At 38.1% G+C, this 72,089-nt stretch overlaps 1 protein-coding gene across 3 annotated transcripts; it reads left to right on the forward strand.

The window, feature by feature from the left end:
- Window positions 1–7,943: 7,943 nt before the first annotated feature.
- Window positions 7,944–55,244, forward strand: SLC20A2 (solute carrier family 20 member 2). Of its 3 annotated transcripts, none has more exons than XM_075204567.1 (11): window positions 7,944–8,042; window positions 29,416–30,005; window positions 35,539–35,679; window positions 38,117–38,202; window positions 41,122–41,218; window positions 42,116–42,235; window positions 43,755–43,952; window positions 45,566–46,157; window positions 47,309–47,494; window positions 49,221–49,305; window positions 51,569–55,244. In XM_075204567.1, the coding sequence occupies exons 2-11, from the start codon at window positions 29,717–29,719 to the stop codon at window positions 51,731–51,733; spliced, it is 1,959 nt and encodes a 652-aa protein (XP_075060668.1). In that variant the 5' UTR covers window positions 7,944–8,042; window positions 29,416–29,716; the 3' UTR covers window positions 51,734–55,244. The 3 variants fall into 3 exon arrangements, with proteins under 3 accessions (XP_075060668.1, XP_075060667.1, XP_075060669.1); XM_075204566.1 differs by lacking the exon at window positions 7,944–8,042 and adding an exon at window positions 27,312–27,442; XM_075204568.1 differs by lacking the exons at window positions 7,944–8,042; window positions 49,221–49,305 and adding exons at window positions 27,312–27,442; window positions 49,876–49,960.
- The last annotated feature ends 16,845 nt before the right edge of the window (window positions 55,245–72,089 follow it).

The following is a 72,089-nucleotide window of genomic DNA, read 5'->3' on the forward strand; positions in this document are numbered from 1 at the left end:
GTGACCTGTGACTCAGCTCTGTCATCTGCTTGAACTAACCACATGTCTGCAGAACATGAGAATTAAGTCACAGGTTACATTTCTGATAGCTTAGGTGCCTTACAAAAGGGAGTAGAGTGGAAGTGCCTGAAGGCAGAACAGAGTATATGACTCAGATGTTCACTATAAAAGAACCATGGAAACAAAATAATATTTTGAGAACTCTTTTAAAACATTGAGTAACATTATATTTCTCAAAATCATGTTTAACGTTTAATAAAAATGGCATATACAGAACCAGGGGCGTAAAAATAGGGAGTGCAGCTACCCCCCCTCCGAAGCCCGCAATCTGCTCTCACAGGAACATACATGCTTAGCAGAGACCCCCTTGCCTCCAGGCCATCCTATGCAAATTTTGCTATCAGGCCAGTGATGCCCCTGTACACAACAAGAACTCGCAAACCTATCTTTTTTATATTACTTGTAGTTATATTTGCCACTGGAAATCTGTAATTCAGAATGTTTGCTTTCTTGAAGACCGACTCCTGAAGCATCGAGGTCAAAAGTAAATAGTTATACTTAACCGATTTAGAGAGAGAATTTAGCAATCAAAAATAATTAATGGGTTGGAATTATATATACAGAAAACTTTGTGTCACATGAGTGGGTCTCGTCCAAAGCACTTTTGAGGTATATGTACAAGACAAGTCCCACACACAATAGGTGAAAAGTGATATTCCTGTGATATTTTCTAAAATAAGAAAAAGTGATCTTCAGACAAATGTAAAGACAGGATCTGATAATGATTAAATACAATTGTTTGTTGTCTGGTGCATAATAACTACTGTACAGATACACGCATGTTGCTTTTCCAGGTTTTGCTGCCTGGTCATTATCAGTCAGATTCTGCATGTCTGTCTGGTGTAGTAAAACAGGTTCTGGAATGGTTTGGGGTTGTGACATCACAATGTTAAAATGCTAGCTAACAGAAACTTCTAGTTCACGTTATATATATATATATATATATATATATATATATATATATATATATATATATATATATATATATATGTGTGTGTGTGTGTGTGATTTTTCTCAAAAAAACACTACAAGTTTATGGACAATGCAAACCAAATAGGCATAAGAGCTGATTGTTACCACTAACTAAACACATATAGGGACATGATAAAATAGATTATTTGGTAAGCATTTTCATTTATCATGGAGAGTCAATTCAGCAGATGGGTCTCCGAAACAGTCCACAGAGGCACGATGTCTCGATGTTCTGAATGCAATCACCGCTCATTTTCCCCTGTGCCCCATAGAGGTGCGCAGAAAAATGAGCTGAGATTACTTAACATAAATCTCGGAAATATGCACATGCATCTATCGATGTAATGTTTGGCGGCACCTCACACTGAAGTCAATCTCCCCCAATGTGTACTGTATGTGCATTTTCGTGTAACTCTTTCTTTCGTGTATCAATGTGTAACTCTATTAATATGAATTAAACTTGTTCATTAAGAAATAATGAGCCTCTAGTAGTTTAAAGAATATCAGCAGTCACCATTAGTTGTGTGCTTACAATACATAGCTTGCTGCCATTTCCTTAAAAGTTACAAAAGTAGGCATTAGTCCAACTTTCAAATGCCCTTTAGCTATAAAACATTACAGTGACTCATATGGCATGTAACTGTCATGTATTTTGCCTCTCCTACCACTTCCAGACATTTCCTGTATTTATTATGTTTTTTCATGTGAATGCTTATACAAAAATATGTGTTGTCTTTTTTTGCATCTATTCTGTGTGCACATACACACATACAGCGCATGTGTATCAAATTTAGGCAGGTACTTCAGCTTAAATTTGACTTGTATTATATATAATTGATAGACAGGAACGTACATAATTTAGGTTCTAAGTGACCAATTACTGCTTTTGATACCCTAGCTCACTTTCAAAATTCACAGACATATACAAATGATTATGTTTAATAAAACAAAACATGCTGGGTACTCAGGGGCGCACGGAGGATTGTCGGGGGGGGGGGGGGATTTCTCCCCGCCGACCCAAAAAAAAACGAAAAAAAAACAAAAACGATAATAGCTCCGTTTCGCCAGCGCTGTCCTAAACAGCAGCCACGGCGCTGTCTAAGAAGCGTCTGCGGCGGTGCTGTATACAATACAGCACCGCCGCGGACGCTTCTTTGACAGAGCCGCGGCTGCTGTATAGGACAGTGGCCACTTTGTTAGCGCAGGGGGGGTTTCTAGAGACTTAGAAACCACACCTGCGTGCACCACTGGTACTACAACTTACTGGAAGAACTCTTGCTACTTTGAAGAAGACTTCTGCTTCAAATTGTCTGTTAAAAAATCAGACACACACTGTTGTTGCCATTTATTTTATGAATAACAGACCTTCCTTGCCAACTCTGTCTACCTGTAATCATTGTGTTAGGAGCCGCGGCGGTCACGGGCACTGCCGCGACTCATCTCTTACCCTGCCTGGCGTCCCGGCCGTCTCCTTGACGAATGGGACGTCACTTCCGCCAGTTGGTCCGACCGTTGCCAAGGCAACGGCCGGACGCCGAATCTCTGCACAGCGCGCCCCGGCAAATAGTACAGCCGGGAGGAGGCACTGATTCCTCCTTAGCCTCCCTGCCAGTTATAGCGCTTCTGACCCAGTCTTGCTGACTTGCTCCTGTCTGTTGTGCCCTGTCCTGTGGATACTCTGTTGGATTTACTGTTGTGACCCTCTGCCTGGACTTTGGACTCTGCCTGTTTGCCCGTGATCCTGACCCTTTGGCCTGTACCTTGGACTCCGCTACCTTGCCTGTGACCCCGACCTTTGGCGTGTTTATTGACTAAAATGCTCAGTGTTAATACCTTGACACAACTTTATTACCTTCCTTGTTAAATTCTTCACTATACTTAAATAAAATAACCACACGGACACAGTATGTATATTTGGTAAAGGGGTCGCAGTTTATTAATGACATTTTTTGAACTGTCATGGCGGCGAGAGCAACGCAGTCAGCTAACAACTAATCTTGAAACCAATACAGTTGTAAACCTCACTTACCACTGTTCCAAGACTTTACGAATCCCAAGTCTTCACATTGGCCAGAGCTAAACTTGGCGTCATCGCTACTGCCCCCCTCTGGACTCACAATAACGTGCCCACTCAAGGCGCGCCAAGGGACCCTCCGCCCAAGAGGACCAAGAGTCGGGTTGCTGCGATAGGGTCAGCAACAGCGGCCATTAAACGGTAACACCTTCGATTAGTAACTGACTGCACTGCTCTCCTACCAAACTGCGCCTTGTCATAAGAAAAATAATTAAACAGGAACATAAAAACAACCGTTCAGGGCGGGAGGGGGGTATCCGCAGACCAAGAACCAAGAGAGAGCCAGCCCACCCACACAGTGTGATTTATCTCTTTATCAGCCCCTCCCCCTTCTAACTATGATTGGCTGGCAATGATAATAATTTAACTATTCAGGGCTCGTGTTGTCAACTATAACATGATATTTTAATTGCCCTCAGCTGAAGGCTTCACTTTAACTACTCTGCTTGCCTGTGACCCTTGACCTCAGCTACTGTCTGACTATCCGCTGCCTTCTATCCAGCCTCCTGGCCTGCCGCTACGGGCCTGTATTACCAACTCACACTACGCCTGGAGTTAAGTCCTGGGGGCATCTGAGTACCAGTGAGCATATCAAGCTCTATGGGAAAGGCGGCTGCTATAGGTGAAGACCTCCGCCATCTTGTTCTGTGAGTTGGTGATCAAACCGTCAGCCTAACACATGGAGCATACTGTGGACTGCACTTGACTGCTTCTATGAGTAGAGATGTTGATAAAGAAAGTCAGTTATTCGCAACCAATTGGTAAGAACAGCGTGTGTGAGATTTTAACAAGCAATTTCAGGAAGATGCCATATTTCATGTACTTATTCAAGTATTTTGTAGTACTCAGTATAATCCTTTTTATGAGATAAAATAATTTTTTGAGTGGATTTAATGTTACCATAGCCAAAAGTCATCAACATATGCATCTAAAGTACAACATGAAAGATCTGTGCTATGAATAAATACATTTTTAATATAAATTAGCGGGTATGAAACAAAGTAAAGACAGTGGCCCTGTTTCAAGTCCAGACGTATGACCAATTGCGTAGCAAATCTTGCATGATTTCACACTGCACATGCCCAGAACCAAACTTACACAAATACACAAAATTCATATCTGCATGCATCTGACCCTTATGACCTTTTATGACTTGAGAGGCGGGATAGGGGAGAGAATTGGTGGATTAATGTAGGATTTGTATAGTAAAGGCATATTTATGTGGATGTGGCCAATTCAAATACTGTGTTTAGCGTAAGTACACTTGTTTTCAGCTGTATATTTGCACCTGTTACAGGGCAGATGTAAATTCTGAATGATAGTGATGACCAACACAGCATTGTCTTGGTTTACTTGTTTTCAATATATACTGTTGTCACCAGAATGTGAACACAGTTTAAGCAGACCACAATATAGTGATCTATTACTCACTATGAGGAACACTTTGTGTATGCTCAATGGGTGCTGGACCATTGATGGATAACCTGAAATGTTTCAAGAGTCCTTCAAATTTCCAAAGGTCTGCACATTACTGTTAATTTCAAGAATGATAAAACAGCTCCAAATTAACCTCGGCATGCACACATCACTCATCCTAAAAAGTCCCCAAATGCCCCTCACTTTCTCCACAACTGCACCACATTCCATCAGATCACCACTTGCCACAAAATACAACCACATGCACTCAGAAACAGACAAGCCCTCAGATTCCACATCTACTCCAACACTCCCCCACGTGCCACTCAGATCTCCCCAGCAGGGCTGCCAAGAGGAATTCAGGGCCCGGGTACAACAAACTCATGGGGCCCCCCCATAGTTGAGTAAGCCCTAAAAATTTTTTGCGCCGCCTAACGGCGGCGCAAAAAACACGACGCGGGTTTGGTCATACATTCAGGGGCGTGTCAATGCGCCATTGGGGCGTGGCTAGCCTAACGACGGTGCAAAAATTTTCGGGAATGTGGTCATACATTTGGGGCCGTGGCAATGCACCGTTGGGCGCATAGCTAGCACATCAAAATCACTAGGTCCTGAATTCACCACAGCGTCACATATGTCCAAGCACTCCTGACTTTTAAGACATCCAGCACCACAGTGTAGTATACAAAGAATGCAGTGTGTACACAAACAGTTCAGTCTTGGCCTGCGCCCACTGGGCTCACCAAACATTGGCATTGTCCCTACTAGAATCACAACATTTCACACACTATGCTGCTCTGTCCTACCTGTTCTTCTCACTTTCTCCACCCGAGGCTGCTGGTTTCTTTAGTTGTGGCTTGCCTGGATCTTGGAATGTAGAAGGACCTATTTGGGAAAAAAATGGCTACATTTAGAAAATTTCAGTCAGACGCAGCGTTAAATCAATAGCACCCACGATTAATAATTAGGCCTTCCTCCAGCCCCAACATTAAAATAATAGAATTCACATGTAATAAATAAACCTATTTCCCGTCATGCAAACAGCCTAGCAATACCTATTTCCCGCAACCATCACTGCCATTAAATAATTCATAGTCACATTTAATAAATAGACCTCATCCTCCCCAAACTCACCTCCACATTCAATAGGCCCCAAATCACCCCATCTTAAATTAATAATCCCCACTATTAAATTGCCTCACCATCACCCTACAAACAAAATAGCGCCCATTAATTAGCCACCACCTACCGCACACACACTACATTGCAACAAGCCCCATCACAACTACACTGCGCCCTCCATGCTGCTTTCCCCCCTTTTTATTCACTCTGTGCCTCTTTGCCCCTTTTTTTATAACTCTGTGCCTCTCTGCCGCTGTTTTCCTCCTCTGTGCCTCTCTGCCCCTGTTTTCCTCCTCTGTGCCTCTCTGCCCCTCTTTTCCTCCTCTGTGCCTCTCTGCCCCTCTTTTCCTCCTCTGTGCCTCTCTGCCCCTCTTTTCCTCCTCTCTGCCCCTCTTTTCCTCCTCTGTGCCTCTCTTTTCCTCCTCTGTGCCCCTCTTTTCCTCCTCTGTGCCCCTCTTTTCCTCCTCTGTGCCCCTCTTTTCCTCCTCTGTGCCCCTCTTTTCCTCCTCTGTGCCTCTCTTTTCCTCCTCTGTGCCTCTCTTTTCCTCCTCTGTGCCTCTCTTTTCCTCCTCTGTGCCCCCTTTTCCTCCTCTGTGCCTCTCTTTTCCTCCTCTGTGCCCCTCTTTTCCTCCTCTGTGCCCCTCTTTTCCTCCTCTGTGCCCCTCTTTTCCTCCTCTGTGCCTCTCTTTTCCTCCTCTGTGCCTCTCTTTTCCTCCTCTGTGCCTCTCTTTTCCTCCCCTGTGCCTCTCTTTTCCTCCCCTGTGCCTCTCTTTTCCTCCTCTGTGCCTCTCTTTTCCTCCTCTGTGCCTCTCTTTTCCTCCTCTGTGCCTCTCTTTTCCTCCTCTGTCCCTCTCTTTTCCTCCTCTGTGCCTCTCAGTTTCTTTCCTTACCTTTTGTCAGCTTCTTTCTTTTCTTCTCTTCTCTTCTGTCTTCTCTTCTTTCTTCTTCTTTGGTCTTGTCAGGCTGCGGCGCTCCTCACTGACTGACTGCCGGGCGTGACTTGATGACGTCACGCCCGACAGTCAGTGTGAATGGAGAAGACAGGAGAGGAGGGACGCGGCGCCGCGGTCACGTGAGTATTGATTTTTTTTTTTTTTTTTTTATTTCTTATAGCTCCCCCCACCAACGCCCCCCCCCCCCCCCCTCCCCCTACCCCGCGGGAATTTTTTTTTTAAAAAAATAAAAATACGCAAAATACAAAAAAATAAAATAAAAAAAAAAAATGACAAAAAATAGCAGCAAGGGCCCGGCCCGGGCCCCCTGGCATGGCCGGGCCCGGGTAAAATGTACCCGCTCCCCCCCCCCTCTCGGCGGCCCTGCTCCCCAGATATCACCACATGCACCTTACACTTTCCCCATGCTATCAGATCTCCCCCACCTCCATCACATGCCACACACCTCCCCCACATCTCCCCAATATGCCTCTCAAACCTCTCCCACTTTTACAGCTATTTCTTCTTGCTACTGTTATCCATCTAGTTCACAGAGGAATGGGGAGAATCATTCAGTGACAAAGCCCATTGCAATCTCTGCTTCCCCTTCTCTGGCATGTTGCGTGACCTCCCTGTGTTTTGCAGAGGAGGTCATATGATGTGGAAGTCAACTGCTCCCGTTCTGAATTATTCCCTGCTATATACCAAACCATAAAGAGATCATCCAGATCTGTAGCAAAGCCTGGGGATCGCAGGTAAAGGCGGGGCCACTGGCGGGTCACCTGTTGCCCACCACTGTGCTAGATATACCGTGAATGCAGCTTGTGCATAACTGCTAGTACCTGAAACAGGTTTAAATGACTGCCATAGGATAATATATCTATTGAGATATCTAGTATTGCATAATTACTGTTATGCTTGACAGAAGAAAAAAACTGTTTCTCTAAACTCATTTAGCAAAATGTAGAAAAAATTGTCAAAGCAGCCCAATTAAACTCATTGTTTTTATTCTGTGTGCTGCCTTTTGATCACTCTGATTCTACCTGGTATGCTATTACATAGATGTCCAAAATTAGCAGTTTATTTTTAGTATCCAGTGTTACATCTGTGTGATATAGCCTAATAATAAATAATTGCACTACTTCCCTTGCAACTCTGCAGTGTGTTGTAGCCTGCTACGTATTCAGTTGCAGCGTCGTACTCTAGCTTCTAGAAATTGTTATGCTTTTTGACTGACAGCAGAGGGTGTGGAGAAAGGTTTTTTTATGAGTGCGAAACTCAGGAAGGGTAACTGTCAAAAGATCTGCCTTCAGGTCCCACCCCCATGCGATTATGTTATTTATGGTGCTCTTCTGGGATGTCTTAGAATGGAATTATAGCAGCTGCTGTGGAAGTGCAACCAGTAAGAACTAGTGTGTGACTTTGCAGCTATCCCAAAAGCAGTCCTTCACACAAGTGCCATACAGGTAATCATTTCTATTGTTCTTACAATGAGGTGACCTCAAGAATAACCTGAGTTCTTTGACTTAAAAATGTATGTGTGCTTATAATTTTCACCAGACTCAAATATCCTACAATTCTTTAAAAAATGATCATGCAAATTCTAGGTTTAAATTTACAGTGTAAATCTTTTCTGAGTACCGAGGCTGTTGCTAAGTGTTATGTAATGTTTACGCTTTTTCATAAACAGACAATGATATTGTATTGCTGAATCTCTGTACAAATAAGGGAAGGATGTATTAGAAAGAGAAGCTAGTCATAGCTTTAGTATTTGCCTAGATTATCTTCTGATGAGCCCTTACATTTGAATTTAGCATGATTTATCTTTATAACAGTAAATAAACATTTGCAGTAGTATACATATAACATAGGTTAGATGTCTTTTACAACATTTAGTAGGAATTAATACATATTTTAACTTGGGACTTTTTTTAAAAAAAGGTGGATTGCCTTTGAACACAGCATTTGGTAAAAAGGAAAGATTTGCTGAGTAGGCCGTATTGTAAACGTGATGTGTGTTGAAATATTGCCATGTCTTTAACAACTAGACCAAATATGCCAGTTAACTCAAACAACTTTTCAGAGCAGCTGAAACAAAACCAGGAAGTTACTCTTGAATTTGAGCAAGTAATTGGCTTCTACTGTTAAAGTAGTGGAGTTTCACTACTGCAACTATGTCGTTAGAAAACACAGATTTTTAACTCTTAAACATAAGTTAAATGTCTCTACCTTTTTCGTTTTGAGATATATGTACAGAACGTGGGTAGCAGACCTAAAATTCATATTAAATATTTGACATGGATCCATTCCAATGTGCTCTTTTATACTGAGCACATGGCCAGTTATTTTTGTAGTTACATAAATACAACGTAATGTTAAACTAGCTGTCTTTTCTTTATAGCTAGAATGTATGGGTATATGGCTTGAAAATGAATCATTATTATAATGACAGTAGATTGTATTTTGTTTTCTCTTTGCAAATTGATCAAAATTTCTCTAATCTTAATGAACATTCACATGAATTTATGTATATCCACAACAAGTTCCCGCATGTTTGGCAACATTTAAAAATATATTCCAGGGACACATATTATTATTATTATTATCATTTATTTGTTGGGCGCCACAAGGTTTCCGCAGCGCAGTACATAGTACAAACAGTAGACCGTACAGTGTTAAACAGTACAGAACGATAAACACAAAGTACCAATGCTTCAGTAACTCCGGTACAGCCATAAGGAGTAAGGACAGAGCAGAAGAACAGGTATGGAGACACGGGGGAAGAGGGGCCCTGCTCATAAGCGCTTACATCCTAAGGGAGGGACACATAGCCAGTGTCCATGGACGTTACTGTCTTGGCAGACTTTGGAGCAATAAAGTTCCCATCATGTCATGTATACTGAAACTGATAGTGCTATAGTTTTTTGACTCCTTCAATAATGGATAAGTTATACAAATTAGAGAATAAGAATAGAAGGTATGAATGCAGAAAATTAGGAATTTCATTGTGCAGTTGGTCAACATTGAAAATTTGGGCCACTTCTAGGAAACATAAAACAAGGATACAAAAGCTGCACATCCATCATACTTGTAATAGCAGAGGTGCTAGGCAATCTGGCATCGCTGCTATCACACATTGTACTGCAGGGCTACTCTCACCTACCTTAACTTTAATCGAGCACTGCGGTGTCCTCCATTAACACTATAAATTTCTCTGAGCATAGAGACTCTTACAGTATTATGCACATCTATGTGATTATAGGGCCTGTCATATAGTTATAGCCCTGGCTTAGTTCAAAGTATGCCACATTGGAGGACACCACTTGAAAAATAAGGTAAGTGGAGAATGGTGACGGCCAAGAATTTTGGGCTGTAGTGGAGGAGCTGCATTTGGGGGGACTATGTGCTGCAATTGGGGGGACTCTGCTGTAGTTGGGGGGGTCTCTATGCTGCAGTTGGGAGGGGAGTTCTCTATGTTGCAAACAAGGATGCCTCTGCATTGCAAAGAAGGGATGCCTGTTACAAAGGGAGGTCTCTCTACTGCAAAAAGTTCTCTCCGTGCTGCAAATGGAGTGTACTCTGTGCTGCAATTAAGGGGTGCCTCTGCGGTTTAAAGAGTGTGTGTCTCTGTTACAAAGGTGGTATCTCTGTGTATTATAGTCCATATGCAAGACTTTTTAACAAAATGAAGCATGGGATATGTCCTATTTTACCCTCCAACGTTCTGCAATTTTGGAGGATTAAAGCCGTGTATGTGGACTCAGCTTTTCTACTTAGACCAACATAGCAAATGAGTGTTACATTTCAAATGCATTTATTTAGCAGTTTTGAGCTTTGTGAAACAAAACAACTTGCTGTTTTCACACATAAAGTTCTTCACAGTATTGCTGCAGCCACACAGGAGAGATTAATCATTAAAATAATTATGGTCATGTGAAAAGGAGTTTCCGTCCCACAGAAACAAAAAAGCATTGTACTCTTTCTGCAAAGCAGATTGATGCATTCCAAAGCTTACTATCTCAATTAGCACCTGCACACTACAGTATCAAAGTTCGGTGTCTACAATCTGGTTCCAATTATATTACACATATGTAGAAATGTCCATAAATGTCTGTCATGGCAAGACCTGGGCATGCATGACATGTGGGCATGATAGGATTAATCAAAACCACTTGCTAAAATCCACCAAAAATATAACCCCTTATTCACTGTTAAACACAAAGTTCTGCCATCACTAAGACTTAGACACTATAAACCAACCAAATAAACAATTCCTGGCATAATTGTAGCATTATAAAAAATAAAAAAAAAGAGTATCTGAAATATGAATACTTCTAACAACACAAAGACAGAACTTTATTAAATGGACTTTAATAAGACAAAAATCACAATGTTTATGAAATAAAAATGATGGTAACAATCTGACATATGGAACTATAATCGCAAAACAGTTTCTATAAAATAAAAACACAGAAAAAGAAGAATAACACTCACATACTCTTTTGTGTTACCTGCTTTCGAGGAATGGCTAGAAGATACGGACATTTCTTCACTAAAAGACTAACCCCCCAAAACTTACAATTTCTAAAATAATTGAATTACTTTCCTTGGCCAAGCAATGATAATGTTAATCTTTTTTACAACTGTTTTATTGCCATTTGTCCAAAAATATTTATAGTAATGGCTTCTATAAATATTAGAACTCTCTTTGTAAACAATAGAGATATGGCATTAAGTCCATTAAACATGGTATGATGTCCTGCACATAAGCATATGAAACATGATTATGTTATATTGATTCCTTTGGGGGATGTATTATATCTATAGGTTCATTATGGGTCGGTATATATTGTTTACACATTTCATGTATCTGATTCCTTAGGTTATAAATGTATACAGAGTTTTCTAAAATATGGATAATGGAAAGTATTATATATCCTATAAGGAATCTTGCTCAAGAGTCCTGACAAGGACTTTTACACACCAGTTTGTGGTACTGGTGATCATCCAGGAGTCAGATGCAAAATGATACATTACATGATCAGTCTTCTTTTTATACAGATTTGCACACATAGACTGGCAGGATGTAAATTCATCCCCCCTGATCCTAGTTGACACCGAGACATTTGATAATATCGTATTTTCATGTAGAAATGCAACATCACCGTAAAAACTGCACAGTCAAGAAAACAACCCCCCCCCCAAAACCCAAACCCAATAGAAACGCTGCACTCCTCTGCTGTAGAGCCACAAATTAAAATTGATGAACTGAGCAATATGTATATTCATTTTTATTGCAAATAAACATGAAAATACACACTGAACATATTTTTATGTATTCACTGCTATTTGTTTGCAAGAATGCAGTTGAAGAATTTACTGCTATTTGCAGGAATGAGAGCAGTTATTGAACTAAACAGCTCATCAATATAAATTTATTGAAGGTTAAATATAAACATGAAAACAGAACATCCTTGTACCCTATATTCTGCAGAATACACTGTTGGTCATAACAATGTTTTCTCCATTACACAAAGAACTCAGAAACACAAATTAATGTATTCACTGCTGGAATGATTCAAATTTGCACACTTTATATTTTAAAAACGTATTGCATTTACCGTATTAGTACTGGTGATCAAAAACCATGGAAGTCAGAATCATTACTGTCCGAGTTAAATTAATTTAACAGGCCCTCTTCTAAATTTTCTTCACTGTCTGATTCGTCGTTTTCTTCCTGTGATGTTATTTCAAACTTTATAACTTCCACCTCTCTGAATCCAGCAATAATTGCAGAAGTTTTAACAGACTTCCATGAATCAGAAACCCAACACGCCACTTCTTCAAACTTGGCTTTCCACATTTTACCACCATTTGTAAATGTGTGAGATCCATTCCTCATCCACTCTTCCCATTATTTCCGTACTTGGCTTTTGAATGCTTTGTTAACACAAAGATCTTGAGGTTGAAGTATTTTCGTTAATTCACCGGGTATGATAGCTAATGAAGCACAAACTTTCTCACACTAATTTTTCTCAGATGGTAGTAAATGAGAACGCATTGAGTCCTTGATTAAAAGTCCATGGGGATGAAGAAAAAGCTTCTTTCCTTTTGCATCAGATTTTATGAAGCCAATCAAGCATAAAAGTGTGGATGTTTCACACATCTTCCCTTTCTCATTTGCTCGAATTACTATATCTTTTGGGAAGTCACCTTTTGGAAGAGTTTTACATTTGAATATGAGCATTGGATTCAATTTGTCGCCATTTCAGGAACAAGCAGCACACATGTGAAAGATGTTATTTAATTTCCTGTCGTGTGTATGAACATGTTGCTGGCAGCTTGGTCTAATGCTTTCTTGTGCTCTGTACAAGTGGTCAAAGTGGAAATTTATAAGTGGCGATATGGAAATTTATAAGTGGCGATATGGAAATTTAGAAGTGGCGTCATGAAAAATGTAAAGAGAATGTAAGTAAACGGAATTTGATAGTTTTACAATGAAGGTAGTAGGAGAAGTGGTGGTATGACATACCACCATATACACCTCCACTTCAACCACTGCTCTGTACAGAGAACACATAACACATTGCATTCACATCTTACTGAGCGGTCTATAGCTTATCATTTGGTACATAATTGGTACACATGATTCCCTGCATCATGGAATCTCTGCTGCATTCACTCTGTGGAAACATTGCAGAAATAGAGCACAGACTAAACTAAAAACAGAAATAGTTGTCGACCCTTCTAAGAAGCGTATTAACACTCTATTGAAGTACCTAACAAAACAGAAATTGGACATTCCGCATTCAAGGACTACCAGGCATTTGCGTTACTATGTTTTCCATAGGAACCAGTCTGCGTTTTCTTTCTGTTATATGCATGCTTTTTACATGCTTTTATACTTGTATTTTTACTATCATTAGAAGGCTATGCAACGCATAAAACGCCTGGAAATTAAAGTTCTGCAAAATGCTACCACAGTGGAATGCAACACAAGAAACATGTTACTACATATCAAAACCAAGCAAGAAACAAACCACTTGGCATGGAAATATTTGAAACAGTGGTTTCTTCTGTCAGTCAAATATATATAAAAATATTTCAAAAATATATTATGTCTTATACCCAATGGGTATAAGGCATAATACAGGGTTGGAGAAATATTTCACATCCAAGGAGCCGGCCTAGAGAATTAGGAGCCAGGCACATTTTATAACATTTTTATATGATGCATGCTAATAAGTAGTGGGACCATACACAAAACCCCTACCCCTTTACACACAGCTTATCTCTCATGCAGACATTACAGCCCCTTTAATCCACCACATATCCATTCTTAATCCCATTCCATCTTCATGTCACTTCTCTATCCAACTCAAGTCCATTCTCTTTGCTCCTATCCCCCAATCAGCATCATTGTCTCTCAAGCTCTGTGCCTACTTAATCAGAAAAGAACCGATTGGAGCAAATTGAAATTTGACGCCCCAGAATGCTGGGCCGCACGGAATCGGTTAGATGCCAATGCCGGGGGTCAGAGTAGAGTGCTCATTATATCTCAAGTCTTCTACTCCAAGCATTGTATGACACAGCACCGCTCAAAAAAAGACCTGTCTCTCAGTCTTGTAGATGATGTAACACGCTTGTCTAAAATTTATTAAGTTATCTTGTGATGCAAAAGATACAATACTTTCACATGAGGAATGTTTGAAATATATGCAAATATAAAAAAAAATCTTAGCTTATGTGGAAGCCTGAAAGCAAATACTTTACAACTGATACTTTAATATAGGATAAACTCATACCGTATATTGGACCCCGGACCAAATGTTTTAATTTGTCCCTTTGGACCTCATTCTTAAGCTACAAGAGGTGGAGAGACTGGGCCTGATTAAGACAAGCAAAGCAAAAAAAAAAAAAGAAAGATGCAAATTTGCACCTCATCAAAACTATGTTGCACTGGGGAGGAGTAAATTTAAAAATGGAGACAGATTTATAGTTGGGATACATCATGTCCTAGATCAACTTAAAATTTCAGTGTAAAAATAAAGCTATCAAATATTTGTGTGCTGCATGAAAAAGCAGCCACTATTTTCCTTACATGCAAGATAATAAACTAATTTGCACCCCTTGCATTGTAAATGTAGTTCTTTTTATTGCTTTGCTTTCCTTAATGAATGAAGCCCAGTAAGTTTAAGAAGTTATTCAGCTAACAAAGCTGTGCATTATTATATTTGATTATTTATATAGTGCAAATCATATTACGCAGCTCTTTAGAGAATATGTATTCACATCAGTCGCTGCCCCTTGGAGCTTAGAGTCTAAACTCCCAATCACACACACACACACACACACACACACACACAGTAGGGTCCATTTTATCACAAGCCAGTTAACCTTCTAATATGTTTTTGGACTGTGGGGGGAAACTAAAAAACACACACAAACACAGAGAGAACATACAATTTCCACAGATACGTTGGAATTGAACCTGTTACCCCAGCTGTCTGAGGCAGCAATGTCAACCTCTGTGCCACCATGTTGCCACCACAATGCTCACAGTGTCAGAGCACACTGCATGCACTTGATATGCAAGAGATATGTGAATAAGGCCTAAAAGATATACATTATATAGTAGTATATAGCAAATAGGTATGGATATTTGTCAAGTACATAATTAAAAAAAAAATGCATACGTTAGATGTATGAACTTTGCTGTATGATAGAGGTGTATTTTACACATATTTTCTTCATCTTTCTAAGATTACATATAATAATCTGCTTGTTGAATGGGTGTAGAGTTTGTCAATACAATACCGTCATTTTCTGCTTTAGAGAGATTAACCAGGGTATAAAGAAACATTTGTTTTATAAATAGGGTATTTGAATAGCAGGAAAGGAGGTACTAATAGGTTTTACAGATCCCACATAGGCTTGCTGAACTTTCTGACATCTAGGTGACTATAAAATAAATATTCGAACACTCTTAACTTGCTAGTTTGATTCTAGCCATCACTCACATCAAACCAGCTTACACATGAACACACAAAACTACAATAGGTGGCCACATACCCGTGAAAGGTGCCTAAAATGTTTGACAGAATGTGTTGCCTATAATTGGATTGTAGAGTTTTGTCCAGTGCATAGAAGTAGAACTTAAAAATGTATGATAAAAATGATCTTTAAACATTAGACTATAGAGCCAAAGGAGGAGTGGAACCTTCTTGTGAGATCCAGCACAAATTTAAACTTGGTTATGTTACTCAGTAATGTATGTCTGTTTTATTTGCATTAAATATGCACTTCTGTATTGCACATGTGCAGCAAACATGCATATGAATATGTTCGTATGTAGATTTTGTTACATATCACATTTGCGACTCATTACGACTGGAGAGGTGCAACGGGATAGGGAAAGGACGGATAAGTGTAGCCCAAGTACAGCAAGTATGTCTTTACACAATTGTGACTAAGGTAGATCTGAACTCAGATACACCTGTCAGGATGCATATCTCTTGTGGATGCTGAAGGGCTCATGCAACAGGATGAAATAATGATGATGATCAGCAGCACTACCTAGCCTCTACTTACCAGGTGATTGCGTATTGACTGTACAGCTGATAGTAAATAGTGTGGCTGCTAGATTATATGAAATTGCAGATGTATAGTCTCATTACTTAATTGATATTTCCATTTGGACTACTGCAAGAAAGATTGCAATTTTCTTATTTTAAAGGGGGAAATAACAGATGTTTGTACTGAATTTGTATGTAACTACATTTAATGTGGAACATGGAACTTTCCCATGTATTAATAACTGAGAAATTCTGACAATTATCTTTTATATGACACTCTTACATATTATATACAAATAGGGTAATGCAACTTTTCCATTACTGTCTAATACTGTCAAGCTACATACCTATGCTTTCTCCATACTACTATGGTGTGGCAAACCTGTGCATGTAAATGCTGTTTCTCATGTTTCTTTTCTTGCAAACATTCGGGATGCAAATGTGTCCAACCCTACATGAAGTCGTTTCTACATTGTGTCACATGGTTCTACTACCCCGAAATACAATGCCACACTCATAAATATAGGCAGTAGTAGGTGTATGTACACACTGCAAGACCATTATACTTGGATACCATTGCAAATCTGTTGACTTCATGTCCGCCTGTGATATGAGCAGCTCTTTTAACTAAAATAGTGGAATGTTGCACCTCTTTGTGGAAAGTTCTCTCGTAATCTGTTTAGCATTCCTCAATTCCCCAACTGATTTTTTTGTCCACTATCTGCACATAGAAATTTTCTCAGTTGTCTTACTTTGAAACTTACAGAACCGGTTATATTTTGATAGCCATGCATTTCATTTTAACATGTTGCTCATGGTATTTCACATGCTCAACCATCTGTGCTCTTTGGTCATTAGCTGAAATTGTTTGCTTATAGTTACTTAGTTAGTAGAGTAGAAAAATGACACAGACTACTGACAAACTCTTCCTTTCAAATATTGTCACCCATTGCCTCATGAAAAATAATTGCTAGTCCATGAATTTAAAAAAAAAAGTTTCAGGAAAGATATTTTCAAGTAGCTTAGTCAATTACATTACAAATTTGGACATTGCTGCCATACCTTTCACCTTTTTCATCTATATTTTAAGTTGCAACAGTGCACTGCATACCACATCTGCAGGTCAATTGCTGTCCGTTAAAGTCACCAAGAAAAATACTCAAGGACTACTTTGTAATATTTCCCATCTTTATTGTGTAGTCAACAGTAAAATATAATAAATGCTAATCCCCACAAAATCAGAACTTAAAACAGTTTTAAAATTGATAGAGGATGCCAAGTACTGAATCTTATTGAGGCTCAGTCATAAAGAAAAGCATTCAGTGTGGTAGCATCTACGTGACCTCTTTATTACACTTCATTCATTAGTTTGATTCCAAATAAAACAGAAAGTGCCTTCATTTAAAGAGCTGAAAGTTTTTTTCATGATTAGCAGGTAAAAAGGATCAGGGTGACCTGAACAATATTTAGGTGATCAATAATTCAGTACTCATTAACTACTCTTTCTTTCAGCAGGGTAGGAGTCATTGCAGCCTTTTACACACTAATAAGATAAAGTCCAAACTCTGTGTACAGTTTTATTTTTGACTGCTGCAGATGTTGCACAGTATCAGGGCAATGCAATTGTGTTGACGTGAGCTTTCCATTGCAAGTGAGGTCACAAACGGATTGTACTAATATAGTGCAGTTGATAAGAGACGTAGGAAAATAGATGAGAGCAGACTTTATCACATGTATAATCCCTTGATCATTCTTTACATTTAAAAATGTTACAGGAGATTTAACAGAACACTTAAAATATTTTACTAGACAACAATTATACAAGTTATTTGTGCCTGGCCAGAGTGAATCCTTTGTTTAAATCCTTGTATCCTTATTGGTTTTTCCTATATGTATAGCTGAAGGCCAGGGTGCCCTCTATCACTGTCCCTGCTCACCTTGATATTAGAAGTCCCATCTTTTCTCTTCAGGCCACGTTCAAATATATTATGCCCTATAGTGAAGACTAAAAATAGTCCCATTTTATTATCTCTCAAATTTATTTGTACTCCCTTCTGAATTTGCAGTGTTCAAGACTGTGTGCTTTGAGATGGACAGGTAGATAATGCTCTCCCTCTCCTTTTTCAACAGGTTGATATTTGTTTTTTCATATTAATGATACAGGCAGGCTTCCACTAGAATGCTTAATGGTCAAATAGTGTTTTTTTTTTAAAATTATAATACAGTACTTTACCCTCTGTGTAAAGTATTTAGATGAATAGTGTTGTTATTATCTATAGCAACACCATTCATCTAATTGAAAATAAATCAGAAAATATTGCTACACTGTGTTCATAAAATACAGGTACCCTTTGAGTTTGTTGATACACCACTGCCTCTCATGAACTTTGACCCAACCTATATATCACTTCTTAGCTTGCTGCAATGTAGTAAAGTTTGAGTTTAAAACAACTTCATAGTATACAGTAGAATTCTATTCATTTATTTGTTTAATTTGCTGAATGCAAAAACAACTTTTTGTTCTCCTCAAATTCTTCCATAAAGCTCTTTTATACAGCAATGAACAGCCTGTAATACACTCTACAGGCTCCACTTTTTACTTTACATAACTTCATGGTTATATTAAAACGGGGTTGTAAAAAAGTGGACACCATTAAACATGTTGCTTTTATGTGCTATTTTGATCATCACATGAACATTTATTAGATGACAAACATTTTGTTCTAACTGAAGTTGGAAAGCAAACTGATGTTCACTGTGATCGATTTACTAGAGCTTATGATGTTGTATTAATGTTAGTATTTCAAATATCAGCCCTCACATGCCACAACAGTGCATGCTATAGCCATTTCAGCACCTAGATAGCTAATCTCTTTCCTGCACTGAATGCCCACTTTGACACATCTACAAAATAGCTGTTCCTTTCGCCCAGAACCAGGGCCGGATTAACCCGAGGTCTAACTGGGCTATAGCCCAGGGGCCTCGGGCATCCAGGGCAGTGGCGGATCCAGGGGTGGGCGATCGCCCCCCCTAGCAGGGGCTTGCTGCTGACGGCTGCACACTGTGCAGGTCCGTTCAGCATTGACAGTATGCTGCCCGGCTGCTCTGATTGTGTAAACACAATCAGAGCAGCGGGACAGCACACTGCCAATGCTGAACGGACCTGCACATACTGTGCAGCCGTCAGCAGCTTTAGAAATTAGAAAGGGGGCGGGGCCTAAATCGCCCCGGGTAGAGCAGTTGCCTAGATCCGCCCCTGATCCAGGGGGCCCTTCAAAGTTTTCAGCAGCATTATTGATAGGGCGCCCCCAGCCCGATCAATGCTGCTGAGCACTGTCACTGTAGTCCTCCGTCCCCGGCGCTCAGTAATCTGCTTAATGAGATCTCGCGAGCGAACTCTCGCAAGATCTCCTCAGTAAGGAGCTTACAGCGTGCTGGGGACGGAGGACTGAACTGACAGGTAAGTGCTTGGGGGGGGGGGGGGGCGGCGGGTGGCTCACATTGGGGGCCTCACGGGGGAATGGAGGCGCCCTTAGCCCAGGGGCCTCCATTCCCTTAATCCGGCCCTGCCCAGAACATACTGAATTCATTGTGGCATGGACTGGAGAAGATGCAGAAAGAGTGGCACAGGAATGCTGGTCAATTATAATGGGTCACATTGTTCCACCTCATGCCATATTCCAAGGCTTGTGGCAAGGAACATTTGTCTAAAATAAAATAAAATAAAAAAAGAAAAGGAAATCAATTTGCAGTGGGTACACTGATGTTATAAAGGTCTTCACTTGATTATTATTATCAGTAGCACTCTATGGGACCAATTAATGGCTGCATTCCCCTCAGGGACAACACATCCGATAAGAAGCTGTCCCGGCGATGACTCTACTGTAGCATTAACTCTGACCCTCAGTCTTTAATACGCATGTGTGACCTTAGATTGCACATGCGCATTATTTAATGGAGGGAAGAGCACAACGTTTACCAGAGAGGGATCAAAAGATCGCTCTCCTGTGATGCTTTCCCCATAGAACAGAACAGCTAACGCAATCTTCAGATGGCATTAGCCATCGAGGTCAAATTTTGAAAAGATTGGATTTTCGGAGCTAGATAAATTGGCCCAGACCGCAGTGACCATTGAGAATTATGGGGACTGCAGTTTAATGCAATACTTAACATAAAGATGAAGATATCTACAATTTCTTCTGCATTTGGATTTTGATAAATAGCTCTGATACTTAAAACCTGTTATGGGTCACTTGTAAAGTGAGATGATCACATTTTAGGACTTGGTGAGGTCTAGCCAATTATCTGATATTTAAAACCACTGATTTAAAAATGGGGTGCACTTTCTTTTTCCCAAGACTGGATAGCACTCTAGCCATATTAGATGAACTTTTTTTGTGTATTGAAAACAATCAACACCATTATGCTGACACTAAAAGCCTACATCATTGACACCTGGCAGGATGGAACCAAGGACTAAAGCAATTTTCATTTTGTGCTAGTACTCCCATCAGTGTGAAACAACTGCAGCCGGGATTCATCAGACCACTAAATGTCTTTGCAATTATTCATTGCTTCCTAGCCCACTAAATCCGCAACCTCTTTTTCACAGACCTAACTGGATCATGACTTAGTTGTCAGCTGTACAACCCTTTGTTGTCATGAACAAACTGTTTCTGACCACAGGGCCACCATTGCCTTTTCCATTTTAAATTCAGTCCTGACATTGCTGTCCATGAAACCTCAGTAGTGTTGCTGTTCTGGATACACTCATGCCAACTCATCTAGCCACTACTACCATGCTGTGTCAGTTACTTAAAATGTTATCTTGCCCAAGATCCTTCTGAATTACGCGCACACACACACACACACACACACACTATGCTTTCATATGCACCTACTTGCTTTAACGTGGGAAGGAAAAAGGTTTACCTTATAAAGTGGCCTAAATGTTAGTGTTGTTTGTTTTTATCTGCTTTTTTTTTTTTATAAAAACTAAACCAACTGTCTTCTGAAAATTCCATTAGAATATGTAGCATAATTGTACAACTGCAGCAAATTTTTACAGGCCCATCGAAAATTACGTTTTATTTTGTTAAGTCAGACAATGCAAAAATTCCTAGAGCTATCTTTTATACTCCTAGAACTTCATGCATTCTTTAGCTCTTGTCTGTCACATTCTGCCGTTAAAATAGAACTTTGAAAGCTATTAAAAAGAAAGACACTGGCACAGCTACAAATGCTGAGCTAAACCGTGACCTTTTGCCTAAATTAAGATGAGTGGCGACAGTAATCAAGACTCTTTAGAACAGACAGTATAAATAGGATTATAAAATACTACAACCTGCTTGTACTTCAAGACTCCCCTGGGTTATCTGAAGTTCAACATCTAAAACGTTCTGCCCAGCACAAAGAAGTGCTTTACTTGCATGCCATAATTGTTTGGCAAGAAAGGGAGCCCTCTACTGAAACATATAAAGACTTGGCTCTTTTTCAGTTCTTGGGATCGCGGTAGGGAATTTTAATCGTATCTTGAGAAAAAGTTGACATTGCTTCACTTACGTTTCAAAATACTGTCTAGTAGCAGACAAAATGTATTTTAGGTGTATGAATACATTGGAACTACCTCATCTTAGTTGGCCAGTACAATCGTAATCTAAACTGCAGCAGGTAAATAGATACACTTACTGTATGTGTATATATATATATATATATATATATATATATATATATATATATATATATATATATATATGTATATACATACACACCACATCTTTACTTCATTCACTGAACTAATGTAGAAAATACATAAACCAACAGTTTCATTCAGAGAAATGAATGTGGATAACAGCAATTTTTCTTTTCTTCACCCACAGCACACCTAAATGCATTTCCTTGCTTACTTTTCACTATGAATATTGGCAAACTATAGTTACTGGATATATTTAAGTTCTCTACTGAGATAGCAGCCTTCAAACACAGAATATGCCTGCCAAAAATGCTTGGCAGGCTCCATTTATTTTAATCAGCTGAATTTTAATTTCATTCGTCTATTGATAAGTTTTAGAGCTACAGCACAGAAATAGAAGCTTAGGGTATGAATGATACTGAAGCATAAATAGGTGACTGCGAAAAAACTGTTGCCAAGGAAGGTTTTTCTCGCTTGCCATTCACTTAAATTGAAACAGCCATTTTACTAGAACTGTTTTTGTAGACATCTTACAAGTTCAAGCTCTTCACCAAAGCAAGTCCCACACATTTGTTAGCAGACTTGCAGTTCTTATACATGTAGTTATTGTTATGAGACAGTGTATGAATAATAAGCATACAAACTTTGCCTGCAAGACAACAGGTGTTAAGTGAGATAAAGAACTGCTAAACGGATCATTGAAGTGGGGAGAGTGTTCAATGTAAAGTTATATAGCTACTTTATATATGAAACAATACAATTTTTTCATAACAAGTGATATGTATTCAATAGCATATCATATTTGGGAAAATATAACAGTGCTATGAACCTAAAACCTATTTTAACCTGGGGTATCAGCCACAACTTAGGCTAGAAGGACGGTCTACATATAGTTATGTGTTGTTAGCAGGAGGTGGGTACAACAGAGGTACCAAGTTTTGCAGTGCTATCGCCATATTTACAGGAAGAGTGCCACATATGCGTTGTAACTATGGTCAGAGGGAAGAATGATATTAAAACAGTTATAACATACAATAAAAATTATGGAGACTATCAGGTAAGGTGGGTGCCCATAAAGTCTTAAAGCGCTACGGAATATGTTGGCGCTATATAAATAAATGATGATGATGATGATGAAGTCTTCCAGAGCCTTTAGGCCTGCCTCTGCCTCATCTAAAGCATTTATTAAAGCAAAGGAAACTAAACCTCTGAAACATCCTCTACATAATGTGGCAATTTTCAGCAGTTATGGATGTGTTAAAAATATAATGAAATTGCATTAACACCTATGTGGCAGAACATTTAAGTAAAATGACAGTGGAGCTGGAGTACCAATCAGCTGCAGTCTCCGTGACTGCTGTTTTTGATTGGTCTCCTCCCTCACACTGCAGTGTCATGTGTTTTCAGACAGAGGTGTGAGTCGGACCACAGTGCCCTGCTGAAATGCAGTTTTAAATGGCTTGTTTAGTGAAATGTTGGATTTCTAAGGAACTTGTGCAACCAATTGTATCATTCTCTGCTAAAATTGAATATGTAAATAATTTGATTGTGCAGTTGTACATAGCTATATAAAATATGTAAAAAAAAAATGTTTAAACAGGAATATAAATATAATAATACAATATAAACATGAATCTATTGATTTTTCTTATAATCAAGTGTGTTATATATATATATATATATATATATATATATATATATATATATATATATATACCGTATATACTCGAGTATAAGTCGACCCGAATATAAGCCGAGGCACTTAATTTTACCACAAAAAACTGGGAAAACTTATTGACTCGAGTATAAGCCTAGGGTGGGAAATGCAGCAGCTACTGGTAAGTTTCAAAAATAAAAACAGTGCTGGATATCGTTAACACTGGGCTCCCAATAATACAAACGTGAGGTTGTAAATGAATATATCAAAATTTATTGTTATTAAACATCAATAAAATTATATAAGTACATAATATATACCCATATCCTAATAAATTGTACACAAATGGTTAAACTAAATCCTCTGCACTTGGTATCAAGCCTAATAGGTGAACACAGATATAAATAACATTCACTAAAGACAACTCAGATCATTAATATATAAATCAATGAGACAGTCTGTGGATACTAAATGCATGTGCCAGTTAAGTTTATTCGCCTTTAGAAGGTGATGAGCAGTTACTCCTAAGTGTTCAGAACAGTACAGTAATTTAGGCTTTAGTAATGCAAAAGATGCTGCACATACACTAAATAGAATTTGATATAATAGCTCAGATAAAGATAAGTTTGATTTTGTTTGCTGGAAGAAACATTTTAACAGAACAATACAATTTGCTTTGTGTGATTTAACCCTAATTATACTTGAAGTTTGGGATGTTTTTAGACTTTTCAATGATTTCACAGTTATGCAAAAGAATCTTCAGACACTTATTAATAGGTGACAAAAAATGAAAATATTGGACTTTATAAAACTGCTGCAAATAATTGCAGTTGACAAGTCAGGGTACACACATGTGTCTCTGACCAGCGGGGCTAGATGGAAATGTCCCGGTCTTTAGCTTTGACTGACAGGCTCCTTTTCATTTAACTTTATTGTTCCATGTGCAATGAACACACAAAAACGGGCTACAATAAAATGGTGGCTGACAGTGATCCACAGAGGCTGCAGATGCCTGCAGATGAGCGGGGGAGACTGGAAAACGGAGACCAGGTAAGTGGGACTCGAGTATAAGCCGAGGGGGGGCTTTTTTCAGCACAAAAAATGTGCTGAAAAACTCGGCTTATACACGAGTATATATATATATATATATATATATATATATATATATATATATATATATATAAAACAAAATAGTTGGATTTATTACCTAGAAAAAACACCCATGTGATCATCAGGGACATTATGGGGACATTATGGGGGGGGGGCAATAAAAAGCTGTAAATGGTTTTTCACAACAGAGAAAATATGGTGCTTTCCAAAGTGGTTGAATACATAAGTGACATAGTGGCATAAAAAACAACTGATATTGAGCTGCCTTATTTTCAAATAGTTGTATGTCTACAATCCATAATGAAATCAGTCATGGGTGTCATATTTTTAAATATTGGTAGAGTAAATGTGGCTAATATATTTAAAATAATAAAAAAAATTCTATATATTTTATATATATTTTATTTACTTTTAAGACATGTGTGGTTTATCTATAAAGATAAAGATTGAACACCAAACTAAATTATAGCAATAGAAAAAAAGCCTGTGTTAGAATTACAACACGGACTGTAATTATTATTAATTTTTATTTATAGGGCGCCACTAGGTATCCGTAGCGCCGTACAGGGACAAACAAAGTTACAATACAAAGGTGAGACAACACGATACAGTAAACAAAACGCACAGTAACTCCGAGATCTCAAAGCACAGCTAGAGGGGCGGGGAGAGGGGAAGGTCCCGCATACGGCGGAGCCCAAGAGGGCACGGAAGGCAGGGAAACCCCCAGAGTGGAGAGGAGGGAGCAAGAGGGAACGGGGAGGAGGAGGAGGGCAAGGTAGCTGGAGAGCAGAGTTAAAAGTGGTGAAGACAGGAGGAGAGATGTAATGAGACTGTAATGAAATTCCTGTCTTTTACACAAGCATTGTGCTCCTGTGCTTGTCTACTTTACATACTCTACAACCTCTACAGCTCACATGGGTGGATTCATATGCATATTATAGTTTTGCATATCCCATAAAATTTGTCTCACAGTGCACAACTCCTGCCAGTATTTTCAGCTGCTAGTATCCAATACGTGGACATAGCTCTTCGAGAGATGGATCTAGAATATTCACTTGCAAGTGCAGTACAATGAATGCCTTTCAGATGCTTCTTATTTAGGTTGCACATATTCCTAAAATGTGCTCCTTACAAAGTGTGAATTTCACAGATAGGTGCAGTTTTCTAGGTAATGATGATGACTGGTGTATATTTGCCTCAGATGCTTTTATGTGCTAGATTAAATATTGCACAACTCTTAAAATGTCTGTAACTTAAAATACAGCTGATGAAACCCAAGTATGTAGATGCATATTTGAACATAAGCAAAATACCATCCTTTACGTTCAATCCTAAAACACCCTCATATTAATGATGATGATTCTCCTGTAAGTGCACCACTGCTAAAGGCAGGCAACCTGATCAGTAACAAGCACCCAATCATGCCACTTGTCAAAAAGACAACAATCTGTACCTGTGCAGCATTTATGTCATTCTAGACCAGGGGTCGGCAACCCACGGCTCCGGAGCCGCAGGCAGCTGTTTCAGCCATCTGCTGCGGCTCCAGAGTCCGGGTGTCAGTGGCAAAGGGGGTGACAGAGCGCCTCTCTGTCACCACCTTTGCTAAACTAATTGCAATTAAAAAATATAAAAAAACGGATGGGAGCCGGAAGAGGAGAGAGCGCTCCTCCCCCCCACCGCAACTTGCTTGAATGTAGCTGACGTGACCCTAAGGTTGCGTCAGCCTCATTCAGTAGACAGAGAGCACGCCAAGGAGGAGCAGAGAAAATCCAGGACCGGGACACCACCTGAGGGAAGGTAAGTAAATAAGGGTTATGTGGCTCCTAAAAATGGCTCTTTGGATTTTTAAGGTTGCCTACCCCTGTCCTAGACCAACGATGGCAGGAAGCAACCCTCTGAGCATCCAGCTATGGACCCCTGCATCTTGCTGCTTTACTGTCAGATTTGTTTGTTATAACTTGGCTTGCGACACTTCCTTATCTTACATTAAAATGCCTGCTGGTATGTTATTACATATAGCTGTCTTTATTTGATTAACTGTATCATTTTAATGTTTTACTGAGATTAAGGTTAATGTGTTGCCCTTTTCAATGTTAGAGAATCACACATGTGGCTCGTCAAGTGTATTAGGCTGTCTATGATTGTTCTAGATGGGGATACAGTACAGTACATTTACTGATCTAAATCAGGGACTTGGGATGTGTAAGGAACTTATAGTATAAAGTTGAGCACAAGGAGCTTGTGCTATGGATAACTATCTAGGTAACGTATTGTTTTGACAGTCAATAAAATATCAGTGCATACATAACTAAATAACACTGCACTGCCCTATTTTGTAGGGACAGTTCCTCTTAAATGTTCTCTACCATGGTTGTGATGCTTATAGGAGAACAATATCCATTGCCTTCCAAAAATGTATCTTTCCATTCCTACATTTCTAAGTTTCCTCTAATGTGGTGCATTACAGTTTGCATATCAAAATCGGGAGGGCGCGTCAACAAATGAAAAGTGTCTCTCTCTGTGGTCATGATTGGTGTGCAGACATACATCACCCTGAGCACACGACAGGCTTCAGCCTGTCTCCTATTCGCCTGGGCCACATGTGTTCGGAATTCGCTCGCAGCCCAGTGTTGCTGAACGCGCAGTACATTGGGATCGTGCGTGCATCTCTCTGCGCATGACGCACCTCGCCGCTGTCGCTGACGTCACCTACGCAGGGCGGACCAATGGGAGAGCTCAGCCCACTCTCCCAGCGCCTGTTAGAGAGCAGTCACCGATTCAGCAGTGGCTGCAGGAGACCATTGCTGCGTTCTGTCTCATTGACCAGCCCAGGTGAGAGCGCTGCGGTCCGGCTTCTCTCGTCACACTGCCATGATGTCTCCCCGGGGTCAGTGCAGGGCGGACTTAGGGCTGAGAAGGTTACGGCTGCACCTTGGGTCCCTCCAAGCTCTGCTCGCTGCATATCTCCCCATTGCATGGCTGTCCGTGCACCGTGTACGGTGCTTCCCGCTGAGGGCTGACCCGCTGCAATCCTTCCTCTGTGAGCTGCCGGGGAATGGTAGAGTATAGGGAGGATGATACGTTGCTGGGTATTGTAACATGCAGTGTAACAGGAAATGGTGAGGGGTTGCTGGAGAGGACCCCATGCCACCAGCGGTTATTGCTAATGACTCATATAGCCGCGTATTCTGAGACTTTTACATCAAGTATAAAATATACATCCACGTCAAATCAATTGAATTTAATGTACATGAGGTTTGCAGGTTCTATATTTTTGCTCATGTTATAATGTGTATGTCTTTTGGGAGGAATCTAGTTATTCCACATACTTGCATGACATGTTTAGTAATAGACTGCTGGTAGCAAACATCTCCCAGGGCTTCAGTCTGCTCCCCAGGCATGTATTGCCAGAACAGTGTGCTCATGAGGGCTGAAAAAGTGTTTCCAGCATCCCCAAAATAAGTAACCAAGTAAACTAAGCAGCTGTATTGATCGCTCAGGAAAGAGACTTGGCAGAGGCTACAGGCTGTTTGATTCAATTATAAAGATCCTGCCTGTTTTAATCAGTTTTGTTGCAGTGTAGAAGGCTGATGTATTTTATTCATTCATGTTTTATTCATTTTTATTTTCTTCATGACATGTGTATTAAATGTTGTGTATCTATATAATATAAGATATTTTACCTTTGTTGGTGTCCGTAGATGTTTAGAAATAGTCATTGACAAGATTCACTTGACACTGTCAGAAAATTATAGCCAGTATAAACAGGGATGAGAGAGCCATTTGGCCAATCAGTAAACCGCTTTTTCAGGCAATATGTCTCCCAGGTTTCTTAGATGTCATCAACATCATCAGCTACTTATATCGTGCCACTAATTCTGCAGCGCTGTGCAGAGAACTCCCTCACATCAGTCCTGCAATATCAATCAAGCTTTGGTCTTTCGCAGCAGATTTTAAATGTCTGGAAGCCCCAATATGGAATTTTTTTTTATAAATCCTCTGTTTATATAATTTAATCTACTGGAAACTTAAATTCTATATGAATATAGGGCATATATTATGCCTATATGGGAAATTACTTTTTTTTTTCCCCTTTTCAGCAGATGAAGAAAAATTTGGAGGCTGTCAGAGTAGTTTTGGTCACATCCCTCAAGTCAAAGTACAGCATGATGGTGTATTTATTCTCTGTGCCAGCATCAACGAGCCACCCTTTAAAAAATACAATTTGTTAAACATGAAGGTTTTTTGTTAACTTTAAGTGAATACCAATTCCCAAAAGCTATAAAATTTCAATGTGCTGACAGTCATATCAGCTGTTCAGCATTTATACTTTGCATTGAGCAATAATATTAAGCACGATAAAAAGTAGGTGACTGAATTGCCCTTTAAGTCTATTGCTCTTCCATACCACTCTACTTATTACAGTATGTAGTGTAAGATGAATATGAGAACAGTACAGAAACTGAGTGGCCTCAACATTTCTCTGAACTAGTTAATATTTATACATTGGGTTTTTTTTTCAATGACCCTCTTATTTTTCTTTTAATAATCCCTTTGAACGGTCCTTATTGTACAGCTTTGTGTTTTCAGCCAATAAGTGTTGAATTTCAACATGTTATGTAACAAAGCCTGGGTTTTATAATAATCTTATTTATCTGCATTTTACGGTTTAAATGTCACATGCTAAAGCTAACATCCAACTAGTGGATTTGTTTTTCTTTTCTCCTTCCTTTGTTCCATTCTTTCTGTCTTTCATTTTCATCTACATTGAAATAATTATACTCTTAATTTCCACTGTTTTTCAGGACAGACGAAAATCAAGCTCACTCATTTGGAAGAAAAATATGGAATGTGTTTTATTGTTGACTGAGCACACCCAAAGGAACTTTACTGACAGTACTTTTAAAACCCTCAGTTAGCAGTTTATTTATTCTCTAGAACACTAACTAGCAATTTCCAGCTAGAGCTGATCATTGTTTACATAGCTCTGCTCGGCAGGTTCTCATACTCTGAAGCCTGGTTATCTTTCATTCTTTTTTCCCCCCCTCAATTTTTTATTTTTTTTTTCATTTTTGTGACCCGAAGTAACAAAAAACACCCGCCAAAATGGTTCTGGATGAATATTTGTGGATGGTTATTGTCGGCTTCATTATAGCTTTTGTTTTGGCGTTTTCTGTCGGTGCGAATGATGTGGCCAATTCATTTGGCACAGCAGTGGGTTCTGGAGTGGTGACTCTACGCCAGGCCTGCATATTGGCATCAATTTTTGAAACCGCTGGTTCAGTATTACTGGGAGCGAAAGTTGGGGAAACTATTCGGAAGGGCATCATTGATGTAAACCTTTACAACAGCTCTGTGCATTTACTGATGGCAGGAGAAGTTAGCGCTATGGTTGGTGAGTAATATATTTATTTTATTTCTAAATGCAAACCATACTTTTTTTTTTTTTTCTTGTGTAATGTGGCTAACCGCTTTGGAGTTTTAAATGGACTTTTTGTTGTACCATTACTTCTTTTAAACACAATGTATTTCTTTTAAAGCTAATATTCCTCAATAAAGTAAGTTTTCAATTGTTTGTATTCATTTTCTCCATGGGAAAGGTGCACAATATTCTTAGATGGTTTGTGAATTTTGGGGCACTGTTGGATTGGAGTCTTTGGATGTGGCCCTTAAAAATAGTTCAATAAATACAAAAAGTCATTATGATTTCAACATTGTATTTATGATTGCTATTTGGCAAAGTGCTAACTGTTTTTCCATTGCAGCCATTTTGAATAGACAGCTGCTGACTTAAGCTGTTAACGGAAATGTACATTGGGGAAAAAATATTCCCCCATGTCCACAGTTTAATCTCAAATATTTTAAGTTGTGGTAAGCTCCTGAAACTTTTTGAGTGGTTCTAGTAGCTGTTTTATATAAAGCAATTTGTATGTTAGGTTTAGTTGGCCTTTTTAACTATATATTTTCTACATTGCTTTTGTCCCTTTTTAGACTTTAAATCCTCTATCCCTTTCTATCCATATTTTAAATAATGTAATGTCTGCTTTACTATAGTTTCCTTGTGATTTTCTACATTTACAATATTAAAGGCAATGTCCTGTAGTAGACATACCGTACTTTCCTTTGTGCAGTGCTTCTCCCTTAGTTGCTGATATATAGGATTCTACTTTCTGGATGGTTACTTTGTAGTAGCTGCCAAGGTCACATCTGCTTTACTGTTTTCCCAAGAATCTCTTCCTGGAAAATATATAAAGAGCAGTGGTACCACATTGGTAGCCGTTTGGAGGAGTATTGCTGCCATTTAGTAGGATGTCACCATTCATCAAGTGCCACCACCACTCTACAGATAGCACAGCATATTATTATTATTATTATAAATTTTTATTTATAGGGCGCCACAAAGAATCCTTAGCGCCGTACAAGGACAAACAATGGCACAGTACAAGTAACAGTAAGCACTATAACTCTGGGGGCTCTGTCACAGCAAGAAAGAGAGTGAGGGGAAAAGTGAGTACAGGCAGGTAACTATGGCCCAATAGGGTGCGCACGGATGACAGGTAAAGAGTCACTGAGGGGAGCGGAGAGAAGCGAGAGGAGACAGAGGGTTGGAGAGGAGGTGAACTGAGTAGCTGGAGAGCGCAGTTAAAAGTGATGGAAACAGAAGGTAGGAGAGCCCTGCTCAAAGGAGCGTACAATCTAAAGGGAGGGGAAGACAGACAAGCACATGGATGAGACGGGAGAGACGGAGTCGAGGAAGGGGGAGAAGGGATGAGAAAGAGAGGAAGCCGACCAGTGGGAGTTTAGGCATGAGACTGGAAGGCTTTTAGGAAAAGGTGGGTTTTTAATGTTCGTTTGAAAGAGGACAGATATGGGGAAGTTCTGATGGAGCGGGGAAGCTTGTTCCAATGGAGGGGAGCGGAGCGGGAGAAGTCTTGAATACGTGCGTGAGAGGAGGTAATCAGGGGGGGAAGATGAAATATCAGTAGCTGGCCATCCTCTTTAATATCTCAGTGAACAGGATTTTGCAGACATGTGCCATAAATGTCTAACTTCAGTTTCCAATATTTGGCATGAAAAACACCTACAGGTAGATATTGGATGAACTCGAGACAGTTTTTAAAGGAGAATTAGGTTAGATGTCGTTGGCATTTCTTTCAATGCCTCTAAAAGAGATGTATCTTTTTGTTTTTAAGCCACTAGAACTGCTTTTTAGGCCTCCTCCCATTCATTTGATTTATTTATTTTTTTGAATGGTGGGGGGGTGTGCAGACTAGCACATACCACTTTTTGTGGCAGCATGTTAGTTAGGCAGTTTGGTTATGTTTTATTTTGTCAACTCTCTCATGAACAGGGCCATTTCTACACTTTTTTTATATCTATATTTTTTTTGTGTACCTTTTTTATGTTCCTGTTTTATATATTCCCTATTGTTCCAACTGTCCAGCACTGCAGAGAACTGGAAGGCCTTATATATCAACAACAATAATTGAATGTTTGCTGCACAGGCTGCTGTATTTTGTGTTATGATGTGTTGAGGCTTTGTATTGATCATTTGGGCTGTAGGCCATATAGTTACTTGAGCAGTCATTTGTTGGCCATGATATTACCTTCCAATGTACATAACTCCACGTTTTTCATTTGGTACTATGACTTTTAGTTTCACATCTGATTTAACATGAACTTTATTAGAAACAAAACTTAAACACAGAACTTTTAATGCCAAGGCATAATTAAACTAAATTGGAACAAGCCTAGAGTACATGTTTTTAAATTATGGTATATGAGACTGATTAAATTGTTTCATACTGCCTTATATTGTTTCTACAACCCTGAATTTTAGCTGCTCTGTTTAAAAGTAATCCTCAAAAGTTTCTTGAAAGTAATAGGTGGCTAAGAGAAAGGAAAAAATGTTTTCTCTGTAAAACCAGAGCAAATTCAACGTGGAAAATTCTGCTGGAAAATAAAATAGTGTGTGGGAGTTTGGGATGTCGGAGGGATAAATGTTTTTAAGAGTGTCTGGATATTCCAGTATCAAAACCTTATGCATCTATTATGGTTGTATTACAAAAATATTACCACAGCTGATGTTGCTGTCTAAAAATAAAATGGCCATTGAGACTTTAATACTGCACTCTTACTATATGTAAGATCTATATTCTTGCTATATCTGCTTTCATTCTTTTTATTTAAGAAAAAAAATAATTCCAAGTGTAAAAAAATAAAATTAGGAAATTACCATTGAAGAGTGGAGCAGCATAGTCATGTTGGCTGCATAAACTTGAAATGAAAGCTAAATTTGAAAGAAAGATGGTTTATGTAAAAGTGATACTAATAAACTATATATTATAGTTTATGCTTCTACAAACTTCACACAGATCCTGGTCAGAATATGACTCTTTGCCCCGGAGCTATAGGGCAGCAGTGTTAACCACTGTGCTTCATATCGGTATCTAGTGAAATAAATATAGATTTTTGTGTGCGTGTATGTGTCTGTGTGTATGTATGTATGTATATATGTATGTGTATATATGTATGTATGTGTATATTTGCATTTGCGAGCAGGGCCTTCTTACCTCTTTGTCTGTTTTACCCAGTTTGTTTATTACTTTACTGTCTGTCCCCAATTGTAAAGTGCTACAGAATATGTTGGTGCTATATAAATAAATGATGATGATACAGCAGTCCTGGGTCATTTTTTTTATACATAAGTTTATTTATATTCCAGATAAAGTTATGGGGATAGAGAGCTTCCCACACACGACATACTTCCTGTTGACTGTATCTTTGATTAGTCAGACAGCTCTGTCATGGCATTGGGTAGCATTTACATATAACTTTGTAAATATTATTAAAAGCCCTTTACGTTGAACCCTATAAGGAACAACTGTGATAGTACTGGACAATGAATAAATCCTAAACCTATGAACATATGTTTTATTACTTTGAGTCCATGTTCCATTCATTGTATATGATCTGCATGTTAAGCTGTGTGAATGTAGCTTATATGGAAAGTGTGCACAAGGCAATTTTGACCATTGAGATCAAAGTTACACTAGCAGTTTAGGTTCCTTTTTTAACTGAAAAGTTACAAATAATTGTCCAATGTCTAATATATCTCACACTAGTAAATATAGGAGGTCAGACTGAAAAGCAAGCCATTGTGTATGTCTGTTACAGGAATTAATGTCTCTAAACTGTGGTTGTGCATAGCTTTTGTGACCTGCATGTCAGGGGCTGGCTGGCAAATTTTAAACAGGGTTGAGACTCTGCTTAGCAACCGATTCAGAATATTTTAAAGGGAAAAAAAAATGTCCCAGTGACCCAGCCCAATGTAGCCCACTATGGGACTGGGCCAGGCCCCCAGCCTGACCAGCCCCTGCATGTAGTCTGTAGCTTTCCAAATAGTTATGTGTTGTATGTAAGTCAGGCTAGGGCAGATCCCAGGAGTCAGGTATCCAATGCAGCTAAAACATATGAGCGTGTTCTAATAATCAAATGTAGCTTAATAAATGAAATTGATAGCCAATTTGCACATTTTAAGTATCTATATAATAAGCATTAGTCAATGTTCATGTGACCAATGCTCAGGAGGATGGGGATGAAAAGGTGGCAGGTATTTCAGTTTGGTATTTTGAATGGGAAAGGTCTTTCTGCTAGCAATAAATTGTTATTTACTGTTCGTTATACAGTTAGTACACGTTACTTAAGTCCTGTGTCTGATAGCTCTTTCACACATGCACTTATGCATGTAATTTTTTACCTATGCTCATTTTCCACAATGGATAGGCATTACGTCTTTATGGTGAATGCATATCATCTGACTATACAATGTAAAACACTTGTTTTTGAATCTAGCATCCTTTTAAAAGTAGGATTTTTCCACTTTCCATTCCAGATTAAAAAAGAAAAAGTGCATATAGCTTTAAATATGAGCATTAACCTGTTCACACTTGCACTTATTACCGCCTGAATTTCGACTTCATAAACAAGTGAGAAGGCTATAAGTTCCCAAAGGAAATGTTCTTGTACAGAGAAAGGGACTAAGAAATTGCTTTTCATAGCATTTTAATTAACAGCTGTGTACATAATTACTTCATTACAATGCAGTTGTTCATGGTAATTAAGTAGGTATTCATAATAGTAATTATTGAGGATATGCTGCCATGGTCATCCCATTAAAAGTACAACACTTGCGTTATAACAAGATAACCAGTTTCACTGTATGAACTAGGTTTTTAGAAATATTTTCATCTTGGGTGAATCTTATTGGAGGGATTACCAGGTTGAGCAACGTTTCAGCTTGCTGAGTCTTGCCCACCAGAAGTCACGAGTATGAGTGTGAGGCCAACTTTCCATTGTAGCTTGGTACATGAATAACCAGATGTGCAAAGGTTTGCCATCTATGTGTATTGACATATTGGTCATTATGTTGTATGATAAAGAGAGGCAAATAAGAGATTGAAATATAATAGATCAAATGGTCTTTAGACATAGATTGTAGAGAAACAGCATAATGGAGGCTGGACTTGGCAAATGCTATGTTTCTCCATTTCTGCTCTATATTTTTAAAATCTTCTGCATTTAGTTGTGTTATATTTCGATATCTGTGTCTACTGTGTACGTCTGATGATAAAAAAAAAAAATGATGGTAAAACCAGCAATATTTGTATGAATGGCAGATATTCTGCAAACAATCTTTAAATGAAGATGAACAAAAGAATGGACATCAAATGCTATAAAAAAACTATATATACTTCAGGTACTCTTACATCTAGTTTTATTGTAAAAGTGTCATAAATTGAAAAATATTGTTGCTAAATTCGATATATAAATGACTCCGTACCTACCTGTGCAAAAATCGTAGTCCTTCCTCTATTGAATAATGTATATTTCTGATTGTTATCTTAAAGCTTTTGTTTCTTTTGCAGGTTCGGCTGTGTGGCAGTTGATTGCATCTTTCTTGAAACTTCCCATCTCCGGGACACACTGCATTGTTGGAGCAACAATTGGTTTCTCTCTTGTTGCTATTGGTACACATGGTGTTCAGTGGATGCAGCTTGTCAAGATTGGTAATTGACATTTCCTTTTATGAGTGAGGGTATGTGGAAAATAGTTTCTAGAAATATCTGGTCTAAATAAAGTAGATTTGTTTCTTTTCCAAATATGTAGTATGCAAAGTGACAACTTTCAAATCTCAGATTTGCTTTCCCTAAACGCTTGTAGATGTATAAATATTTCACTCACTCATCACACATATTGCAGGTAAGGTATTATAGTGCCAAGTACTATTGCCATCTTTCCTGGTATATGTATTTGTTTCTGTTTGACCATGATGTCACTAACATTAACTTAAGTCATACACATCTGAATTTTTTTTTTTTATATTTTGCTTGATGGCATCCTCCATTGACATGTCCCATTGTGTATTACACGTCCTGTACCTTTTTATAACTAAGAACTAGTAAATAAAAATGTGTTGCACACCTTCTAACTAGAGAAAGTGGAATTAAAGAGAATCAGGCAATCGGACTGAAATTGGAATATTGGGATAATGTGCGGTGTTCCCGTGCAAACTGCTGGTGAACGATGGTAACAGAGAATTATTTTTACATAATGAGATTATATTGAATCAAATTTGTTAACTAGAAATTTGTCCTTAAACTTTCTGGGATTCTGTTTAAATGTCTGTTTTTATCATGTGACAGTTACCTCTGCATGTGCTTGTAATTTCAGACAAGCACCTTCAGAGAGTTTTCTCAAGTTTCGTTCTGAATAGATTGCAAGAGAAAAAAGCGCTTTTGTAAACACCGTATTTTCATACTTTTTGCTCACAGCAAATCGTGTTGTGAGAAAAGTCTATGGAAATGCTTGTCTGAATGAGCCATTAGGTTTTAATGAGAGCAGGTGCAAATGTGGGAATGTTTGCATGCATACTTTGGATGTATTATGTTCACAACCTTGAGAAAGGACTATTGCATGTATTTTATTTAAATGGTACATGTACTGTACAATTTTTCAAATATAATAACCTAAAAATGAGTGGTGTTAACTGTCAGGCATGTGATTGTGTCAGGGATGAACAAAGGGATATGTGCCAGAGTTTCCCATCCCCGTCCATGTTCTCTGCTGCAGTTTTCTGGTCAGGATATGATTGCTATATCCAGATTACGTTCGTCCTACCATGCTTGTGTTTTTTTTTTAGCAATGAAAACATTCTATTTGCATGTGACAGAGAACTTGGAAGAGAAACAAAGCAAACATGTTGGTTAAGATAAAAAAAACTAGCTACGTATTTCCTAGGATGAGATGTATGGGTGATTATATTGCTTAAATGATCAGGGCAGATAGATATCCATGGAGTATCTCTATACTTGGACCTGACATTCAAGTGTGCTTGTGTTTAGCCTTTCACATGATTTCTGGCAAATTAGTGTGTATGGTTTGCTTGACATTAGGGTATTAACACAAAGTTCAAAAAGTAATCTTCAAGTGCAAGGACCTCTGAATCTGGGACACAAGTACCTTAAAACAAAGGTTTCTACGCCATAATAATGCAGTCAAGTGATTGCTTAATAAGAATACACCCTTATCACTAACCCTTAGCTTTATTTGTTGAAAGAGCTTAAAATATTCATACATGTAGAAAGTAGTTCTTTGGTGGCACCTTGCATTGAGTAGTGTCCCAAAAAAAAGTAAATGATGTACATATACTCTACATTAACACAGTGTATTACCACAGCTGATTAAGCAGAGGTTTGGTATTGGAGCCAGAGCACCTTGTTTTTCTCTATTTATTTATAAATCTATTGGTCTCTGTCTGAATTAACAAAAATAATGTTGCAGGCATAGGAAGTAGGGACTGTATGTTTACTGACTGGTGATAGTTACACTACATAGGAGAAACACTAAATACCAGTTCACAAGCTGTTTTTTAATGCCTTGAAAAATTTGTTTTCTAGAACATGATTCAAACTTGGGGGGGGTATATTTACTAAACTGCAGATTTGAAAAAGTGGAGATGTTGCCTATAGCAACCTATCGGATTCTAGTTATCATTTATTTAGTACATTCCACAAAATGACAGCTAGAGTCTGGCTGCTATAGGCAACATCTCCACTTTTTCAAACCCCGATGTTCAGTAAATACACCCCTTCGATTAATACTACATTAAATCCCTGTTTTTGCAGTGACTTAAAACATGAATTTACAGAGCTAGGTATTAAGTCTGAGACTTGAAATTGGCTTACATTGTATTCCAGCACATACTGCGTGGGGAAGTGTGGATTTTTGTGCAGTTAGAATATAGGCACAAACTTTGTTCAGATTCATATAAAGCAGTCTTTATACCTGACTTATAACCCTGCATGCTTATTCAGTGTGCTAGTTGAGTGTATGGCGCTGCTTAATGAAGAGACTGCTCTATGCTTTGTTTCAATGTTAATTTTCACCAATTCACATCAGCAGATCATGTTTTCTAAAGGTGCTGCTCTTACTTTTCTGTTACAGTTGCCTCTTGGTTCATTTCACCACTGCTGTCTGGTCTGATGTCTGGTGCTCTCTTTTTGTCGATTAAATATTTCATCTTGAATAAGGTAAAACACAAGTGCGGTAAATAAAATGTTGACAGAATGTACTGCAATATGTCAATGAAAATAAATGCAACAGTGCACTTGAGTTGTAATATATCAGGCTGAAAAAGGACCGGTAACCTACACATAACTGCACATTAAAAAGATAACTGAACAGACAACCTACAAATAAACAATTAGTAGATTTAATGTGTTTATTCTGTATTTACTCTTTTACATATTTAAATGAAGTTGCCATCTTCTGGGCAGCTATGAATATTGATGATTTACTGGCAGGATTTACTGGCAGGAACATGCTCAGTGTGCTTCCTTTGAAACATCCTTTCACATGATCAAACTGCTAGCTTTCCATACACTAGATCTAAATGGTCACAAGGTATAATATTTATAGCTGATTTTCCTAACAATGGTTTATATTATAATTTATATAGCAATTTAAGCTATTAAAGATACATTGCCACATAGTAAAAGGTATTCTTGCAGATGCCCTACCACCATATCCAGAGCCATGAAAGCTGCAACACGTAGCTGTTTTTTCTCAGAGCTCATCTTACAGCCCAGGAGTGTTGAGACGTGATGTGAGTTAGAGGATTGATCACAATCCACAGTCAAGAAATTGTGGTTTGAGACTGGTTGTCCCATTCACACACCCTCTCCACCTCCATTTTAAGTTGGTGAACTACATGTATTTGCTCTGTATTACAGAACTGGCAAAGGTCCTGGACAAAAAGGGATGCTTGTAGCTGTTGGCATTCCTCCAAGGGACCTATTCCTGCAAACACCCCCGCCCCATTCATTTAATATTAAGAACCTCTGTCACTTTGTAATCTTTTAGTATATAAGAAATGTGCGATACGTCTATTATGCTTCTACTTAACAGCCGCATTCTACATGAACTGGTAAGGAAAAGTAAATTTTCTGCTGAAAGTCAATACAAAGAAGCAGTTCAGCACCTGCTAGGCATACATACAGTGTTTTTTTATTTTTTTTACTTCTTGGCAACCTACTGAGATAGCAAGAAGTAAACACTGGGTTTGTTTATAAAGCGTCTGTTGTAAACTTCTACACAGCATTGGAACATGTAATTGGCTAAAGATATTAGTAATGAACGGCCTATTAAATGATCACAGGCAGAGAAGCAAACAGCCAGTTGAGCAATTTAGTTAAAAATACAAAATATTTTATGTTTACTTTTTAGATTTTTGACATCTTTGGAGTTCAAATATATATTAAAAATGTTATATTGGGACATTGTGTTCACAGCCATAGTAATGGTCCTTTCTGTATTACGGTCTCCATCCTCCCTTCTCCTGCCGGAGCTCAATTAAAATGTATTTCATGTGGTAGTAGGCAAAGTGATATAGCAAATTTTAAAATGCTGTATTGTAACCAGTTCTATATTTAACTACAGTTGTTGCAGCTGGAGCTCAGGGCAGAAATGGGGCTATAACAGAAGATCAGTGAGTAAATGACACTGATCTTTTTCTTTAGATCTCCTTTCAAAAGACGATGCTCAATGCTCTCACCGTTCTCAATAGAGCTGAGAGCGTAGACTGCTTACCACATCTGTGCCTAGTATAACTGTGACTCTGCATCATCTTTTCAGCTCCTTGAGTATTAATAATATCAATAACTATTGAATGTACTAAATAAATCCATTTAGCTGTAAGCTAAATGGCTTAGTAAAGTATGCCGATGGAATGTAATTAATGCTGTACTTTCTTAGATATAGGTTGCAGTTACCATTCAGCAGTTGAAGCTCAATGAAGAATTTTGCTATTTACTCACTGAACTCCTGCATTTTCAACCACTTGGCTTTCCCCTCTTCAGTACTTTTTATGCTGGCTACATACAGGCCAGTCCTGTCAGAGAATGAGTGAACACAGGCGGATACCTGTCATCTTCTGACTTCATTTACCAACATGCCCAATAACGATTCGAGTGAACTCATTATCAGCGGGCATTGGGATTGTTTTAGGGCTACAGATGCAGCAGCTTTGGGCCAATTGTCCATTGTTGGCTGCCATGTTGCAACTTTGATGGTTAGAGTTGAGTAGTTACAAAAACAACAATACTACAGCCCACAGCCAATTCGCAAGAGATATGAAGGACAAATGTAATCAACTTGGTCACATATGTTTATAAGTGTGCACAATACAGTGGTCAACAATCAAAGAATGTGACTTGAACATGTATATCGACACCCAATGATGCAAAACAAGATTGAAAAGAAATGATGTACTCAGGGTATCCCGATTTGGCTGTCCTTATATGCACTCCTATATAGTCTCTATATTCCGGATGCGTCTGAGATTATCCAACACCATACATATCGTGTTCCACAATTGAGGATCCTTATGGATATATAAACGGAAGAAAAAACACAATTTCCGCATTTAATATGAATACGCCAGGTAGGAAAAATCTGCTACTTACACATAAGTAAGGAGAGTCGCTCCTATCCCTGTGTGGTCAGAAAGAGTCAGCTGGCGATGTGGTCTACCAGAAGATTTGCACATTTATATACGTATGTGACCAAGTTGATTACATTTGTCCTTCACATCTTTTGCGAGTTGGCTGTGCGCTGTAGTATTATTGTGTTAGAGATTCCCAACCTCCTGTATATATCACAACTATTAGCAGCATGCCAGTTGATTGTTGGCTACGGAGTTAGTGCGCTGTTGTCATAGTTTTGTCCATCAGAGTTGAGTAGTTGGCTGTAAGAGCAAGTGTGAGATAAAACAGTGGTTGGCAAACAATTAAACTCATCCCAACAATATAAGTTCAAATCGTGAAGACTGTGTAGTTAAGGTGACAACACAGAGTTTTCTCCCTTTTTAGATTGGATATTTACTTGACCTAGCATATATTTAAGTATTGCTTTTGGTATACATGAATAACATTATATTTTTAATCTTTTAGGAGGATCCAGTGCCCAATGGACTACAGGCACTCCCAATATTTTATGCTGCTACAATAGGAATTAATGTGTTTTCCATATTATACACAGGGGCCCCACGTAAGTAACAATTTATTACAGATGTATTCGGTTATATAGATTCATTTATTATAATGTCACCTATAAATAAGTGAACTTTTATTTTATTTACTTAGATATATTTATCTCTTTAATAAACCCAATGGCTTTATTTTATAAATACAAGTATTGGTCACCCTCCAACTGAGTGGGGCTAATGTTGCATGTTTCTGCCTTAGGTGGGAGGAATTGTATTCAGTCCCATATGCCTCTGGCCTTTACTGCCACTGCATCCACTCTGACTTTGGGTACATACCTGCGGGCATACTTTTAAGTGTATTTCACCTGCTTTTTTAGGTTTTGTAAAACACATGTAAATGGGACCGATGCTAGAAATTTTTTTTTCCTGCAGAGGAAAACCTACAAACTAGTAAATGCATTTTTCTTGATGGTGATGTAAAACCCGCTGATGTTGATTAGATGACGTCACGATTGGGTGTGAGCATAAGTAGAGAACACACAGGTGCTTTTCAGCTGCTAACTAATGCCTGAGCACTGAATAAATAGTTTTGTGTAGGCTCATTCCACCATTGCTTTCTAAATTGTAACAACACATTTAAAATAGAATGCAGCACAACTTGTTTCTCAAGTGTTAATGTATGTTACCAGTACAAGTAGAAAAAAAGTACATGGAAGATTTATAGTAACGCATACATCAATTATATGCTGCTTAAAACAATTTTTATTTTTTTTCTCTTGTTACTCAGATTCTCAGTAAGGTAGACACATTGATACAGATTGTATATCTATGTATGAGTTTAGAAATAGCCTGGACTGTAGCTAGTGTGGTTAGAAATATGTACATATGACAGACTTTGTATTAATTATTTAAACTGTATCATTTAATATTTCTTTGTTATTTTTCTTTTATCTTGTCAGTACTCGGAATGCAGAGCTTTCCAGTGTGGGCCACCGCTCTAGTGTCAATAGGCATTGCCATTTTATTTGCTTTGATAGTGTGGTTTTTTGTATGCCCGTGGATGAGAAAGAAAATAGCAAGTAAGTTTTTCTTGATCACTTGTTTTTGAAAAATAGCAATAATATTGTTTCTGTACAGAACTGCCTAGCCCAGGAATTCTTGAATTCTTAAGCATTGTTTCTAATCTTAGGGTTGGTCTTAACCCATTTCCCTCTATCTCACAAAGCCGCTATTAATCTTTATTAATGAATTTTTAAACCAGGTATGACAAATACAACCTATTTGACTCTGGCTGGGAAACTGCTTTATCTGTAAATTGGATTGTTGTATGTAGTTTACCCTTCAGTAATCCCCATATTTGTTATATATGAATGGAATATACATTTTTTTATTATTTTATAAATAAGCCTCCTTATATTTAAGTGTTTTAAAAACATTGTGGAATAAAGTATCCTGTGGCAAGGATGACTATTCAGTCACTGGCTAACTAGCTCTGGTATTTACAATGGTCGAGCATGCTGAGAATTCTAGTTCAACAAACAGTTGGGGAGCCACAGGTTGTCTCTCTCCAGCTGTTGTGGGGCTATAAGTGTCTCAGTATTTGTCATTCCTAAACAGCTGGAGAACCACCAGTTGCCTAGGTAGCAGTATATAGATCTCTATTAGAAACTCAAAGCTGTCCAACTTCATGCGCTACCTGGCCCTTGCAAGTCTCTCACAGAATTCTGTTTCTCTTCCATTTCTCCGCATCTGTATATTGCTGGTGGTGGAATGACTTAGAGATGTGAGTGGGAGGCAGGGAGAGGGTCAACACAGATGCCAGCATTGCTGCTTCATGTTTTTTCAAATTGGATAGTGTGATTGCAATGTACATAAGCCAATGATTGCTGTGTGAGGAAATGATACTGACTTCTGTGTGCCACAAAACTAGCAGAGAGCTGTAATATACAATTGTTGCTCTCTACTGGAATATGAAAATGGTGCCTAACCATTATAAGAAATTGGGTGTTTGTCACGTTAGTCAATATAACAGTAAGCATTATTATATGCTTTCATTCATATGAACACTTTCATAATTATAACTTTTTTTTTCCCCTGTATAAGTTATCAGACTAGTTTTTAGGCATGTTTCCCTTTTGTTTAAGTGCCTATTAACTTTTATTTTTCTCTGCAACTGAGCATTAGAATGTTAAATGTTAGATGCTTTTTCTAACATTTAGAACATGTTGTTGCTGTTGGACATTTTTCAGAGGCAGACAAACCCTCAGCAAGAACAGAGCATTAAAACATTCAGAGACCTAGATTCAGTTTGTAGGTAATCTGAACACTACAACGTTAACAAAACACTTGTTAACAAGTCTATCTGCAACAGGAGCGGCAACAAAATATCACTTGTTTTGGATGGAGGTTAATTTGTTCTGCTTAGTGCTCTACTCAGTGTTTTATTTCTACTCCTGCACAATACAGTGTTGTATTTATCTCCATGGCTTTCTTAATTCATCTTGCCACGATTGGTGGTTATCTCTTATTGCTTCTACATGATGAGGTTTATTGCATATTTCTGTGATATGAAGGGTTTTGCATTACTTGTTTGTGCAGGTCGACTAAAGAAAGAGGCACTATCGCGTATATCGGAAGAAAGCCTAGATAAAATCCAAGATGAAGAGACTGCCGTCTTCAAAGAGTTGCCCGGTGCAAAGGGAAATGATGAAAGTATTGTGCCTCTTACTAGTTCTACCACTGAAGCTGCTATTGGATCTGACTCTGTAGCAAATGGAAACACCAGAGTACCTTACGGTATGATTTATTGCAATTTTTTTCTGTTAGGCTCTCATTACACATTTCAAAGCACTTGTATCACAGGGAAAAAAAATAGCAAAGTGGCTGCTTTTCATTTTGTAGTATTCTCTGCTGCTAATTAGGGCCATAGCATTCCAGCATTTTCAGTTAGAATGTCATTTACATTACTTAAGACATGATGGCGTAATCTATTAAGGTAAATTTAATTGCCTGAGATTTGCAGTTGCCTTAACATTTGACAAAAGCCCCACTGCCTTTTAATTCTATTAACAGTAAACCATACAACACTTTCTCTCTGGGCATTTGATATTTGTATATACTTGATGCTCCTTATAGTAAAAGTTTTACACCCACCGATGTCAAACTGAGTTTAAAATATCATCATTCTTATTGTGTTTAGTCCTTCAATTCCACTAAAACTCTTACTCACAGATAAAAAGTATTATATTCACTACTATTATGCACTCTTTGTCATTTATTTATATTTAGTGTCGATATTGCACATTTAGCTATGGAACTATATTATGTTTTCTGCTTTTCAAGATAAATATACTGTATTTCATTCGCATGTTAAATGAATTATATATATATATATATATATATATATATATATATATATATATATATATATATATATATATTATTATATACACTAGCAAGGGGCTCACACAGGTAAAAAGACTTGCTTCTTGCGGAGCCATGGTGCCAATTACAGGCCAGGTGGGCAGTCTGCTGTTTATCAATACAGAGTGGCTTCACTCTGGGCTATAAGCTCGAAATGTAGTTCAGCGATGCAATGTAGTTTGAAGTTATGCCCCAAATGGGATTTCACTGCTTCTAACCCAATACAAAATGGCTTTAATTCTACAAACACCAGCATGCTCTGGCAGCCATGGCTATGCTGTCCCTTGTAGTAGGGATGCCAGGGTTTGCTGGGACCAGTAGTGCACCAGGGAATATACTTAAACCCTTCTTTGAAATATTTATTACCCACTGGGCACGGGTGTTGAAGAGCTCTAGTGGGCTGTCTTATCCAAATGCATTTATGCGTATAATTTGTATTGCATGTATCATGAGATATATTAAATGCAAAATTAACGTGTGGGTATATATAGCATGCTTTTCATAGGGCATGCATTTTACACCTATGCTTTTGGCGTGAAAGTGCCCAACTCTAAATGAGCCCCATATTGTGTGAGACGTTTTACTCATTAGGGACAGTCATGCAAAACCAACCTTGTTCTTAGAGTAAGTCATTTTCCTGCATATTGTCCATTTTCAGTATATACAAATGCCTGGTCTGTATAAATGATGCTTAGTGCATTATTACTTCATTCCTTATAGTACTATACATAAATGTTGAAGTGACGCTTAATATAAATAGGTGTATTTAAAATATTTTGTAGTTCTTTGCCTGCAATCTTGTGCCTTTTAGGTACTGACATTTTTGTGAACCCTCATTTTATCATTTGCTCCATCTTTAACATTATTACAATGATTTTTAGGACACTATCTTTACATGTGTGATGTGATGCATTTAATTGTTATTTAGTGGTTGCATTTAGGTGGTGAAAGCCAAGCTAAAGTACATTTTGTTTGTTTGTCTCCAGGAAGAGCTGCTTCTATGACTAATGGCTCCATTAGGTCTCCAGTTTCCAATGGTACATTTTCTTTTGAAGGCCACAACATGAAAAGTGATGTTCACGTGTATCATACTGTGCACAAGGACTCGGGGCTATACAAGGACTTGTTGCACAAAATACATTTCGACAGAGTAACCGATGACCGCCCTGCTCATGAAAACAACTATAGGGTATTGAGACGCAATAACAGCTATACATGCTACACAGCTGCTATTTGTGGCATGCCTGTGCACTCAACGTTCAAAGCATCAGACACGGCAACTTCAGAAGACAGTGAAAAGTTGGTCGGGGACACAGTGTCTTTCTCAAAAAAGCGCATACGTTACGATAGCTACTCCAGCTACTGCAATGCAGTGGCAGAAGCAGAGATTGAAGCAGAAGAAGGGGGAGTAGAGATGAAGCTGGCTACAGAGTTAACTGATCCAAATCCACCTCAAGATGATTCAATGGAAGAGGACAAAGAAGAGAAAGACAAGTCACAAGTTCACCTACTTTTCCACTTTCTGCAGATTTTAACAGCCTGCTTTGGATCATTTGCTCATGGAGGGAATGATGTGAGGTGAGAAATACTCCAAATGGCTCCATAAATAAGTTGTTTAGTTTATACTTTCCACCAGGAATTATACAGTACATTGTTTCCCTGCTTCATTTAATTTTATAATAAACTATATGAACATTAAAGGACCTCTAAACCTCAACATTTACATTTTCAGGTTTGTAAGTAGAATACGTTGTTCAGTATTTAGCAGACTTTTCACTGCAGCACCATTAGACAATAAGGTATTGCTTCCGCACTACACAAGATACTTGAAGTTCCACCCACATCTCTAGGTCTCATACTGGACAACAAGCGGATAATGCAGTTATCTGAGATAGTGTGACATCACTGCTCCTGTCCCTGTGATGATGCCATCACACAGTGCATTTATACATAGCAAGGCTGCAAAGCTGCGGCTCATACTCTGCCTGCTTATATTACGGCGTGAAATAGTACATGACGGGCATATTTAGTGAAGTATAAATGTTCAGTTACTTTGTGTATATTATTCAGCTTGGTAATACACAGCCTTTTGATATTTATTAATGTTAATATAAGGCTTTACATGTGCTTTAATATTTCTGTTGGTTAAAGTCAGTTTGCATTTTATTAGGTTCAGCCTGTAATGCATGATACGTATTTTTTTCTGTGTACTATTTTTCTTAGAGCAAGTTTGATGCAATTTAACAATTGAATGGAAAGCTAAAGAAAAACACTAAAAATGTCAGTTGAAGGGTTAAAAATTTTTGACTGCTTCATATTACAAATATTTGGACACTGCTACAGGAAGAGAAAATGTCTACTGGGTTTTTAAAGTAAAAGCAATCTGTCTGGATGTAAACGTAATGTTTCAGAAAATAGTGTTATTGTATGTTAGTATGACTGCTGTTTGATCTTGCAGACAGACTCCTTTTTGTTTACGAAAAATGATGATCCATTGTGTGATACTTTATTTTACTTGCATGGGACATGAAAACAGAGGGGTGTGGGGGAAAGAGGGGACAGTCAGGTTCGGAGCATGGAGCAGAACAGTACTTGGCAAATATTTAATGAATAATGAGGAAACTGACTAAAATTCCTTTTTGAGCATTCACAAGACCCAAAAAATAAATGTAAACTTGTGTTGTGTCTATTATATACATAGTATTCAATACCCACCCCTCTCCCTACAGCAATGCGATTGGACCTCTAGTTGCTCTTTGGTTGATTTATCAACATGGAGGAGTATTGCAAGAAGCCTCAACGCCTGTGTGGTTACTTTTATATGGAGGAGTTGGTATCTGTGCTGGTCTTTGGGTTTGGGGTCGGAGAGTGATCCAGACAATGGGCAAAGATCTCACCCCAATCACACCATCCAGGTAAAGTTATTGTACTTGTATGTAACATTTGCAGACCTGAACTTCATGCAGGTGCATATATGCTTCCTGGTCCTCGGAATTGCCCCTCCCAAAAAAAATAAAAAATCAATCTGCACCTTATTTTGCAGGCTAGCGGATCCACATAGAAATGTGCACTTTGAAATAGTCCCAACTACGACTTTAAGACAGCCTACATTCATTTTAAGAGAGTGGAAGGACATTTGAAATACTTTTTTATTTTTTTTTATTTACACTACGCTTTTTGCACACTAAATGCCGTTATTACTTTAAAGTATGACTGGAAATGCTCTTTTATGCAAAAATGTCACTGGAAGGTGCAAAATGCATCTCATTGAAAAGTGTAGTCTGAAGCCCAAGCTCCACATCATTAGAGGTGGTGGAGAAATCATGCCCTTTAGCTGGGAGAAAGGGGCTGTGTGCTGGTTCACAATACAGAAAATGCCATGCAAATGCACCTTCTGCAGTCCTTTTTATCTCATTTAAATCTCATTACAATAAAATACACTTTTCATGGAAACCCCAATCTTGCTTATTTTTCCACATCCGATGTTGCAGACAATTGAACCATAGAAGATATGGCCATCAAGGTCCACAAATTTATTTGCTTAACCATAATAACGGGTGTATGTATGCCAGAATAAGCACATGACCTCACAAAAGGACATGCACACTTTTAAATGAGCATGCGTGATGAAGAGTGTCGTAATAGGAAAAAATAAGTTCAAATGGCCAAACGCAATTTTTGTTACACTTGAACGATCACCTATATGTGGGTTGATTACCTGTCATGGAGAAGAACATTTGTTATGCTGTAAATCAATCTCACATACTCTGCTGTTAGCCGCAGAGTGGTGTGAGGTGGCTAGTCTCTGCCATTTGAGTATATATTTAAGTAAGGGGCTGATGGCATGTTGGACAGCGGTAAGTTTAAGCAATTTATGTTGTTTAGCTTTGTAATACACAGGAGTTCCCTCTTTAAAAGCTTTTCATTTACCTTTTTAACAAGAATAAAAGGATAAAAATATATCCATTTTAGAAAGCTATAAAAAAAAAATTCTGTTTAAAATTTCAGATGTTTTTTCCCCCATGTTATTTAAAATGACTTCTGTCATTTATGTCAGAGATGTATTATGATTCATACTTCAACATTTAAGAACAGTGTATTGAATATATACTTTCTTTTCTGAACATGGCCTAGTTCACAGCTGTGAAGTGGAATGGTTTAATATGTTTTTTTTGTTGTTTTTTTTTCCATTACTAATGACTCCTCAGAACATTACTCATGTTCCCTATATACTTCTGATGTGTCTTCAAATGTGCATTGTACATAGAAAAATGTAGATGTGTATTCAATCCTTTGCTTTAACATTATCTTTAATGAAACCATTTACTTGTGATTTATTGCTTTGTTTCTTCTGTTCCCAAGTACCCCCCAAGCCAAGGTTATGTTTTGAAAAATGTCTTTGTGTAGGAACAGGTGGGATAATTGCTGACTCAGTCAAACACATTAACTCCCCTGTGAAATCCTCAAAACATAACCTGTTGGGGTACTTGAGGACCTTGAGAAGCCCTGCTCTACTGTATAGTGTTCACTGAAGCAGACAACGGAGCCATTACTGGTAAGATTTCTTGTTGCCCTACTAGGAGGGGTGACATTAATGCAAACAAAATGTGACCATCAAGTGTTTTCTTATGCTCTCTGCAGTGGATTCACTATTGAGTTGGCTTCGGCGTTGACAGTTGTGGTAGCTTCCAATATTGGACTCCCTATCAGTACCACACACTGCAAGGTATGCCTTTTGCCTGTGCCTGCAGCTGGGGTAGTCCGGACATCTCTCTGCTCTTCAGATCAATATTTACTGGCATAGGGAAACCTGTTCAATACTAATATTGAGCATGATATTTTTAGGGTTCATATCACTGCAAGAAATGGATAATCTCTTATCAAAATTTGTTCTACATTTGGGTGATTAGTGTGCTCCCAACATGACACAAGTAAAAGAGTGTGTCTATTAAACTTGTGAATCATTCTTTAGAAATGTCCTTTTTTTATTCCTTACCTGGGTCTAGTTTTGTTCATGACCATAACATTTGCTGGGTTTAGTATCAATAACATGAGCATTCTACTGCAGTAGTTATAGGTTTGTGTAAGCTGGCCAAAAAACAGTCATTTCTGATTCTGTGGTTTCTCTATTTGTGCCACGAAAAATTGATCTAAAGCAGGTTACTTGCAGAGCTGCATCCTCTCTGGTCGTCTGCCATCCACTTTTCTCAATTCATGCATGGCATGTGGTTTTCTACATATCTTTCTCCCTTTAAAACTGTCTTGTTTGTGTGTTTTTTTTGTTTTTTTTCCACAGTGGATTTTGCATTGAAGTAATGTGTGCGATAACTGTACTGTTAGCCTCTAATGTGGGTATACCCATAAGCTCCACTCATTGCAAGGTATTGAGGTTTGCAGTGGTAATAAAAAAAAGCAATGTATTGTTTTTGTGCCACAAATCAAAACTTATACGACGGATGATTATCGCATTTGTCTTCAGTTATTGCAGATATTTATTACTTTGCTCAATAAAACACATACATTAAATAATAAAAATATCAACACCTTTTTTTCTGAATTTTTTTTACATTTGGCATTAATTAAAAGTATGCCTGTCATCTGCACATATAACCACATTGGTGTCTTTAAAACATAAAATAAATATTTGGATAGATTACTAACACGGGAACTTTTGTCATTGCTGTTTCATAAATATCCCTGAAAAATGCAGTGGAAAAGGCGATATTTAGTTTTAATGTACTAGAATGAAAGAACAAGGAGAATATGGATGGAATTATACACTTCTGTGAAAGCCAAAGATTTAGGTAACATATATTATATCTCCAGCATAGAAGAGCACTTCATAACACAATAAACAGCCCCAGTGCACCACAGCATGCTAACTAAATTACTATGATCCACAAAAAAACAAAACAAAAGTGGTACATTGATGCTACGTAAGAATAAGCTTCTTTAATCTTGCGTGTCTTGAGTTCTGTCAGATATAGATAGATTAGATGGAGAGAGAGAAGTGTGTGTATGTGTGTATAGAGATAGAGATATATATATATATATATTAGATTAGATAGTGTACACTATTGAATTGGGAAGTAGTAATTCACGTGGATGGGTTCATTTAATAATTTTGAAACTGTTACTTATTTGTGTGTTTTGTAACTTACAATTACTGCACCTATTGTGGCAGAGTTCATATCTTAAAACACATTCCAGATATTCAATTAGAACTGTAGCATGTTTTTATCAATATGCATAGTGCCTGTAAAACAATGTCAATTTCTGAAGGCAAAACGATTGGTCAGCTGCAAATCACTTGTAGTGATGCTTACAAATCATTTCTAATCTGCCTTTGTTGCATAACTGCTTTTTTCCCTTTCTATGACTAATATCTAATATACATGTGCTAACCATAAATGTCAGAATTTTTTCATAATATCGCTATTTAGTTATAGTTGGTACCACTGCTCAGTGTTACATACCTTGTAATCATTAGCTCAGTAGATTCTGTACATCACATTTATTACAGAATTGATTTTCATTTGCATACCCATTGGTATTAAAGCTGTAGTACATCTTGCTGCTATATTTAAAGCTGCACTGCCACCTAAGTGTCAGAACTTTTAAGTTTGTCACTTTAATATGGCTACAGAGGTGATGTGCTGAAGTACTGATTCGAAGCCGCAGTCTTTGTGACTGTTTCTTCTGATTGGTCCTTCTGCTCACATATCCCCTCCACACCATCGCATAACCCCGGTTTTCGCCCGTGCCTGTGAGACTGAATATGGAGCCTCTGGGGAAAAACAGCTGCACAGAGCAGAATAGCACCGTGGGAGTGCAGCTTTAACTATTTTTTTTTTAAAAAATCATCCAACGCAGAATTAAGTTATATTTGATGTTACCTAACATACTAGCTTTTGAATCTTTCATGTTCTCTGTATTGTGGCAGTTTTAAATTGTTTTTTTGTACTGCTTCCTTCCTTTACATTCATAAGGTTGGATCGGTGGTGGCAGTGGGTTGGATCCGCTCACGGAAAGCTGTGGACTGGCGTTTGTTTAGGAACATCTTCCTGGCCTGGTTTGTGACAGTACCTGTGGCTGGTCTCTTTAGTGCAGGAGTAATGGCCATCTTTCAGTATGGCATACTACCCTATGTCTGATCATGTAACCTCTGACTACTAAAGCAAAAAGGCTTTTTCATTTTTAACGCGTACTGGAAACAACATAAAGCTACAGCAATATTAGAGGCCGCCCGCTTCACTGATGACGTGGAAAATAATAAATCCTTGTACTTATCAATGCATCATTATCTTAATGTAACTATTCTGCTGTATATAATGTATGTCAAATTGGTGATATGGTGAGATGTAACTCATTTCAAATATATGCGTGTGTGTGTAAATTTAAACTTATATGCGCATAATGTATATATTATGTGCGTAGTAGGTAACACTACCAGAGTATTATAATTTGTGATGGGATTAATTACATAGCCTTTTATATTTAGATAAGAGCTGTACATAATTTATTATTTTTGTGAGTTTGTTTTTTTTGATTCAGAAATAGTATGGATTATTAGAAAATGCTCATGTCTACTTGATATATACTGTAAGTGATAAGCGAGGTACGGAAGGTAAAATTATACATTTTGTAAAGATATGTAGTTTTCTGATGGGCTATGCGACAGTGCTACTAAAAAAGACTGGAACAAACGCACACAAGATGTGCAATTCTTTTTGAAAAAAGTTCACATCCTATAAGTAGATTTATATGTATTATAATATAATTTGAGATTGTAAATATATACATGTGTTTTTATTGGCGCATTTCCCATTAATATTTTGCATAAGAAAGTACAGGAAAGTACCAAAGAAGGTAGGGTCTTGTTTGACATTTTTTGAGTAGTCACGTGTGTGTGTGTGTGTGTTTGTTTTTAGAGCTTGAATCATCTGCCACTAGTCTCAGCCTTCTAAACCAATCCCATTGTGCTGTAATGAAGCCCAATTAATAAGTGTGGAATAGCACTAATACACATTGACACAAGATTCATGAACTTAATGGACGGCTGGTAAAAATTGTTTTTGATGTGGAATTGTTTGACTGGTCAGTCCACAATGCCTTGTTTTGCAGACAAGCCTTTTGATTAGCTATATTTGTATTTCTTTTTTTTTTATTTAGGTAAATAAAATATTGTAAACACTAATGTCATATTCTAGTACTGGCCCCAAAATACAATGAATGTACTTGAGTAGGAAATTGTAAATGTTAATGCTTTTGTTTACTGCAACACTCTTAAGTCAAGAAATAAAAATAATTTCATTGTGGGAATTTGGCAGCTGTTAAGTCAGTCAGTGGTTAAACAATTTTGTCAAAATTATAGTCTGTTTAAATTAATAATTGATATGTAGATTAACCATAAAACACTGCAGCCACAACAGTGTAATCCAGTTGGGATTCTAACAATTGTACATATGTATTACTTTGAAGGGTAATTGTACGAAGTGTCATATTTTAATTGCCTTCAGTGGTCCAACTGTAGTGACTAACTGCCACTTATGACCATAATGTAAGGACTACTTACATTTTAGAAAAATAAATGATATCATTCTTTAGCGACATCCATTTATGGCGCTATTTTTGAATACCCTAAAAAAGACTGGAAGACTGCAAACCAGGCAATTGGCAAAAAAGGAACGCTTGCTTTCGACACATTTTAGTGATGAGTTTTTAACATGTTTTCTGTGTGCTTTTACCATTACAACTACTGTAGTGTGCATTAAAACATGAAAAATGGGTCATGCTGCGTTATAAAGCCTTGCAGTAAATCTTCAGGACGCAATGGTGGGTATGAGCCCGTAAGAAATCACTCATCCCATATCTTTATATGTGACTCAGGCGTTAGCAGCTGAAAAGCGACATTAACAGCGAACAAGTGCAAATGAGCCCTTAGACTTCCATGTCCTGCCCTTGCTTTTCCTCAGCATTCCGTAGTGTAAGAGGAAATTTGCCTAATGAGTATGCTCACTCTTTAAGACGGCAAACATTTCTGCGATTATTATTTATTAAATTGATGGATTTAATGTCAGTAAATAAAATTTTGTATTTTTTTTGAGTTGCTATCCTAAAAACAGGCATTAAGTGATACAAACGGGTACGCTATAATTACCATAAAAGTTACATATCGGTTGTTTTTAGGGCTTGCACATAATTTTATCCATAACTGCACACTTTGTGATTTACAAAATATCAATGAAAAATACATACACAATGTTTGATATCATTGCTTTTTTTTAAAAAAATGATTTTGTATTGCTGACACATTTCAAGGGGAGATTTTGTATGAGAGTCAGTAGGACCTTTACGGTAATCTTATGTAGCACTTAACAGACAGTACTTTAAAATGTGTATCCAAGACTTAAAAAAAACAACTATATAAATATGCTGCCATTTGTCATTTTTGGGGTTGTCTTCAATTTTGAGGTTGATCTTTAGAACTTGATGTTAATGTTGAAATGCTGCTATTATTTTTTCATGATAAAACCTTCCCTTGGTACGTGTTGTATTCCTGTTTTACTTTTACCTTGAATGTTCTCCATTTCAGCATGCTTGCTTTTTCTTTTCTACAGTGCAAAAACAGGAAAAGCAATTAATCTGATTGTATGGCCAGATGGATTTGTGTGTTATAACATACAGTTGTACATACACATTACAGTGTATAATTGAAAGGGCCACAGCTCACTAGGTTTGGTAAAAGCTGCAATCTGCCTTCAAAGCATCTTATCTAAAATATATAATATCCCACGCATTGCTGTGCTGGTTTTTGTTTTTAAATTTACACAGGAACTTTTTTATTTTAGTGTAGGCACTGGACACCACTTTTGACGGAGCACACAGACTAGTTTGCCTAAAATGTTTTTTTTTATTTTCTGGTGTGCATTTTTTTTCATTGTCGTGTGTAATATTCAATCTGTATATAACCTTTTAGTGTGTCGAATTGTGCCATAAAGCAGTTTGCACTGATCATGAACCAGAACAAATTCAGTGTGGTGTATGGGGGATATCCTGATCGCAATTAAATGTTAAGATTTGTATATGTGTGTACGCACAGTTAAGATGGGCTGCTAATTGGATATTGGTGAAAGATCCTGAAAATATAAGGAACATTGTTGTAAACTATAGCAGAATATCTAACACAATGCAACTCTGAAATGGTGTAATTATATTAGAAGTTTTATGTATAAAAGGCATATTTTATTTTATACCATGACAAAATAAGAACCAAAAAATAAAATCTAAAAATTGGTGTATTGTGTTTTCTAGCAGTCTTAATGGAGCAACACTGACCAATTACTCTATAACACCATCGCTTGTACCTTTTTAACTTATGGATTTTTAACCCCTGGCCTTCACATAGGCCATAAAATTATTAATCTGCTTACATATGTGGATGCACTGGTTGGTTTTGAAAATGGCACATTTTCATATGGCAATATCATTAAAAATGGATGTTACAAATGCAGATGTTGTTCCTTGGTGCAGTAATGTTTGTTTCAAAATGCCTTTGTGGTCATTTTGGTGATGTTACAATTCCAACATATTATATTTTTTTATTATCTTGCCATGTGATGTAAATAAAAGCATTTTATTGGAACAACCACTGGTCCCTTTACATATGATTTGCAGTTGATTTGTATTTGTGGTAAGTGGAAGTAAACATGGGTCTTTTGTGTTGCAGATTGGCATGAGCGTGTGCTTATTCCCTTTTTTCCCCCTGATGTTTACTTAGCTTAAAATACCTTAATAAAACGAAATAAAAATTGATTAATTGGAAATATTATTCATTCCCTTCATACGTATTGAGGCTGTCTGCCTTTTTAACATAAGATTTCCCAAAACTGCATTCATACCAGAGTGAGATGTTTTCTTTATTGTAAATTAGCAGAATTTAAGTAATACTGCTACCCTTAACTTGACAAATTTTCATTTCGTTTTGCATCAATTTTTGCCTGCAGCGTTCAGAAGGTAAAATATACAGGAGTTCTATGGGAAAAACTGATAACATGCTTCTTCTGTTAATAATCAAGTCCAGATTTTGTCTCTGCTTTTAAGTAGTGTTTATCAATGCTTATGTATACTGAGCCCCTAGGCTCAAATAATGGCTTATCTGTCTAGTTTCATGGTTGAGAAGCTTGCCTAAATTGTAATGCTGACCAATTCCATTGGAACAATTTGTCCTGCACTAGCGTATTCACTTAATTGAAAAAGTAGTAGCTGGCTGAGTTTCTGCCAGTGTTGGGGAATGTGTGAGGGAAACATGCATAATTAACATTAATGGACTGTGTGCCTTAATTGTAATTTGAATAAATGTCCTGGAATAATCAAATGTTCATTGCACCCTGCAAGAACACAAGCGTAAAAAAAAAGTCTGCACATTTCGAGCTCCTAGAATGGTGGACACAATAATATAGAATACAGGGAAATCTAGAAGTTGGCAAGGAAATGGAAGATGTGCATCCAATGACATCAGCGAAAGACTCCTAGGAGTATATTTACTAAACTGCGGGTTTGAAAAAGTGGAGATGTTGCCTCAGCATTTGAGCATTTTACCTCATCTACTCAGCATTTGTTTAGTACATTCTACAAAATGACAGCTAGAATCTGATTGGTTGCTATAGGGAGTATCTCCACTTTTTCTAAGCCGCAGTTTAGTAAATATACCTCCTAAAGTTAATCAGCAGTATTTCTGTTTTTCAAGGTGTATTGAATTCATGGCTGCTGGCATTTGTCCAGCCAGAATTCAAAACCTCCTAAAAGAAAAGCTAAAGGCAATCCTCGATCTAAAAATTATTTGGTATTAATAGCTGTATAAAAGCTAAAACCAACGCTAATTTTAAAATTTGTCTAGTTTTTATTTTCATACATTTGCAACATTAGGAATACAAAATAAAGTTTTGAGAGATTCACATTTTTAATACTACAATAGTAGCAAATAAAAGGAAAATAATTCAGTGTTTCCTTGGTTAGCTGAGCAGAGACCGGAAAAGAAAACGTCTCCACAAGGTATGCAAGTCATCCTTAGGTGTCTTTTTCCTGTCGAAGCACAGAGAGGCTTTTTGTTTTCTAAGAACAGGCTTACCTGGAATTTTCCTAGATTGATCTGGAGTATCCTGTTGTTCATATTTGAAGAATAACCAGGCTGCAAACACAGGAATTTCAAATCACACTGCAGTCAAAGCATTATGGACTTTGCTGCGTCATCCAGAATGGCAGCACCACCGTCACTTACGGCTCAGGCAGTGCATGTATTGGAGGCGGGGCACCAGCAAACAGCAGAGAAAGTAGAAATGTGCAGTGTGAGTTGCAGAACATTCAGCAGTGATAGAACCAGAGCCTACCCCCCCCCCCCCCCCCCACCAAAAAAAGGCCACGCACCACTGAGCCTAGATAGGCCCCCTAGTCAGGGGTGCTACTTGTACTATGTTTTAGGAGTTGCTTAGAAAATGCTCTGTGAATTTGTGATTTGGATTGCTGAAATTTTTCTTACAAAATAAGCTTTGTATGCTTGTCGAGGGTTAAAAAAAGGACCCAGATGTATTTGGATCTGGATGATCTGATAGGAGCCTCTGCTTTGAGGTTTTGAGATTCCAAAGGGAAATATGAATATTAATCTTGCAGAAAGGAGGCCAGAGCATTTAATTTGTAAATAGTCAACTATTTAAACATATTACTGAGGTCATGTGGTTACAGAACACACCAGCTCTAACATTTTTTTAATAGATGGTTTTTTGTTATTTAATATATTTTAGGCTCTCCAGCATAAATGTAGGGTTTTTTGGGTGCACAGAGTTGTTTCAAACCTTACAAATAATGGGAACTATTTAAATAAGCATCAATCTAATCCCTTCCAGGATAGCAACGCTTATAAATGGAATTCCATGTCGAATGTTGAGAATGTTATCTCTTGGATAATACTGCTAATCTGATGGAGGATCAGGGTCCATTAAAAGATCCAATGGACAGAATAATGGAGAAATATTTTAAGAAACTTCACATTTCCTCAGGAACTGTCGTTAGTCAGTGGTGGTAGCCTCAGTCTCCAGAGTAGTTCAAGATTTGGAATGATAGTTTGTATAAGGATGTTCAGGGAAACCAGAGCATAGAGGTTTTTATTTAAAAGTACTGAGGTGATGAAAAAGGGCATTGATTTCCTTTTTGAGGCATCATTCGATTCAATCATAGTGTGTTAGGTGTGTGGCTTTACAGTGTTCCTTAGAAGAGCCCTCTGGCTGCGTTCTTGGGCTGCTGCACCTCAGTCTAAAAATTGTTTGCCTCTGCTTCCCTTTGAGGGCACTTTTCTCTTTGGCAACTAGCTCAATTTAATGATCCCAAAAGTTGCAAGGTGCTAAATACCCCATCATTTTCCACAGGACCTCGGTTTTGTTTTTTTCATTTCTTTCAAGCAGCAATTTAAGGAAGCCCAAAGTTATTATACCTGCATTTCTTTTGTTCCTGCCAAAAAGGCGCATGTTTCTCCCCCAAACTTACAAAAACAATCAGGAGATTTTCAAACGATCATCGATTTAAGAAGCCTCTGTTTGTACAGACAAAACATTTCTGTATGGAAACTTGATAATCCATTCTCCAGGCAATAGAGTAAGGAGACTTTATGACATCATTACGTTTACAAAATGCTTATCTTCACATCTGGTAGCACCACACCATCACTGTTTCCTCAGATTTTTGCTGCTAGGGTATACTTTCAAATGTCTACTGTTCATCCTGCTCACATCACCAAGGACTGTCACAAGAGTAGTGGTGGGCCTCATGGCTGCTCTCAGGGCACAACAAATAGTTATGCAGCAATCTACAGAAATGCCAGGATGGTCAAGGTCATACATTTCTTACAGGAGCATGGTTGGCTTATAAATACAACAGAAGTACAGATAGGTGAGTGACAAAGTTTTGCTGTCAGTGGAAAGGTTGGTCAAAATTCACAGTATATTGCCCCACTTTATTAAGCCCCAGACAAGCCAATAGTTATCCCAATGTGGGATAGAGTTCTTTCTCATCCTTTATTGTCAAAATAAACACCCATAGCTTCAATACAAAATGCTATTATTAAATACAAAAAAAAAATAACCAGACTCCAAAGCATAGCCTTACCATTGTATCCCTTTCTTACCTGGCAGAATCTAGGAGAATGGAAAGGAGGCCGTATTGGAAGGACTTTTGTCAAGAGTACCCAAATTAGTAGTTGGCTGCGGATATGAAAACTTACTCAACAGCAGTGAGAACATTTGTTGAAACTACTGTTAGTTCAATTTTCTGTTAGTGAGTTTATATATGTTTTTCATGCTGGGTTTCACCTTTGGGTGCATTTTCAATATTCAGCATTTTCAACGTGAGCTACCCTTTACATTACATTGGTTCTCAGTCCTTATTTATTTGTTCAGGTTCCTCTCAGCAAGGACTATGCTCTGTTAATGCTGACAGGGGCTAATGCTATCTTTTGACATTGACCCAGCCCTCTACTATAGATATTGTGACATATTTCATGGCAGCTGAGGGGTACAGCTCATCCCAGAATTGGAATGACATGGGTGGGTGAAGTAGGTGCGACGTTCTTGTTTCCTACCAAAGTTGAAATCTACAAAAACAAGACACACAAACTAGAGTTCTGGTCCAATCATGGCATTGTTTACCCTGTCTATGAAGGCATGTGTGTAATCAGAAAGGCTCCTCTCCTCATCCACAGCCTGCATTTTCCTGCTCATCTCACTCCCAGCCTGGCATCTCACAGCTCCGCCCCTGAAATCATCTAAGCCCTTTTCCACAAGGGATTGGGGGTCCTCCCTCAGCAACACTCCTCTCTTATCGTCCTCAATCAGTAGTAGCAGTAATTTCATCCCCTTTTCTTCTCATTCAAATGATTAGCAGGAAATGGATTCATTGAAGAAAAGAGAAGAAAGCAGAAGATGGGAAAACCTACAAATCTTATTTTCCTTCTTTTTTTAAAATTATTTGTTGTAACTTGCACCGAAGAAGGAAGCTGGTCAGGAGACAAACATGAGAGATGATCAGGTGAGAGCAGTAGGCATCCGCTTAGTAGCTTCATAATCTGTATTGCCAATAAACAATGATGGCGTTTTGGTGGTTACAGTAATTATATAGTTAAGTTTATTAAAATGTTTCTTTTGTTATGCAGCTACTCAATTTCTGCTGCTGTAGCACTGGTGACAAACGGGTGTATTGAAAAGAGAGCATCTAATTTAAATCATTTTAAAGGCAGGGATTTTTTGTTGTGACTGCATATCTCCACATCATTTTGTTTATCTTCGATTAACCTCTAACTGCCTCCTTTTACTGTGGACATACAAATATTTATTGATTTCCACTTGCTGATTAAAGTAAGAATTCCTCCCCATGATATATATTATTCTCAAATCTTTTACTTTGTAAAGTGAAGCAAATGTTCTACAATTTTCACTGCAAGCTGGTATATTTTTTAAGCAAGCAATATGGCTGCTTTATTAACAAATAAAAAATAAAGGTGCAGAATTACTCCTAACCATAGGTTTAAGTGATCATTTATGAAATATAAAGTTAAAATAAAATCTTCCCTGTTGATTAACGTTTTGATCTATATTATTTTTGACCAAAGGATGAGCCAAGGTCAAAGGTTTTAAATCTCCAATATAAATGTAAAAAATATAGACCTATGTTGCATCTATGCAAATATGGTGTGACATTCATTTAGTAGCAGCAGCTATTTATATAGTACTGCTAATTCTCTCACAACAGTTCCTGCTCCAAGAAAGATTACAGTCTAAATTCCCTAATACATACACAGACGGAGAGAGACTAACGTCAATATAATTACAACCGATTTACCACCTATTATGTTTTTGGAGTGCGGGAAGAAACTGGAGCACCCGCGGGGAAACCCACGCAAACTCGGGGAGAACATACCAACTCCACACAGATAAGGCCATGGTCAGGAATCTAACTCATGCTTCACTGATGAGGTGGTATGTTTTTAATCATGAGCAGTTCCTTTCCTTCTCCATACTCTTCTCTTCCCATCACTGTGGTACAAGTTGATCTTTGTCTCATCTGTCCATAGGATGTTGTTCCAGAACTCATATTGAGAGTCGACAGCAACAGATTCCAAATGCAAATGTCACACCTAGAATCCATGCCAGACCTTTTACCTGATTTATTGATGATGAAATAACGAGGGAATAGCCAACACATGTCCATGAACTAGCTTTTGAGTCGATTGTCCCATTACTTTTAGTCCCTTAAAAAGTGGGAGGCACATATAGAAACCATTGTAATTCCTACACTGTTCACCTGGTTTGGATGTAAAATACCTCAAATTAAAGTCTGCAGTTAAAGCACATCTTGTTTGTTTCATTTCAAATCCATTGTGGTGGTGTATAGAGCCCAAAATATGAGAATTGTGTCGATGTCCCAATATTTATGGACTTGATTGTATTTTAGTCAGCGTGGGCACTGGCATAGAAATTACAGCAGAAACACTTAGGGCTAAATTTACTAAACTGCGGGTTTGAAAAAGAGATGTTGCCTGTAGCAACCAATCAAATTCTAATTATATGTTTAGTACTTTCTACAAATAACAGTTAGAATCTGATTGGTTGCTATAGGCAACATCTCACAAGGAAGCAATCCTAGATTTAGTTTTCACAAATTAAGACCATTGTGTCCGTAGAAGAGAAGCTTTACTGATCATTGGTCAGTGTACTTTAATATACAGGGGACAGTAAAGCTGAACTGTATCAACTAAAGGTTTAAGATTTTAGAAATGCTAATTTTAGTCAAATGAGAAATCACTAATGGGAATCACTGGTGTAAATTGAAAGGCAGAGTGTATTAACAGAACTGTTGTAGTTAGTAACAAATATCCACTAACAAATTTCCGCACTCCCTCTAGATTGTAAGCACTCATGAGCAGGGGCCCTTTCTAGTAGCTGTCTCATGTTTACATCTCCTTCGTCAATCTCATATGTACTTGTTCTGCTTTATGTAAATTTGTATTTTGCATGATTTGTAATACTGCCTTACAAATAAATGATGATGATGAAATATGTTAATAAAATCAAAAGGAAGAGAAAATATATGTTTCTCCATGTAAGTGGCAGTTGTTATAAGTGATAAGAAAACATATAAGAAATATAGACAAACCCAATCAAAGGAGAAAAACAATATAAAGTTATTTTAAAAAAACTAAGCAAACATAAAATGTATTAAAGCTCAAACAGAAGACAACATTGTAAAGTCAGTAAAAGGGTTACAATTTAGTAAAAAAAAGCCTTGAATAATATTAGGGGTAAAAAAATGTAATGGGTAAGGTATATTCAAGGAGACAAAGAAAATGCAGACTGATTAAATAACTATACATGCTCTCTACTTACTGCTTAAAATTCAAAGATGGCGGAAGGGAAATATATATGCTACTGTAATGTATATATTTACTACTGAAGCGGTGTTATTTGAACTCCCCAAATTAAAAATATAAAAAGTCAGTGGGTCAATACTGTATACATCCAACAGTTTTAAAAGGCTTAACAACAGGCATAATTCCAGGTGCTTGCAGAATTGTTAACGTTATTAAGTTAATTTTATTGCTTACCAATAAACATTGTCCAATGTGATTATTGTGGTTCACTAAGATATTTAGTTGTAAAATATAGCAGGATTTATAGCAATCCATTATGATGCATAATAAATATTACAATACAGCAGGAAAGTATAAAAACACAAAAACTACTGATGATGTCACTATATACACAAGCAACACGTAGAGGGGTCTTCATTGGCTTAGGGTTAATGATGTTCTATTTGTCTGCTGGTCTTAGGTTAATTCAAAGGATTCCTCTGATAAGGTGTAGCCAGCTCTCTACAACAGCTTACCACATGTTGTGCCTAGAAAAAACTGACCTAAACCAGTTTTTCGAGCATTTCAAACACAATGTCATTTTGAACATTAATAATCTTCCATAACTAGCAATCGCAAGAAGTGATCGCTTTGCAGATAAAAGCGGATTCCAGATGGTGATGTGCAGATCAAAATGACACTAAACATGATACAGTTCCTATATCCTGAACCTTAGATACCTTTAATATATTATCATGTATGTATAAACAATCTCTAATACATTTTACGAATAAATAAATGTGGATTGGAACCTCAATAAAGGTGTATTATTTACAAGTGTAAGTGCGAATGTAAATGTGTGTGTTATTAATCCGTGTGATTGCATCATAACACGTGTCATACTAATCTCAATCGCACGGTAAAACTATTAATTTGGTTTACTTCATCCAATTATTTGCTTTTCACAATGTAGTTCCATTACATAAAAATAGGCAATAGTAGAAAAATTAATAAATTCCCCTTTTTACAAAAATAAAAAAAACGTCACCTATTTAAAATGAAGTGAATAACAATATGCAAGGCATCATGGACTTGTTGCTGGGATCATGTCAAACTAAAAGTGATAAATAATGGTGGATCAGTGTATATAATTTATTTATATTTTATGCAATATCAATCAGTTCATAAACTAAAAAGATTTGCTTCAAAGATAATGAAATGTATAACAGTTTGGCTATAGCACAGGAGACAGTGTTGTAGCAAACTGTAAAAGCTCAGAGGAAGGGAAGATCACCACTAGAGTATTCGGGCCAGTCCTGGATCCTGTTTTGTTTTATGTATTCATTAGCGTTATAACTTGTGGTCTACAATGTAATGTATATCTTTTTATACAGACAGAGATTTGTAACAGAGTTGATACCTCAGAAGAGGTAAACCACATGCTTAATGATTTAGAGAAAATAGATAAACTAAATTGTGGAATCTTAACTTTTATTCAAAATGTAAAATAATGCAAATGGGACCCAAATACCTGAAAATAAAATGAATGATGACAACAGCGCTAGAGAAAGTGAACCCTGGAATTATAGTTTCAGCTGATAAGAAGGGAAGAAGTGGGAGAAGCCAGTAGAATACTTTGCTGTATAGGAAGAGGTATTAGTAGTAGGAAGAGGGAGGTTACATTACAACTGGCAAGACCAGCTTTGAGTACTATGCACTTTTCTAGAGGCCATAACTCCAAAAATTTAATATAATAGAAACTATTCAGAGAAGGGCTACAAAAAAGCTTCATGGGCTGTGTAACAAAACCAAGAAAGATTTCAAGAGCTGAACATGTACAGCTTAGAATAGAGAACGGGCAGAGATGATATAATAGAAACATTAAACTATATTATAAGGTAATAAGTTCAGGAAGGCTGTATATTTCAAAAACAGATGATTTCTAGAAGAAAGGGGCACACTTTGATATTGGTGTAAGTTTAAAAGATATTCTAGGAAGAAACTTTTTTTTTCACATGAAACGATCATGATACACAAAAAATTAAACATGCATGGGGAAAACATTTTGTTATTGTTAAGACTTCGATACATTAAGACAAAACAAAAACACAGCAGACTAGATTCATAGGGGGGAATTCAATTGGCCGCGTTACGGGTAAAAGTAACGCGGCCTGCGCATTATTACCGTTATTATGGTAATAATGCTCTAAATTGACGTTATTACGGTAGTTTCAACGCCAGCTTTTTACTCGCAGCTCCCTGAGCTGCAAGCAGAAAGCCGGGTTAAAACTAGCGTAAATAAATAATTTTAAATAATTTTAATGTCGCGCTAATTCGGGCGGAATTGAATTCCCCCCATAATGTGAATTCTTTGCTTTAAAATATGTATTCAAAAAGTAGTAAAATTCAAATAATTTCTACTATTTTTTTGTAGTTTTCTGCCTCAATACAGATAAAGTATGATACAAATTAGGTGTAATTGTTAGGTCTATAACATGCACTCAACAGTTAAAGAGAAGGTAAAGAGAATAAGATGTACACTATGCTGATGATTTTTTTTTTTTAATAGACTTGTATGTAATGTAAAACCATTGCCTTAGTGTTCTGTTAAAAAAATTGCATTTCAAATTATGAAAAGTGCTGTCTAACGTGTTTAGTACAGGGATTAATATTAAGAGCATGGTTGGAGATCAAATAAAAGAAGAAAATAGATTATAAAACCTCAAACACATTTTTCAGAGAGTGCACTAAATGTCACTAGAATACCACTAGCGGGAATAGAAAAAATACATGTAATGGAATGTAAATATAATTGATTTTGTAATATTTAATAGATATGCTGATATATTTAATTTTCTCGACACATGGAATTTATTTTCTCAATTATTATTTCTCTAAATGTGTGAAGGTTTTATTGTTAGAGATGCTCAGACTCACTTTCCCAAGAACCGAACACACCCGAACTCAGCAGATCCAAGTACCAGGGCCTCGGCACTTTTGCGTGCTCTTGGAATTGAAGACGAGGGAAAACGTTATTGTGACATCGTCAGATCTCCTGAGTTTTGGATTCCATAAGTACTGCCCTCCACGGCGATCCAGCGCCATTTCACAGAGGGACACAGAAGGGGTAGCACAGTTTTTGGCAGTCTAGTGCAGTTGGACAGCGTCATAGGTAGAAAAGAAGGAGGAGGGGTAGCAGTGTTCTTCAAAGTCTTCAGTGACATTCAGAAGAGCGCCATTGCTCCATTCCTGAATTATATTTCTATTTCATTGCTGAAATAGAAATAGGGCTGGCAGGCTTGTTCTTCTAAATCTGCAGTGACATTGTACTGTGTTATATAGGTAACAAACAAAGAGGAGAGCTCCATTGCTAATTGTCATTGCTGAAATTGAAATACCAGGGCTGGCCGGCTTGATCTTCTGAATTTGCAGTCAAATTGTACAGTGTTATCAAAATGGATTCACAACAGTACACAGAAGAGCAGGAGCACCAAGCCGCTGCTGGCACCAGTCATGATGATAGTAATCCCTCTACGTCTAAAAATACACCTTTCACCTTGGTCACGAAAAAAGACCTGTAATCCAGGCAAAGTTATCTGCAGAACAAAATAAAATTGCCACCATGCCATTCTACATACGCAGTGGCAAGGAAAGAATGAGGCCTTCGCCTTTCTCTGAGTGCTAATTCTGCAACTGTCACTGAGGCATCTTCTTGTAAGGTCAGTCGTGACCAAGCAAGACCTTGTCATTCAGACTCCAAAAGTGGTGTCCAAATACTTTTGCATGTAAAAGCCGAGCTGGAAGAAAACAGTAAGGCATTAGAGGAATATGTATGTTCAGATTGAGAAATGAACAAATCCCTGAGAGAGAGTCTATCCACGAGTGCTCTGTGTAATCCTGACCATTGTGATAGTGTACCCATAAAAAAGACCCCTTTCAGCATTTCTGCAGATGTGTGCATGAACTGCCCAAGTGTAGCCGGTGATACACAAATTGAGGATGCCACTTTGGAATTGCAACAGGATGAGGGGGATATTTTTGTAGCCGTCGAGGGCGCTAAAGAGGATGTTGATGAGGATGATGTTGTTTGTGAAAGTCCTGCACCGGTGGAAGCAGTTCTTGCACATGATAAGAAGAAGGCCATTGTCATGCCTGTGCATAAGACCAAAAAATCCAACTCTTATGTGTGAAATTATTTTTACACAAATTCTGACCATAGTTGTCTAGCCATTTGTAGCATATGTAAAGCCACAGTCAGTTGAGGTAGGCACCTTAACTATCTAGGAACCTCATCCATGTTACGCCATTTGAAGCAAGTTCATGGCAAGCTGTTGGTAAAATTGGAAACTTATGCTAAAAAAAATAACAACAAGCAGTCCATCATCAGCTAGGTCCCTTCTGTCAGCTAGATCCCGACACCTGCAATCTACACCCACAAAACTGTCCTCATTTATATCTTCAGTAGCGATCAGAGTTAGTCCTGCATCCAAGTTCCTAAGGCTAGATGACTCCTCCACTATCCTGGATTCCTCAGAAGAAATCTTAAGCATTAGTCCCACTGCTGCTGCTGCTGCTGCTGCTGGGGGTGAATCTTCATCCCAGAAGCAGACCAAGAAGAAGACTACTAGTAGCTTACAACAATTGACTGTTAAATAATCCTTTGCAAGAGGAAGCAATGATGAAAGCTGTCACCCAGTCGCAAAGCGGATCACAGACGCCATGGCAACTGTGCTAGGATTAGATCTGCGTCCAATATCCACTATTAATGCAGCTAGTTTTAGACGGTTACTTGAGGTCTTGTTTCCCGTTACCACATTCCATCACGACACCCTTTCACTAGAAAAGCTATTCCTCACCTCTACCAGAAGGTTCATAAAAATGCAATTATTGGGCTACAAAATACCATTCTGCCCACTATACCAAAGATATGTGGACAAGCGGAACTGGGCAAACTAAAGATTATATGACTGTGACAGCCCACTGGGTTGGTGAGTCACCTTCACCAGCACGAACAGCAGCACCATGTACCAAATTACATCACATTTGTCAGAGGCAGACTACTCTGTGTACCACCGCCTTCACTAAGAGGCATACGGATGACAATCTGTTACAAAAATTAAGGGATGTCATTGCAATATGCCATTTCTGATAACGCAACCAATATTGTGAGAGCATTACAGCTGGGTGAATTCTATCACAATCCCTGTTTTGCTCACTGAATATACTTGGTGGTGCAGAGTTTTTTAAACAATGACAGGGAAGTGCAGGAGATGCTGTCTGTGGCCCGTAAAATATCTGGACATTTCCGGCATTCGGCAACAGCGTGTCAGAGATTGCAGCAGCTACAAGAGCAATTTAATTTGCCCTGCCAATAACTGAAGCAAGAGGTGGTGACAAGGTGGAATTCCACCCTGTATATGCTTCTGCGGATGGAGGAACAGCGAAAAGCCATCCACGCTTATTTCACAAGCCATGACATTGGGAAAGGAGGGGGAATGTATTTTACTCAAGCGCAGTGGAGAATATTTTCCATGTTGTGCAAGGTACTGAAACCATTCAAAGTAGTCACCTGTGAAGTGAGTTCAGACACTGCTAGCTTGAGTCAAGTGATTCCCTTTATTAGGCTTTTTGGAAACGCAGCTTGAGAAACTGAAGGAGGAGATTAAACAAAGCAATTACGCTAAGTATGTCGGACTTGTAGATCACTACATTTTGGCGACTGTGCTTGATCCTAGGTTTAAGAGCTATGTCTTCTCTTTGCTTCCAACTGACCCACCAGATCTGAAGAGATGCAAGGAGCTCCTGGTTTGCATGATGAAAGATCAAGTGTTACGTGACAGGACGGCGTCTCCTCCTTCAGTTTCTCACTCAACTGCTGTTAGGTAAAAACTTAGATTTCCCAAGAGACCCAGGGATGATGCAGATGACTCAGCACAACATTTTGACATCTGGTCTGGTCTAAAAGAATTAACAAAAAAACATGACACCTCTTCTGTAACTCCAACTGATCCTACTATCAACATCCAAAGGATGGTGGAGGATTATTTTCACAACAGCATAGAAATAGACACATCAGACAGTCCCTTTACATACCTGGAGGAAAAAAAATGGATTCTGAAGACCCAGGTACCAACTTGCTTTGCACTGCCTAAGCTGCCTACCCTTCAGTGTGTACTCGGAAACAGTTTTCAACACAGCCAGGAACCATGTCAGCAATTGGTGTAGGAGGCTACTTCCTCAAAATGTGAAAAAGATGATGTTAATAAAAATGAACTTCAATTTCCATGAGGAAGGCCTTTCCAGACAATTACGTCAAAATACTGAGACTTCTGTAATGGTGGATTCTAGCGGTGATGAATTAATAATGTGTGAGGATGATGTAAAAACTGGTGAGGATGAGGCTGAGGAATGATGACAACAACATTTTGCCACAGTAGAGTTCATTAACAGCACTGTTACCTTAGGTGCCTTAAGCCCATTGTTAGCTTGTTTTGTGGGGGGCCAAACAAACCAAGCACTTCAGCTACAAGGAGTGCCACTTTTGTGGCTGAAGTGCTTGGTTTGTTAAAGTGTGCATGTCCTTTTTAAGATCCAACATAAGGGTGGGTGTGACGGCCCAAGGACAATTCCATCTTGCACCACTTTTCCTTTCAGCTACCGCTGTGTGCCAATGTTACCTACATGTGCTATATACTGTTGTGTGCTTAGACACCCATTTATGATGCAGATGACTCCGCACAAAATTTTGACATCTGGTCCTGTCTACTGTAAAAGAATTGACCAGAATTAGTGACATCTCTGCTGTAACTCCACCTGATCCTACTATCAACTATCAACATCCAAAGAATGGTGGAAGATTATTTTTGATTTTTCTGAACGGTATAAAGACAACAGTTTTTTTAACAAAGGACAACGTTGCTTGCAGAAGTAACGTAAGCATGAATATCTAAATAGTCGTGTATATGTATTACCTTCCACATTGCTGCTGTTTCATCAAATGTTTGTAATCTGCACTTTACGTCAAAGGTACCTAACTATAGTATAATTTTGTGGGAATTGGGGCTGATTCGAAGCTCGGTGATGAACTTGCTTTTTGTTGTGAATTACAATGCCTCTTTAGTGCATTGTCTGACACCCTGGATTGGTGTGGGTCTGATAAAAGCACCCCCCCACCCCTTGGGGGCAGGTGGGTCAGCACTCGTCACCATGTATTAGCTGTAGAATTACCACAGTTATCCAAGAAACGGGTGGAGCGATCAAATGAACCATAACGGGTTTCATGATCCAAGGACAATTCCATCTTGCACCACTTTTCTTTTCTGCCACTGCTGTGTGCCAATGTTTCCTAGATGTGCTAGGAACTGCTGTGTGTTTGTATCAGTGCTCTGTCGCTTAGCATCCAGCCAGGTCGCTGCAGTCTTTGTTTGAAAGTATATGAAAATAATATTGTGATCTATGAGATGGTCAAAATTGACTGCAAATGACTTGAAATTAGTGTTATTGAGGTTAATAATAATGTAGGAGGAAAATAGTGCAAAATGATGTGATTTTAGAAAAAAATAGGGATTTTAGAAAAAAAAATAGGGATCCAAAACCAAAACACGCAAGGGCGGTTTTGCCATAACCGAAACAAGAAGTTAATCCAGATCCAAAACTAAAACCAGAACACAGGGGTCAGTGAACATCTCTATTTATTGTAGACTGGGAAATTCCTATTTGGCTTGTTGACAAAACCACATGGAACCATCATGATACTGTATGCGCAAAGGCCATAATGTAAAAAGTAGAATGGCTTATGTTTTTTATATTTTTCATTTGATGTATCTGATGAAAAATGCACAATTGTCTTCTCTCCCAAACTTTTCTAAAGCATTTCTAAAGCTGGGTACACACTACAGGGTTTTTGTCCAATAATCGGCTCAACCAGCTGACATACGACCGCTCGTTCGAAAGTCGGGTCAGTGTGTGTAGTGACACAATGGTCGAAAGTCTGCCCAAATGGACGATTGGTGCCTCATTTGGTTGGTCGTACCGTTCAGTATTTTCGTTCCAATCTCCTTTCCGTTGTGTAGTGTGTATACATTTCTGACCGATCCACGACAATACTCCAATACTTCCTCGACCTGGGGGGCGTGTGTATGTAAATTTGTGATGCCTGTACCAGTCCCACGTAGTGCGGTATCCGCACATCACTGAATTGTGTTCTGCATAGATGTGTATTACACCTGTCTGAGATGAATGGTGCAGTCTATAGCAACACAGATTCAAGGTTGGGTGTAATGCTAGTAGTGGCCTTTGTTGAGATGGCACTGGAGAGCAACACAGAACAAGCAGAGGCCAGATCAAGCTGCAAATCTGGATGGAGGAAAACAGTGAGCATAGATAAGTCTCAAGGAGTAGACAGCGGACAACACAAACCCGTGGCTCGATAACAGGCAGAACCCAGGTAGGTCCAATTGAGCAGACAGAAGGCAGAGTCAAATACCAGGTAAAGGGTCGGTCCAGGTAGCAATACGTGTAGTCAGGGTCACAGGCAAAAGGGTAATTCCAGGCAGCAATCAGGGATAGTCAGGTCACAGGCAGAGGTGAAACTGAAGTAAACTGGAGCAGGCATTCACAAGGCTAGCAGACAAACAGAAGCAGCCAAGACCAAAAAATGAACTGCAAGGAACACTGACTGAGGCAGGTATATACAGCAGTGAAATAGGTGCAGGTACTAATCAAGTAAGGAGGTTAACTCCTGAAGGCGAGGTGGAATGTTTAAGGGCAAAACAGCAGCACATCTGGCAGTATTGAGCTACTGCAGCCACATGCAAGATAAAGGCAGAGTCGTAATGCTAAACTACTACACTATTCATACTATTCTAGCTTTTACATCCATTGCAGGTTTTGGTGTCATGCTAGCGATGACTCATACTAGTAGATTATTCCCTGACTTGTACCCCAGATAAAAATGACTTCTTGTCCCCTTGTGGAAATTGTATTGGAAAATTTGCATCCAACTTATCTGAATCAACAGGGAAGTAGATAACAAGGTTTACCATAGTTGGGTAGGAGGGGGTGGGGGGGCAGTGGTCATCACCTAGCTGTTTAGAAATGCGTAAATACAGTTTTAAAGATTTAAGGGGTAGTCAGGATGTAATTTCAAAGTGGGGACCATGGTGTTGTTGTGTAGTTTGTCATCTATGGTGAATTGGTTATGAGAAGGCCAGGAGGCACAGGGACAGGGAGAGTGATGGAAGCTTATGAATTAAAGGGCCTCTGCTTCCAGGTCTTGGTGATTAGACATCTGCCAAAATGTTGGAGGCTAATTTTGCAGAGTATTTATCAGCATCTTTTAGATGGTAGCAAAGGAGGAAGGACAAAGGGACAAAGCTAACTACCCCCACTATACCCAAGAAGCAATAGTGTTGGAACGGGATGGGGAAGGGGGGTATAAAAACACAACATTGTGGACATGTTAAAGACAGTTTTGGATGGGAGTTACAGTTCTCATTGGGTGGTTCTACTGAAGGAAAAAACTTCACAAATTCACATCTTCTCTGCACTGAAAAGCCTGTCGGTTCTCACACCAGTTTGTGCCAGTTGAACCAAGTTTACACTTGGATTAATCACTGCCACACTGCTGCCAGTGTGTATGTTTCCAAGGACACTGCAAACTAAACTCAGGGATTGCACTCAGGTTACCAGGATATCACTCTCTTTTGTATGTGTTTCCTTCATGTGAACTGCTATGTTTTGTATGGCTGTAAAAGTGCTAGCCATTGAGATATTTTGTGGATATTGCATATAATAAAGCATTTCCTTTATTTCATATATGCCTGCCTAGGTATACAGTATTAACTCTTACCACAGTATTCATGTTGGAATGAGCTTAAAGGATAAGCCCAAGAAAGTGCCATTGGTACAGCAGCAGTTGTAAAAGTCCCTTCCAGCCAGTAGGTGCAGGGTAAAAGATCAGGGGGTAAATGTATCAATCTGTGCATTCTGCAGAGTCGCTGAATGTCAGCAACTTGCAGAATGCGCATCATGGTAATGCATGGGTGTTTAGCAGTGTATGTTGTAAAATTAGTGTAGAAACACTAAAGTGTGTGTGTCAGGCACCGTCCCTGGCCTCC

Source organism: Mixophyes fleayi, chromosome 1, assembly GCF_038048845.1.
Source record: "Mixophyes fleayi isolate aMixFle1 chromosome 1, aMixFle1.hap1, whole genome shotgun sequence".
NCBI classification, from domain to species: Eukaryota; Metazoa; Chordata; class Amphibia; order Anura; family Limnodynastidae; genus Mixophyes; species Mixophyes fleayi.

Excerpts from the sequence above, each read along its gene's own strand:
- SLC20A2 (XM_075204567.1), top strand. The coding sequence starts at position 29,717 with ATGGTTCTGGATGAATATTTGTGGATGGTTATTGTCGGCTTCATTATA. Across the intron at positions 42,236-43,754 it reads GATGAGAAAGAAAATAGCAA|GTCGACTAAAGAAAGAGGCA; the intron begins GTAAGTTTTTCT and ends TTGTTTGTGCAG. Across the intron at positions 47,495-49,220 it reads ACCCCAATCACACCATCCAG|TGGATTCACTATTGAGTTGG; the intron begins GTAAAGTTATTG and ends TGCTCTCTGCAG.